This window comes from Semicossyphus pulcher, unplaced genomic scaffold (assembly GCF_022749685.1).
Source record: "Semicossyphus pulcher isolate SPU_LCO1_2020_fin unplaced genomic scaffold, fSemPul1.0.p SCAF_1, whole genome shotgun sequence".
Classification (NCBI taxonomy): Eukaryota; Metazoa; Chordata; class Actinopteri; order Labriformes; family Labridae; genus Semicossyphus; species Semicossyphus pulcher.
In genome coordinates, this window is record NW_027211603.1 from 5,830,295 (window position 1) to 5,902,383 (window position 72,089).

The 72,089-nt window shown below is 38.9% G+C and overlaps 2 protein-coding genes across 2 annotated transcripts in view; both read right to left on the reverse strand.

The window, feature by feature from the left end:
* Nucleotides 1–22,083: 22,083 nt before the first annotated feature.
* Nucleotides 22,084–46,616, reverse strand: hsd17b12b (hydroxysteroid (17-beta) dehydrogenase 12b). Its single transcript, XM_069657822.1, has 11 exons — nt 46,311–46,616; nt 39,102–39,148; nt 38,455–38,530; nt 37,210–37,317; nt 36,629–36,693; nt 35,783–35,827; nt 34,952–34,986; nt 31,520–31,601; nt 30,791–30,856; nt 29,732–29,881; nt 22,084–26,326 (listed from the first exon to the last, which is right to left on the reverse strand). Exons 1-11 carry the CDS (start codon nt 46,486–46,488, stop codon nt 26,219–26,221), a joined length of 960 nt encoding a protein of 319 aa, XP_069513923.1. The 5' UTR covers nt 46,489–46,616; the 3' UTR covers nt 22,084–26,218.
* Nucleotides 46,617–63,412: 16,796 nt separating this feature from the next.
* Nucleotides 63,413–72,089, reverse strand: part of ttc17 (tetratricopeptide repeat domain 17) — an 18,891-nt gene continuing 10,214 nt past the window's right edge. The window contains exons 16-25 of the mRNA XM_069657209.1: nt 70,697–70,916; nt 68,409–68,528; nt 67,395–67,690; nt 67,135–67,288; nt 66,917–67,037; nt 66,436–66,595; nt 65,391–65,474; nt 64,892–65,011; nt 64,630–64,773; nt 63,413–64,508 (exon numbers count right to left, since the gene is read on the reverse strand). Of these exons, the coding sequence (XP_069513310.1) occupies nt 64,377–64,508; nt 64,630–64,773; nt 64,892–65,011; nt 65,391–65,474; nt 66,436–66,595; nt 66,917–67,037; nt 67,135–67,288; nt 67,395–67,690; nt 68,409–68,528; nt 70,697–70,916 (1,551 nt within the window). The 3' untranslated portion in view covers nt 63,413–64,376. The remainder of the gene's footprint in view (nt 64,509–64,629; nt 64,774–64,891; nt 65,012–65,390; nt 65,475–66,435; nt 66,596–66,916; nt 67,038–67,134; nt 67,289–67,394; nt 67,691–68,408; nt 68,529–70,696; nt 70,917–72,089) is intronic.

The following is a 72,089-nucleotide window of genomic DNA, read 5'->3' on the forward strand; positions in this document are numbered from 1 at the left end:
ACTGTCTGGAACCTCAGTGACTTTGCTTCATATGGTTCAGCAGCGAGCACCAACATGTACTTCCTAATATTAGGCTTCAAAGGGCTCCATATTCATGTTCAATATTAATGTGGCTCTGCTCACACATGGAAGAATCTAAGATCTTTATGCCTCAGAAAGCAAGGTGAAGAAAATTAGTCTTTAACTTCCCAGATCCCCTTCAATACTTTGTTCCTCAGAGAAATCTCCTGCGGAGAACGAACGCTATCATTTAAACATTTAAACTCGTGTTCAATTAAATATCAGGATTCAGACGGCTCTTTTTGAATACCAAGTGACTGTTAATTCTCAGTTTCAGTCATTAGTTTCTGCCGTAGACTCGCCTACCTTATTTAATTAGATTAGCCTTACCAGTCATTTTAATGTTGCCCTTTCTACACAAAGGATTTTGTATTGTGCCTGTGGTAATGAGATGGAACAAGGTAAGCCTGCAGTTCTTTCTGAGATGAAGGCAATAGAAACTGCTCTGTGCTAAACTTTTGGATATAAAAATCGAAAATTTCAGGCTTTCAAAGCTTTTACTGCGGTGAACTCGAGATACTTCAGCATTTCATCTTCAACTGGGTTAGCAAACAATGCTTTCATACTAGAGCTGGATTAATTAGTGGGTTGGGTATTGTTATGTATCTATTATATGTTATGTTTTAAGGTACCCTTTAGCGTCTGTCTCAAGATAACATGTCTTTAAAGGCATCCCTAAGCCTTCCTAGAAAGGTGTGTTTTCTCTGTTTTGACACATTAAACTGCTTGGTTAAGTTCAGAAAACACATCTTAGTCAACTGCCCCCATTAGCCTCAGGTACTTGTCTTCTAAATTGGCTCACGATTAAATGCACTATATACGAATTATAGTGCATTACTTTTCGTAGATATAGGTACAGAGAATGAGACCAGCCTGTGTACAGTGGGTTTTATAACTTTTTGTTTGCTGAAAACAGCTGCAGCCCAAAACACTGCCATAAGAGCAGCGAGAGTGAGCCCAAAATCATGGGACAAAGTAAACAATGAAACAATGACATGATACTCACTATAAAGCTGCACAAAGATAAAGGGAGCTGAATATTCAGGGGATTATTCTCTGTAGGTTTGTCACTATGAGTGACCCTTTCCACAGTATTGTGAACAATTGACAATTGACACTTAAAATAAAAATAAGAACAAAGTTAACAAGTCAAGTGTTACTCAAAGCAATGGAAGGGTATAAATGAATCAAGGTGATATAATATCCCTCTTGCTGTGTTCTTCAGTATGTGTTATTGTGGTCCTGTAAAATGCCCACACATTATCTGGCATTATACACCCATGCCAGAAAGAAATGATTACATAATGAATAATAAATGTATAATAAATATTGTTAATACACACAGTAATCACCCAAGCCGGATGACTGCCCATATAAAAACTATTACTTATCCAACATTATGTTTAATAGCTGGCAAGAGACACTGAGGACTAATTGCATTCTTTGGCTTTTGCCCATTGTAAACCCTCTCTTGTTTGCCACATATGACACAGGGAAGAAGAAGAAGAAGAAGAAGAAGAAGAAGAAGAAGAATTTTCAATATGAAACAGTTTTTACTCTAGTAAAGTGTTGTTGGAGGATGAGAATCTCCAGTAAGCATGACTAAATGTTTTAAAAAAGTCAAGAGCTTCACAAACTTTAACGATGTGTGCAGTAACCTCGTTAAAGATCTAGGCCTAATGGAACACTTCTCCTGATTATGAAAAACCCAATTTTAATATCATAAGCAATAAACCATCTCTCCACTGGAAATTGGTAGAAATATTAAAATATAAAAAGTAAGTGATAAAAACACTGAAATCCAGTGAGAAAAGAATGACTCCTCGACACATTACAGATAAATACAGTTATAAACTAAATTATTAAGAAAGAAACCAACACCATTAAATCTTATAATAGAATCCAAATGACACTAGAATCCAGCACAGGTAAGTTTGAGTGCGATAACAAGAAATTGCATGAAATGTCATACATAAAGGTTAAAAGGTTGAAAAACCCCCTGATGCAGAAAATTAAATCATGTGGTATGTGATATTGTAGTTTGTTGGTGTGTCTTTGAACGAATGGGTATGCATGTTGTGTTTATCTGGAAGTCTTATTTGTTTCGACATCTGATTCAACACGCGATGCTTTTACAAACCCTTCAGGATTTCAGTTACACACAGCCACTGCAGGAAAACTCACCTCCTTTGTATTCACACTATAATGCGCCTACATGAACGGGTGAATGAAACAGCAACATATGAGTGAGAATGGACTTTTGTAAAAGACATTATCATGATTGTGGGCGTCAGTAGGGTGGCTATGAGCAATGCCAGGACACTGGAGCAGTTTGGTTTTTGAAGGCGGCAGTCCCGAAGGTGTTCAATCGAAGCACCAGAACAAACCAAGAAATATAAAATCATTTGTTTTTTGGTGGTGGTCTTTGGGACGTGAATGTGGGAGATCTTAAATGACTCAGGCTGCAAGTACTTACCAGTCCACTACAGAATAAGACTAGTTAAAAGCCTTGCAACTCTGTATTCCTTCATGTCCTTCCTTAATGTAAGCCTTCCAAGTACGTTTTAACTAGAAACAGTGAATCAGGCTGAAACTATGAAGTTTTCTAACACTGATAATTGTGTTTATTTGTAGCACAGTTGTCATAGATAATTGGAAAGATAATTTCCTGAATTATTCTGGTGTTAAACATCTAAAAGCAGGGCAGCAACTGACAAATACTCACAGTCAATTACTCTGCTGATGATTCATTTTGATTAATTGAGTTATCACATTTGCTTAAAATTGTGATTCGCCTGTCATCCTGAGCTTGCACAGTGTTTCCGCTAGGATTTTTTTCAGCAGTGGGGGGGTAAATTAATTGATCGCAATTACTCGCATTATCAACGATTTCTGTGAGAAGCATATCACATGTAGACTTCCACACTGTATTAAGTTTTATTTCACAATCTACTTTAATCTGTTCACTTTGCTTTGCCTCAGTCCCCCAACACACCTGCACCTCTGCTCTTTGCACAGCTGCTGGCCCCGCCCCCCTCTTTCTGTCTGTCTCTCTGTCTGCTTTGTTGACTGCCTTCATCAGCAGTCTGTTAAATGAAGTTAAATATTTTCTCTCACAATTCAAAACAGCATGTGAGCTGCGTGTGCACGAGGGACGTTATTAATGACGTAGTGATCAAAACGATCGATCGATCGTTACCAAATGACATCGGCGAACGCACATCTCCGTCGTTTAATTGCAACTTAAGAAACGTTATAGAAATCGAAAGCAGCGGCAGCAATGTATGTAGGGGAAACACTGTTGCATCATCAATAGTCAATACAAACTGCGTTTAAAAAAAACAAGCATTTAAAAGTTGTTTGCTTGTGTCTTGTGTCTTGTGGACAGACCTGACTAAAATTAGACTCCAGACTTTTTACAGATCTGCATGACGTATTTATTTCAATATCCCCTAAAACTATTGGGTTTTAATCACAATTAAATCTGTTTATTTGAACAAGCCTACAGATGATAAACTGGCTCTGGTCAGCCTTAAGTAGCAGGAAGCAGCAGTAAAGTTAATCCAGACACAGTTACTGGAGGCGAGTTGTGTTATGAACCAGACTCCATGGTGTTTGGTCTGAAATATCTGGAGGGGGAAGTATTCAAGGGCTTAATTTTACCCATGCAAAGAAAAACAAATGATCCTGCGGTCAAACTAGTGCAAGTAACATGATGCAAATAATATTTGCCTTTTTTTTTTTCAAAATTCAAAGATTTATATTCACATATTTATGTACTCACATTTTAATACCTGGGATCATTGAATGATTCTTATTTTCTTTTACTTTTGAACTTCTGTTTCCTGTATGTAGGCTTCCCAGGGGTTAACTGGCCCTATAAAAACACACAACCTATAGGGCCTAATATCTGTTTCATTTTGTGGTGCTCAAGCCCCTAACATCAGGATTACACGTCCCGAGCCAGTGTTCACAAAACACTGAGACAAAATTCAATCAATCCTTCCATACAACTCCTGGTAAAACAGTTGGACAGTGACAATGTTGATATATTCAACTTCTAACAGGTGTTAATCATACCCGCGCGGAAATCACTAGTTGGAAAATCCTGAGTAATAAGAGCAAAACATATTTTGAAAGTAAAAGCGACACTAAAAAAACTGAAGATAACAGCTGTACTGTTTGTAGTCAGAGCTCTGGCATTAAGAGGAAATATCAGCTCGGCTCAGAGAGAAAAACCATTCTAGGAGAAGAAATAAGCTCAGCTGCCTGCTTTTGACGAGTCTTTAGTTTCAGTAATTGTGCTGCTTTCAGTGCTACAGAGGGAAGAAGACACAGACCTGACAATGGATTTCACTGCAACAAAACAAAGTAAAAGGCATCTCCTTTGTAAACAAACAGTGCAACAAAATACACACTTTCATTTTATACATGGCTTAGCCTTAAGATGACTTTTAATTTAAGCGGGGGATGATTTCTTTTTTCTTTTTTGTTGGAAAGGTCAGACAAAATAAGCTAGGACAACAGATGTCGTCCTTAGTTTTAGTTTCATGACCTAAGGTATCGTCAATTTGGACATTGTATAAAGGAAAGTTATGCATGTTGTTTTATAAAAGCTAGATTAAATGGGAAATCTCTTGTATGAGCTTGGTTTAACGTATGGTTTATACATGAGGCGCCTGGCCACTTAACACCCCTGATATCTCTCTATCCCATACACACCTTTGGGATATACTCAGACAGAAAGGCTGTATGGTAATGGTTTAATACTGGACTCTACTTCTCCCTTATGAAGTCAGTGCCATACACTTACTTTTGCCAGCTGTTGGATGGTCCAACAAGGTCTTGAATATGGGTTGCTTTTCTTGGCTCTGTTATTTAACTGATTATTTGAACATAAATGTAAAGATGGCTTTAAAAAAAATACCATTTATTCTTCTTTTGTGCTTTACTTTAGATATCCTGTACATAGAAGTACCACTGTAATAGTTAATTATTGTAAATAATACATAGTTGTATCCATAATCAACTATTTAGTGTGTTAATTCCAGCAAATGTGATATAATCCCTCTGAGGAAAGTGCTGAATATCAGGGCCAGAGTTAACTGAGGAGGCCTCGCTGTATCCATCACGTCCTCTGTCATAATCCGTCCCCCACATGTTAGAGTGGATTTAAACTCAAATAACATTCACTGCCTCTCTCTCCATCCTTAGTCTGTGCATCACCATTAGGGTAATGGTGTTCAGCTTATATGCGTGCTAAAAAATGGATTTATGATCCATTAGCTTATTAGGCACAAAATGACATTATCTCCCCTCAATGTGAACTCCGTAGCCGCCATCCGGAGATAAATTATGCCGTAGCAACACCCCCTGATCTGTCAATCAATGCTCTTATCAGTTTGTCACCCCAAGGGATAGCAATCAGCCATTCATTGCGAGCTTCAAATGAATGTAAGTGCACTGGCTGATCCATGCAGCATGTTTGTAGAAGGATTAATCCAAATGAGAGATATTCTGAAGAACTGGAAGTGCATGAATAGAGATGAAAGTCAGCATGGACTGTAGACTATATTTTAGTCAAGTGCTAATAGAGTTCAGTTCAACCTTGCAATCACCAAACATTGAACTAATGAAAACAAAATGTCATGAATCTAGACTGGAAATATTAGGCCTTTAACTATCAATTACTTTTTAAATCAAATTGTGTTGATCTAAATTGCTTGTTTCCTCTAACGATCAGTCTCAAAGCCAATCAATTTCATCTAAAATAAGGCTGAGCGGTGTTGCCATGAAAATGTGAGTCAATTTCTCAAATTTTGTAGTCACTTGGTTTTTGGTTTATTTTCCAAGTTTAGTCTCTTTTTTTGTAAAAAAAATAGAAAATTGTTGTCTCCTTAGTATTTCAAAACGTCGGCAGTTGCTATGTTTGTTATGTACGTTTACCATGGTTACAGCCAGCCAACTTATCTATTGACTTATGTAGGAGGTAAGAAAAGGTACTATTACATGTGAACATACAATGTCACTCTGCTTGCGACTCTCATCAGTACCTAGCTGTCATTATAAACTCTGGCTGTTTGAAGGAAACTCTAATGTTTCTGCTCACCCAGAACTAACGCATCTACCTGTTCTTAGCTTTAGCTTAGAAGAGGCTAAAACATCAGGTAATGTTGTGCTCTGGTTTCTTTAGAGAAAGACAAACTTTTACATTATTTGCCAACTTAAATCCTTGAATTTACACATTGCTTAATGTAGCGACACAAAAATAGACTGTGCATAATCTTAACCCCACTGTACTTAATAAAAATCCGGATACTAGCATGCATGTTTACATTTTATGACTAAGCTGTGCTGTCTAAGGGCTTCTTATAATGATGACGATGATATAGCCTCTGGGGACAACGGTGAACATGCTGGGTGTGTAGCCAGCAGTTAGCGATAAACAACGTCCAGTCAAGACTTCCTTTTCTGCGTGCTGCATTGTTACAGAAAAAGGAACCATTTTTCTTGCGATTGATTTTAAATAACGGGTCTTACCTTTGCCGAAATTCATCATGAAGCAGATTTATAAAAAGTAAAAATGAAGCTTTGTCAGGTCTGTCCTCAAGAAGAGAAGAAAACTACTTTTAAAATGCTTGTTTGTTGAACGGAGGTCGGATCAATCTGATGCACTCGAGGAAGTCTGGAAATCTGAGCGCTTAACACCTTTCGTGACACAGCCAAGGGAATTTGTCTCAAGTTGAATTTTAGATCTAGATCGGATTGTTAGCTGTTATCATGCAGATGTCTGTTTAGAGATTAATGAGAAGCTAAATGTTACATGTTTACATTTCTATGTAGATTCTGTAAATGGAGATGATCAAACCTGTAACCTCAGATAACAATACTGACAGACACAGAACATTATTGAAGGCAAGACGCCTCTAATTTACAGTAGCACTACGGGTCAAGAGGCTAAATAAACTTCTGAACACAAAGTACGATACTAGAGCAGACCAGAGGACACTGTTTTAATAAGCATGAGTCGGGCTACAGAGATACAGAGGCGTGCAGGTTGTTTCACATTCTTATTGTTTTCCATCCGTTTTCAAAGACTACTTTGAATAAAATTTGGACTTTCTGCTTCCTTCCAAGAAATCATGCAGGTTAGGCAAATTAGCAATTCTAAATTGGCAATAGTTATGAGCATGAATGGTTGGTCTAATTCTATGTGTCAGCCCTGGATTGACTGACAACATGTCCAGGGTGTACCCCGCTCTCTCCTTATGTCAGGTTGGATTGGCTACAGCCCCCCATCAACTCTCTATGGATAAACGGTATAGCTAATAGATGGGATTTCATACTTCAGTTTCTGTCATGAGAAATGTCTGCAAAGGATTTTTCTTTATAGTTTTCTTTCTTACTGAAACAGAGGAAAGCAACACTTAATAGCTGAATCATCCTCACAGTTGGGAAGCTAAGCCCGGTGAACATTTGGGATTTCTTTCTTATTAAACTTTTTATGGCTGAAAAAATGGATCGTGATAAGATGTCTGTTGATCAATTTATCAGTTCAAATAATTGTTTCAGCACTAAACTGTATAGTGTAAAAATGTACTGTTACACGAGGTCCTTTCAGAAAATTGTACCTGATTTATATTGTAATAAATAATATCGTCTTTTATGGCTGCAGATTGTTTAAATCTTTACATTTTAAAGATTGTTAAAGGGAAACTTCCAGTGTGGCCTTGGGAGGGTGAATTAGGAAAGAAATAGTGTGTCTCTGAAGGGTTAGCTGTACGCTAAATTGGAATCTCTCTTCTGCCTGCTTCATTATCACAACTTTCTCTTTGTGGCTGCTTGGAGGCTAATTAAGGGGGGCAGAGAGAGCGAGAACACAAGACCCCACTGATGGAAATCAAACGAGGAGGACAGGGATGGGAGAATAGAGGAATAATCGGTCGTCTGATGAACGCTGACCGTGCCCTTGATGAATAGCGCCAATGCCTTCCTAAAATGGATGAGAGGCGAGCGAGACAAGTGCCAGGGACAAACTAGACTTTGTTCTTGTAAAAAGAGCCGTAAGCTGGGTGTAGGAAGAACCAAGAGTAAGTAGAATCAGCTTAATTTACTGGCCTCAGTCTTAATACGTATCCTCCTACCCTCTTTCAAACAGACCACAGAGTGCAAATTAGCTTGCCAGAATTCATTCTTTCTCCTTTCTTTCAATTCATGTCCCTGCTGCAGTAGTTAGGCCTTTACTGCTGTTTTTTTCCAGTGTACACAAGCAATTTACCTTCAATGAATCAAGTCATGTAGGCTATATAGAGATGCAACTATATTTTCGTAATTGATTTACCTGCTTATTATATCTTTATTAATCGATTAATTGTTTAATCTAAAACACAAAAAAAAAACTTAGAAAAAATAGTAATAATTTCCCAGATCCAAATTTGACGTCTTATTAAATCTTTTGGGCCCTATAGTCCACCTGACGCAAAGCGTGCAGCGCAAGTGTCATTGCTATCTTCCACCTGGCGCAGTCTTCATTTTCACGCCAAGCGCCCAGATTGTGTAAATAGCAAGCATGTTAGTTTTGAAATGAGTTGTGATCAGTCAAATGGGTGGCGCATTGCTATCTTGAGGACGCAGAAAGCGACTGTGCCATAGACCAAACACAAACCTGGTCTAAAGTCTATGGCACAACGTGTGTTTGCTATTTAAAGGGCGCATTATGGGCATACATCGGAGAGTTAACAACACGAGTCTCTGCTGGTCACTCACACGGGACGCACAGCAGCACTTTGACTCATAAGGAAAAAGCAGTGTGTTTGCAGATACAGTAAAAAACGTTGTTTGAGGGACAGGCTGCAAGCTTTATAGTTGTTGACGTGGACGTGGACAAGCTCACCGCTGCCTCCACACACACCTGCTTCACCTCAGGGAGATTCCTGCTCAGGCAACGCACAGGCCAAAAACTACAGAGACCGACACAAAGCTCATTCTGACGCACACTCTCTCTAATACAGAAACAGACACACACACACATGCAACTAAGAGGTAAATTTATTAAATACATAATAAGTAAATAAACATTTAAAGCCTACCTTTCTTTGATGGTCAGCACACAGAACTTTAATAAACAAAAGATCCCGTCCTTGCGCCTCAGTTTGTACCCAGATTGTGCGCCTTCTAACTAGCAAAAGTAAGTTAGACACGCCGTAAATCACTTAACGCCATGAGCTTCAGACTGTGTGTCTTCCGCTGTCTAAATAGGGCTCTTTGTGTTGAATTCTAAAACCTCCAAATATTCAGTTTACAATGTTGTAAGGTTTGAAAAGTGAGTTAACTTCACACTTGAGAAGTTTGAACGATCAAATTTTGGACATTTTCCTTGTTGAAATTGACAAATGATTGATCGATTTCCAAAGTAGCTTTTCATATTTCTATCCATCAACAAACTATATTAATTAGCTTACCACTTCAGCTTCATTTTTATTATTATTAAGTCTGATGGGTTTTTTTGGGGGGGGTTATTTTTTGCAATTTATCAATTGATTGGCTCTAAAAAATAAATTCTTTGAATATTTTACTGATTTAAGCTCCTGTGAGGAGTCAATAAATTATTTTGCTGGTTATGAAACAGACTGAAATTAATTCTGATTACTCTATATGACCTACAAAAGCAAACCAGACCATTAGAAACAGATTGATTATTTCTATATAGTTATTTTTAATATCAGAAACCGCTGGCGGGGGGGTAGGTCTCAGAAGAAGCGATTAACTGCACGTTGTCTTTGTTTACGTTTTCCAGGGCAAAAAATTAAAGTGAGTGATACATGTGAATGTTAAAGAAAGCAGGATGAGATTTTTTCTAAAAAGCACCAACTTTTTAACAAACAGCACAGCAAAAACAGCAAAGAGATAAAAGGTATGGCTTTGTCCACAAATCAACACAAACCGAAACTGAGTTAGGAGCCTAAGTTTTGAGGCTGGTACAAGGATTTTACATTTCTGATAAAATGAATTGCATATGTAATTGCTTGTTAAAATAGCAGAAAGTATGTTTCAGTTAATTAACATAACTAATAATTTATCAACTAATCGTTACAGTTCAGCATGTTTAGAAATGTACTTTAGGAGCAGAAGCAGAAAGCTGTGTGTGTGCCTCTCTCTCTCTCTCCCTACACTGAGGGTCAATCTATCACTTTGAGTTTCCTTTAAATCCCTTTTGACAAGTGACCTTGCAAAATGGCTTTTGTCAACATCACTGCATTGTAATTCAAGCTAAATGACACGGCTATGACTGTGCCAGTGCGGCATCATTCAAATTGGTCATCTAATCTAATACAAAAGTCCACTTTGTTAAATAAAACATGTCTCGTGCCATGTCTGAGTGGAATAAATCCTCTAAAGCAAAAAGAAAGTCGCAACATAAGTAGAAGGACTCTTTTTGTTTGAGGACACAGCTTTAAAGGCAAAACGTCTCCAGTCAGGCCTGCAGGGGGAGCTATACTGAGTATTTACCCTCACCTGCCATTTGATTAGCATGTTGATGAATGTGCCTGTTGTCTGTACTCTCCTAAACATTCCCAGGCTTTATAAAAACCCACTCATGAAAAAGGCCCATAAAGTTCAAAATCTAAATTCCCCCAACATTCAGTGTGATCATTAAGAGGAAGCTAATGAGATTACAACGGCTAAAGGGTGCTCGTACATCTGGGCTCACTGAGACTGACAAGACACAATGGCCGTGTACTGTGTTGATGTCATAGGAGGGCAAAATTTACATTTCCTAGTTGAAATGTTTAAAGTAGAATGGGTTATTTGTCACCAAAGCAGAAATATGAGAGAAAGAGCAAAAGGGGAAAGAAACAAAGCAGCGGCTTTTGTCCGTCATCACAAATGTTCCCTCTTCAGAGACAAGCCGGGCAAACCCGGGAGAGCGCTGTTTGAATGGCATTACAGTTTGTTTACTCTCGTACAATCACACTATCGATAGATGTCCTTTGTAGGTATTATTCTAATCCCTTTGAAACACAATTCTACAGAAACACACAATCTCTGAGGAATAGACTGTTGTCATGTAGATACACAGAGCGCTTATGCTCTTTAGGATAAAAAGAGGGTTTTATATGAAGGAAAGATATTTTACACTGCCTCACATAACGTACAAAGCGCCACGTTTGCTGACAGGAACTGTGTAAGATGAAGCTTAACACACAAACATCCTATTTAAAATGGTTACGTAATGATGCAGCTAATAAAAATAGCAGCTCAGGTTTGGGATGAGTCTTTATAGACAGATTTCAAACAAAGTTGACATCAACAAAAAAAAATGTAGTTCAGATTAAAAATAGAAACATAATTGGCTCATAGCGGATGTGTTTTTAATAAAAATGGAGAAAAGTGTTGGCACCCTAAAAACAGAAACATGCATTAAAAAAATACTAAATAAATGAAAGGTTGTTGAGATAGGCTATGACTTCAAGCTAAATGTGTATACTATGCACCTATACTGTTAATCTGATGTTTACCTTACTCTTCAACATTCAAAATTCACAGATTATTTCTGTGACCATACAAGAAAATAAAAATAAAAAAGCTGTTGGCAGTCACGGAGCTTGAGCATGTTTTGAGATTCATATCAATTTGGCAGGTAGACGACCATCAACTCTGCAGCATATCTTTATGTAATCACTACAATCATGAAGGCTGGGTTATAAATGTATATATCTCACTGCATCACAATGCATATAATAACAGTAGGCAGATAATAGCCCTCTAGGAGGAGACAAGAAAAGCGTTTGTTGTTTGTTCCCCATGCCTACAAAACATCCTTTACGTTTGCCTGATACCTAATGGTTCTGTACCTTAAAGAATAAAAGCAGACATAGCAAAAAACATTGTAATTAGCACATTACAAGCTCTTATGCAACATGCACCACTTGCTTGGCTGTTTGGGCATACCTCTCCTGTTCACTGAGCGTTTTGCCTGATGGAACTGGACGGATCTGCCAAAACAACATGGAGGGAAGCCTAGTTTTACCGTGTCTGGGGACCTGGCCTTTATGACCCAACAGCAGACACTTATTCAGCCAAAATGTGAAGTTTTGTTGTCCTTAGCTTGGTTCTCACTCTAAGTAACAGTGCAGCAACAAATGTTCATACAAATACAAAAGGGGTCATATGAATCATCAACAGTTTTGGAAGGAAGTGGCAAATACTGACTTCCTGCTGATTGGGGCATCAGATTAGAAAATGCACATATGGGTTGCTGTGCAAGGCAATGCCAAACGATGTATTTTCTCATTTTGTTTGCAGGTCAAAAAGAACAGAGACTGGGGCCCGAGTGTCCCAACTCCAAATGTTTAAAACTAATCAAAGGGCACTTTGTGAATTATCATTTGTCCAGCCAATGAGCTGAGACCACTTTGCCTCGGGTGGCCAAATCAGGCGCTTGTGCTAGCAGCAACAATGCTTTTAGAGACACTGAGACACACAAACCACTCCAAACAGAATGAGATTGCGATTTGTTGCAACGTCATTTTGATATTAACAAAAAGCTACTTTGATGATGCATACAGATCAAATAAAAGACTTTAAAGGGGAGTTTTAGTTGAAGTGTAATAGCATAACCAAGGGGTCTTTTAAAAATTACATCAAATTTCATCAAAAATTCAGAAAGCCGAAACGGACCCAGGTGGAGGCATTAAGGGGTAAAATACAGGTTGAACTCAAACTGCAAAAATGTAATAATCAAGACTTTTACTGCAGCATAGCACATAATGACCATCATTTATCTTGGAGGGTATAACAAGGTTGATCAGCATCAATGACTCAATGGTTACTTTGCCAGAAGCGGAGATTTTTGGGGCTTTTAAAGTACCATTTGCAATCTGTACTGCACGTACTTAAACGACTGATCTCTGAGGGGGGTAAAGGTTGTTAAAGGGCCAAAACTGATGGGAATAAGGTGTGGAGAAAAGGATATAGAGTCAGTTAAGGTACAGTATGTTACTTTTTAACCATTTCTTATTGCAATTTTCAGAAAAAATACTGTATGTTATATACCAAGCAGGCTACAACAATGTCAATTCAACCGATATGGGATATTTGACACTGAAACTTCAACTAAACTGATTACCTGTGGCCTATACAGTGATATTTATAGCTAGAATGAAAATAGACCTCTTCTACATGGATTGTCCATGATTTTGTACTGATATGACAACGCTAAGGTGAACATAGCGTTGCTTTAATAAAGAATATTCAACATGCAAGCAATTCTAGTGCTGACCATCATCAGCTCAGCTGTGGATCTCTTCTACATACAGTACGATATGTGCTGCAGACAGTGCTGATAGTTTTGTAATTTATGGAGGTTGAGCACCCTCTGCTGGACAAACTACATGATGGCACCATTTCATTATCAGCACAAGCACTGTTTTCTGCATTAACATTTCTGTAAAATAAGCAAAAAGATCAGAAAACAAATATGCTGATCCAATATGTATGTGATAGATATAGTAGCAACTAAAACAGGAGCATTAGTGTTCAAAAATCCAATGTCACCGACAATAATAAATAGGCTGTTTATGCTACTAGGGAAAACAAGGATTACATAAGGTGAACTGCAGGAAGTGTGATTGCATAAATAAATATTCTTATCACTGCTCAGTCATTAAAGCACAGCACTTTTTATGATAAAGCACTGTGTCATCACATTGAAGCTGTAAAGATTTTCTATTTACAAAGCCGGCTCTGTGCTGAGGTAATGGGAATGTTTGCAATCTATTTCTTGCTTCCATTTCTCACGGGAATCCAAAGGACGAGACTCAGCGCACTTAATATGCACCAGTCACTTTAATTCATTATCGGTAACTCTAGTAAACAAATGCAAGTTACCTGCTATTTGATTTAAGAACTCTTTTGTAGCTAAAATGTAGAAAAACAGACTGGAAACACAATGAAGACACCTCACTGTCTCTGATGCAATAAATCTATCATTAGAGAGAGCAAAGTGACTCCTCTGGTCTGTTAAGACTCCTGTAAAGTTCTTCTCCAGCCATTTGCTGTACAGTTTTTATTCAACAAACTTGTCTGGTGTGTTTGAAGGACATGTTTTTATGTATAAGATGTTGCACTTAATGTTTGCCTATTTCAAGCAGGTTTTCTGGATCATTTCAATGTAACCTGGGGTAGGTTAACAGCTTCAAAGGAAGGACTGCCCCCTAATAGTCTACAATTCAAATTCAGTTGAGAACATCCCAAATCTAATAGCATTTTGTTGGTCAAATCAACAGCATGACAGGCTGTAGACTTTTTAAAACTCAAAGCGACTCCTCAGTGTTTGTTCACAAGGTTTTTATCCGGACATGAATCTATCACAGATGTCTCCTCCTCTCAAAAACATCCTTGTGATTTAAACTCTTGAAAACATAAGTTAGCTGATGCTAGTTCAGCTTGTTTGTACGTGCTCAGCTTGTTTTGAAAGTAGGATCCTGTCTGTGTTTGTTTATTGTTCACAAGGCAAGGAGCATGACTGTCCATACAGGTCTCCTGCTTGCCAAAGAAAAAATGTTACTGAACTGCTTATTTAAACCAATAAAAACGAGTAAAGCAGTTTAACGTCAAAATCAGTGTCCCTCTGACATATGTTAAGAGTGTTGGGGGCTTTGGGGGCTGCAAGCAAAACTGTAGCTAACTTTAGCTCAGCTTGTTTATGTCTAAAAAAATCACCATGTCCAATCAATACAATTCCTGATTCAGTAAAATGATATAGTTTAAAAATGATGGTGATGTGATGTGAGACTCATTTGAGCTGAGTTTGAACTGCTGAGTTTGAACTGCTGTATGAGCGCTGAAAAAAAGGAACAGTGGCATAATATTATATCACAGCAAATAGTTGAGTCTTATTATAGAATCAGGAACTGCCCAGAGTAACAATTTATTTCCCCAACCATTGCTCTATAGAAACTCAGAGTGAAACTGGACAGTCCATGCTGAAACTACAGGCCATCATTACAGATAGTTAATGAGTTCGCATCATACAAACAGCAGGAGACTGCTGTGTTCTGAATTGCAGCCTTCACACAGTTAATCTCCATATCATTAACTCTGTGTCTGATCAAAGTCATTGATGCAAACACCACAGAGCCACAGATATAAGTCCAGCTTTGTCATATCTAACCTAAAACTAATTTAAAGTCAATGCAGTCTCTCTTATCAAACTAACTTCAGCCTGGTGTCTGACCGGCGGCACAGCACTGACTTTTCCCTCTCACATCTCCGCCTGACTGTGACCCACTGAGCCTTTTGTCTCACTAGAAAAATCTCTTTTCAATCAATGTCTCCCGCTGAGCTGAATCACACAGATCCTGACTCATCCAGTCTCATGACCAATTTAGTTTCTAGATTATCGTCTAAACAGTCCATTCACTCCTTAAATACATGGCCTTTGCTGTGTGAACTGCCATCTCTGTCTGTTTTCCCTGAAGCTTCATGCATTTTATAAAAATGTTGCTTTTACTTTTTACAACAGAACCTTGTCAGAAAACGCCCCATTAATTAAGTCATTAATGTGGTTTAGTGAGACGTAACACTTTATTTGAGTTTATAATGAAGTTTTGCAAATAAATATTATTTATCATCATATTATGTGTAACTACAATTGAAGGTAATTTGTTTGTTAAATCAACTTAAACAACTTTACTATTATAATTTATTCTTAGAGAGCATGACTATTATTTGCATGCTAAAACTAAAGAAATTCATAATTACAAGAAAACCTGAATAGGACTACTTGATAAAAGAACAGAAAAATAGTATTTACAAGTTATATCTGACCACAAGCATAAAGCAGTGTTTTCAGAAGCCTGAAACATTGTTCAAACTTCCTTTGAAAATACATTCCTTTTCAGTTTTTGTTTTTGTTCCACTTACAAGCCTTATAGTCCTATTTGATTGCTTGCCGCTCTCCTCTCATCCAACAAAAAAGAATGGCTGATTGCTTTGGGGCAGACAAAGTCCCACAGAGTAGCTCAATTATTGACTTTGCTAAGTCAACCTTTAACGTACAAATCCTGCTCAGACTCTTGTCCTTGTGGTGGCCGAGGGCCCACTGAAGGCACGCATTCAGCTCACAGTCCAGCAGACATTAATTCCTCTCAATCTTCACACTCAATTTAGTCTTGAATGTTCCTGCCAATATGGCTGAGCCATGGAATTAGAAGTGGTAAATTATACAAATAACCCCTTAATAGCATGCCGTGGCCCGAATGAAGTGAACCCGCCAACGTGGCAGCGATTTGCAGCGTGGCAAGTGAAATGGAAGGGCAAGTCCAATCATGTACGTACATGTGCTCAGTGAGCAGACTATGGCGGGATAATGAGGATCGGTGCCCATAATACCCAAGTATCTACACTGTCTGTTTGTTTCTCATTATTTTAGGCTCCTCATCCTCATAAAGAAACGCCAAATGTATCCGCAGCGACGAAAATTAATTCAGCACTTCTGTTTGACCCCATGACTATGTCAAGACACAAGCAAGGGAAGAAATATTAGTTTATTAAGACAGATTTTCAAAAGGGAAAGGAGCAGGGTGACCATAGTTACGGTGAATATAAGAACAATATGGGTGGGGGGAAAATACAGACACATGGACACATTGTACGTTACACTGATGCCATGTATCAAGATTTTTATCAAACTGATAAGAAATACACAATACTTTTTCATACTACAGTGATAACAATAACAGTCTGCTAGATGTTGCTGAGTTTTGGGGGTCAGCAGGATTGGTACACTTGGTTACAAGGAAGAAGAAGACATTTAATTTAATTTTAACAGTAATTTACTTTCATATTCTGCAGTTGCAAAAGGTGCTGCATAACTTTTTGTAGAAGTAGCATTGTTCAAAAGACCTGTTATATTACATTTTCATTTAGCTGATCCATTCAATGAAGAATATAATACGTTTTCCTGTGGGAACATTAATTGTTGTTCAGAAAAGGTCATATATCAAAATATATTGCTATATTTGTTATTGTAATACTCAGTATGTAAATAATGGTTTAAAATGTCGTAATTATTGTGAGTAAAGTATCATGATAATGGCCTGGCCTCTGGTGATTCCCAACCATAGAAAAAACAAGTGCATTAATCAGGATATTGCCAGACTGACCTGCATTAGGCTAATCAAAATTTTGAGAATTTGTTGCTTCAGTCGTTTAAATGATCCTTCAAAGTTGCTAAAAAAGGTCACATTGATCTTGAACTTTTTTTCAGGCAGCAATCTCTCACAGGACTGATTTATTATGTGAATAAAGAGCATGTTCAAAGTTGATAGTTGTTGTCAGACTTGTCATTCCCTGCAAGCAAACACCGACATCAGCTCAGCAGCAACTGGGGAGTGACGATAATAAACTCCCCCCAAGGGTACTCCGACTCTGAGCCTACAGGTGGATGCTGGGGTGAAGGTGGGGTTTATGAAATGCTACAAGAGAGCAGCAGTGGCAGCAGCAAGTTTTGGCAGCAGAGTAAACACAGATGCACAAACTTGCTGCAGAGGGTTTTGCTTTCTGACAGCAGAATATCGGAGCAAAATTAACTTTTAATCACAGCAAACAACAAATAGCGAAAATGTATTTCGGGAAATATGGCCTAATAAGCTAATGCATAGTTAACAATTAGAGCTGCAACTAAAAATAGATTAATAAATCGAATGAAAATTAATCGCAAAATATCTTGATAATCAATTAATCATTTTGGTAATATTTTAAGTTGTTTTCATTTTCATTAACTGTTTCTCTTTTTATGTAGCCTATAACAGTTATTGGGTTTATAACCATCCTGTTGATTTGTTTAACCAAGATGCAATACAAACACGTCACTTTGAGCTAAAAGATAACAAATGATAACACAAAAACGATAACAAACTATTCATTAGTCACAGCCATAACAGGGTGATACAAGATACTTGTTAAGCAAAATCCATCCAGAGTCCACAGAGCTGTGTCTCTCTGAACCAGATTATTGAGGTCATTTAATAGATGGTTAAATAAGAAATCAATAAAGTTTATTTTTGATGACTATTTTACTATACGGATCTGCTTACATTTAAAATCAAAGTTTCCTGCAGCTCTTTCTAGTACAGTATAAATACTTTGCCTCTCCTGAAATAAATATCACCTTCAGTAATATCGGAATAAATATTTTCATGAAATATATTTCGCTCGAGGCAAGGTGCTAGTCAACATTGCAAAGGAAATGTGGGAGTGAAGGGACTTTCTAAGACTATCATCTACTAATTTGATTATGAGTGAGATGTAGCCTCTGCTGGGTCCTGGACACCGGGAGGGGAAGATATTTTTTTAATTTAACTCAGATGGATATCCCACAATCCACCGGATATGCAGCAGAAGGCTTGGACACATCAGCTATGCAGCAGATAATTATGAGCTTATACATATTAAAATCACAAGACCTCAGGCGTGGCGCGGACAGACAATCTACTCATATTAATACAGCGATAAGCAGCAGATGACCATCGGTACATGGAAATAAGGATGACAATGAGAGTGGCAATGACTGAAGCAGCAATGTAAAACAGGAGCTTGACAGTTTAGATGTAATTATGATATGAATAATAGTATAGGAAGAGTTTAGGACATTGAATATGAGGTGTATGGAGAAAGTATGAATGTGACTACCTAGGCTAATTTGTGTTTTTGAGTTCCCATGAAGCAAATATTAATTATGATAATAGTCTGGCCAAGAAAACAGTTATGTTTACATCCCTGAAGTAAATACACATTATCCCTCTCCATACAGGACCCACTGAGGCTTTGCAGTCAGCAAACAGGAAACCCTTTAAACACAACAGCAACTATATTTCCCAGGTGAGAATATGCGCAAAATCACAGAGATAATCATTTATTTTTCACTAGCCTACTCTATAAATCATAAATATGACAGCAGTGAGTAATGCACATGCCCAACAACAACTCCATAAAAGCAAGCTAGCAGGGTAGCAGCAAATGTAGCAAAACAACAGAAACTACCAAGCTAGCAGCCAGCAGATGACGCAGGAAGTCATCTGCTTCACTAACTGATTTTAGTAAGTTACCAAGCACTCAAACACAAGCAGGGCATTCAACATTAGCACAATAAGCAAAACTTACCTTGCTGGAGTGATGTAGTAACAAAGAGCAACTAAAAACAGCTCATTATGACTATAAAAACTCCACCGCAGGCCATGAAAACTCCTCTTCAATTCTCCTCTTCTCCCCTTCAATTGTCAAGACGACAGGTGATATCACAAACATTACTGATACTATAAATAACGCAGAGAAACGTGACTCCTCCAAACAGCCATCCAGAGGCAAATTTACCGTACAGTTACCATGATAATTAAATGCAACACGAAAGTCAACGGTTGGTTTGCAAGTTAACGGTTCAACAGTAGCAATTAGAGACTGCATCGTGACGGTTTTAAACAACCGCCATATTGGAAAAGGTGCGTTTGATATGTTGTTGTGAACAGCAGCGCAGCTTACCTCATCATGTGCTCTGTTGTTGTTTAGTCTACTACTACTAATAACCAGAAACAGACAGTAGCGTAATGTTAAGCAGTGTTTTTATTCTTTTTTGGTTGTTGTTCAAGTTTTTACTGATTTTACGAAACATTAATACAAACAAACAAGTCCAAAAAAACAAATAGATAAACAAACACATAAGCAAAAACAGCACACGACCAAACAGAAGCAACAGTCTATTTATTCTTGAATTTAAATTAGAAATTTAACAAAAAGAAAAATCGTAAGTATGTTTCAAATTTACCTGGACTTAAGAATTATCGATTGATTGAAAAATGTAGGCTAAGTCAGCTTGGCACCTTTACATAATGTCACATATTACTGTTTTAAGAAAGACCAGTTTAAATTCAAGTCAAATTATTGTTAGCCTACTTGTCACATATACTAAAATATCTTTAATGTGTAGGCTTTATCACAGCCTATAATAATCTTATTGTGCAAAATTGCCCGTTTTCAATTCTTTCAATTCTATTCATATGTTTTTTTCTTTGATCGTGACATGAAGGATAATGTCAATCAAAGTGCATTGAATTTTCTCATTTGTAGCACAGTTGGTGCTATTGTAGGTTAACTTATACCTCATTAACAAGTGAATTACTGCATTACATGTTTGTCCACACAGAGGCATGGTCATGAATGTTAGTGATCAGTACCTTGCTTTTTATGCTTCCTTGCTATGCAACCCTTAATAACCAATCAATGTAGAATAATCATATCATCTTGTATGTTTACAGGACAGTCTGTTTTAAGCAGCACGGTCTTAATCCAGAAGGAGGATTTGGCAGTTTTCCCACAGTACCCTGATCTAGGACAGGAAGTTCAGGTAACAGGACATTTGAGGACACTGAGCAAAAATCTTTTTTGAGAAATGCTTTAATAAAATCCATATTTCATCCTTTACTTTGCAACAAGAGTGTCCTGAATGTAAAAGCAAACGCCTCTCAGTGCAGAGTTTGCATGTTCTCACAGTATTTGCGTGGGTTTCCTCCTCCCACAGGCCAAATAAATGTATACAGGTCAGCAACTCTAAATTGCCTATAGATGTCAGTGTAAGTGTGGCTGTCTGTCTGTGTTAGGCCCATAAGAGACTGGAGACCTGCCCTCAGATAAACTCTAGCAGATCTAGGAGCTTTAAAAGAAATATTTTATTGATTTACAATGACAATCTGAGGTTACTTGATGAGATTGGTACAAATAACTTTAACTTACTTAGCATGTAGAGTCACAATTGATGGTGAAAATATCCAGGCTTTGGCTTTTAGTAAAGTTAATATTAACCAAAACTCTGACTCATTAATGTTTAAAAGGGTTTTAATTTTTGTATACAAAATTTGATTTGTCAAGAAATGAGGTTAATTAATTAGTTAAAACACTTTTAATGAAGTGTTTATGAATGATTAAAAACAGAAATGATGGACCAAAATCTGTAGGACTACACACTGTTTTGACAGAAGGAAAACAACCTCTGACTTAAACACCTCTGCAGTAAATTAACTGAGGAAGAAAGCAGTTGTTCTCATGCATGCACATTTTGTTTTATGAGAGGCTTCCTCACAAAGAAGCTCGTATTTACAGAACAGCCAAAAATTAAACAGGCTGCAGCTGCTACAGCGTCTGCAATTCAATTTGTTTATGGAGCAGACATCTGCAGAGCCTATTTTTCAACAATATTTTACGCTATTTTCTGAAAATCAAGAAATGTTTGTGAGAAATTGCGATCCAATACATCCACGATTCAAACAACTGCTCATTCACCCTGTAATAGCTGCTTCATAATGGCTTGTTTTTGCCTTTCCAACAGAAATGTATCACATTCGTGAGTGTGCAAAGATGATACAAAGGTAGAGCTTGACTGTGCAAAATCCGCCACAATGATAGTAAACACGGAGGGAATGAATTGGTCACAGGAGGATTGATTTAGAGAGGCGAAAAATAGAAGGCTGAACAGAATGCACACAGGTAAACGGGGAGATTTTGTTTTTTAATTGCAAAGCCAAAGGAGGGCACTGCATGACAGCTATGGGATTAATGTGTTTCAGTCTTGTGTTGTGGCCTCATGATTCTTGACTACTCGAGTCTTTTTGTTTGTTTCTCGGAAACAATCAGAGGTACAATAAATCCATGGTTGAATTATATCAGACATAGCAGGGGTAATTCACAGATTGCAGATGTTAATGTGCAGTTAAACTGGATTGAGAGGAGGGATTGTTGTGTGGTTCTGTGTAGTTTGTGCTATTTAGCTCAAAAAAGTGTATCAATAGTGCCACCACATGGAAAGGCCTGAAAGACATCTAATGGCTTCGTGTGTACCAACATTTCCCCTTCAAACACAGCTTGTAAACTTATATTTCAAGCAACATAAATAGGAAATTTGATGTTTAAAGTGTATTTTAAGTAGTCAACATTTTTTTACCTTATTAATAGAAGACACAAACCACCAAATATATTATAGAGCTTCAGCTTTATATTGAAATTTTTGCAGCAGTCAAAGTGAACATAAAGAAACAGAAATGCAGTCATGTAAACAATGTAACAACTGGACAAGGTCAAAGCAATGCTTTGCAGAAAATCATTGCACAACAAAGCATATTTACTTCCAAAATTAAGAGAAAATATGCAAATTAGCAGTTTGTTGCAAGCACTTTGGCTCCATCACAGGTTTTTAGTGTCTTTTTTCAGTGCAATCTCATCCGCTTCCATATATGGTGCCCACCAGTTACCAAAATATCACCACCATCAGAGGCGTTAGAGTCAGTACAGTCTACATCCGTAATACTGTCGACATCTGTTGGTACCCAAACTGGTTGCAGGGAAGCCAAATAGGTCAAATACGCCACAGTCATCATGCTAGAAATTGCTCTGGAGTTTGCTCATCTGGTGCTCCTCCTCAGGCTCTCCACGGTCTGCAGGAAGGACCGCTGGGCCTGGTCCTCCTCCAGGGTGGAGCAGTCCTCCTCCTCCTCCTCGATGATGCCACACTGCACGCAGCGGAGGCGTGGCTCGCGTTGTCCGGCCCTGCAGACGCAAGCTGTGGCCAGAGACTGGGGGAACTCCTCCATCACCAAAGGCAGCAGATGGGCAGGGAGCGTGTCCATGCTGGTCGCCATGATGAGCGGTGGCCCAAATCTGAGGATGAGGAGCTGGAGACGGTGAAGCTCGAGGGGGACGTCGATGTAGGATTACTGATAAAAGATCAGCTGTCCCAAAAAATGACAAAAATGTGCTAAAAATACAATCAGTTGGAGCTGTTTAATATTCAGTCCTGAGGGTTTTGCTTGATGAATGATGATTTCAGAGATCCTGTTTTGCTCTTTTTCCAATGTGCTCGTCGCTCTGCTGTAAAATCAAAGTGTGCGTGAGAGTCTGAGCAAATCGTGGACTGTGATCACCACTGAGCTCCTCTTCATATATATACATCTCTGCATCCCACTCGTTTCTTCCTTTGGGCATCCCTCCACACACTCTCCCCTCCTACATCCTCAGCGATGACACACTTCCGCAGCTTCCATACCAGTGCACCGGAATAATCTCCCAGAAACTGTTGGCATGGGAACCGGACAGTAATGTTTGGGAGGGAAGAGGCAGGACGTGATAAAGCAACACATTTGTATGGGCTGTGAAAATGACGAATAATGGTTAAAAACACTCACGGGAGTTACTGTATTTGAGCTGATTGATGGGTTGTAAAAGCAGGTCACATATAATATGGGTATTAAGAGCATTTGTATTACAGAGGAGTTTGCAGACTTTTTACTGTGAATGGTTGGCTGTGATGGGATCACACAGACATATAAGGAGATTTACAGACGTTAATAAAGGGCATTAAAGAAATTACAACCAGAATTGTCCCTTGTCAGACCTCTCTGGGGATTCAGGCTAAAATGTGTCCCCTACACTCTCTAAATTTTACTTCAATGTGACTCAAAACACAAGTGACAAGAAAGGTGAAGCCAAGCACAAGAAGGCAGAACAGACAAATTAGAGGATGAAGTTATTGAAATTGATATTTATTGATGGCTGCAAGGACAAATGCAAAGCAGTTTTCTAAAGTCAGTACATACTAATGGTTCGGGTTTGCTCTGCTTTCACTCCAGACAAATGCCTAATGCCATTACCCTTGAGAGAAGCACTAGCCTTAAAACGGATGTTGGTCCCCTGCACCTTAACAGTTAGTATGTGTGAAATGTCAAGTACAAAGTAATACAGAATAACTTAAAGCTGGTAACAGAACCGAGAGAAATTAAGGTGAGACTACTTCTGACATACTCGATGAACACACAAAGTCTGCATACAAACAGAGAAAGTCGAAAATGCATCAGAGATTTAAAGAAGCTTCTTTGTTTGGTTTGAATTCTTAGTAAATCCAATTATACAGGTGAAAACACTGAGATTAATGTACACAAGACAGACTTGTTGCCACACACACACACACACACACAAACAAACGAACCCCTCATATTTTACCCTGATTGAATGTATTTTGAAAGAATATACAGGAATCTTAAGAACAATTTCAGTGAGCACATGGGACAGAAAACTGTACCAAAGTGTATTGTTAGTTGTAACAATGAATGTGAAAATGAATTTAGTGTGTAAACAACCTCTTCCTCTGCGCTGTTTTATCATGTCTTTTTTTCTTCAAGTAATAATCTCAAAGATTTTCATTTAAATAAATGTCTGTTAAGTCAATATCGCCGAACAAGGTAACACAATGGTGATTGAGCCTATGGCCCACTGATGAAAGCCTTTGCATTTGCAGTGTTACAGACTGGGTGTCTGTGGCGACTTTCGCATAAAAAAATCGCAAGCGGCGCCCAGTTAGTGACGTGTTTTCCATCAGCCAGCAGTGGTTGGTCTGCCAGAGAGGGTAGGTGTAGCTAAGCGGCTGCTTTTCTGGTCTCTGCAAGTGTTGTGAGTAAACAGTAATCTAATATGGCTGAACAAACAAAGAAAAGATGGATGACTACAGATAAAACTTCAAAAATAAGTGAAAATCCAAAGAAAAAGAAACAAATTTGACGCTCAGATGAAGGCAAACCATTAGCCAGGAAAATCAAAAGTTACGACTGGAGCCAACCGTGGACATCACACATGCAACACTGTCTGGATAAAAGTGTGCTCCCGCAATTACTGTTTATCGCTATAGGTGTCGCCAAAGAGAACGAAACTGAAATCTTTGAGACTACCACAAAGATGAAACCTAGTTTGGTTAAATTGTATATCCAGTCCCTTTAATGGCCACTGCATCAATACTGCAGAGAAAAAAATAAAGATAAAATAAGGTGGTTATCAAGAACAAAGGTTAAATTTAAATGCTTTGAATCTCCTGATATGAAATGAGAAAAAAAAGAAAGACAAATTTGTTAACAAAGCTATTATCACATAATCATTAGCCTTTAGGACATTGTTTAAGTGCTGTAGAAAATGTAAGTACCACCTCCAGTGTTCTCCTATATAGCTTCACGCCAGTACGCGTAGCAAAAAGCTGGTTCACATAATCACAGGGGGTTCAAACCATAGACTGTATAATAGATGGACGACATGACAGCTCCCTAAAAGTGAAGCCGAAACATTTCGAGCGCCCCCTGCTGACTGGCTGCAGTATAGGTCATAAAGCCTGCCTCCTCCATGTTAACAGATGGCACATGAGTCAAACTATAAAATCAAAATAAATGCCGAATACATTTTTGGTTTGTCATTATAGTTAGTTATTATCATGCTGATTTACGTCCAAGTGTTCATGTTCATTTTTCTGACAAGTTTACTTTTAATTAGTAATATGATGCTGTAAAAAGGATGATTCACAGCTCTGTTGACAAACACGGCTCCTGCAGCCGATCTGTATCGGATTCGGATTAGCAGTAGAGGATAATCGGCGAGAGGAAACATAACCAAAGCAATCACTACAGTCACTGAAGTTTCCATATCTGTGAACGTCTGCTTCAGACCAACACAAAGAAGCTGTTCTGCTGTTAAACACGCTGGCGTGTGGGATATTTGCTGTTTTTTTCCCGGTAAGTTAAGTGTGCGTTTTGGTTAGCGGAATTGGCTAAGGCTGCTCCACCCGCCGATCTCTACTGCACAGCTCTCGCTCCAAATGGTGCCACCAGCGCAAGATGGCAGCGCCTATCATGGGGGCTATGTCGGCTTCAATTTTGTACAATGAAAGCAGATGGAGACGCGCCGTCCATCGATATATACAGTCATAGGTTCAAATATACAAAAACATCCAAATTATCTTTAGCCATCACCATATAGGCTCAATTTTCTATCATGTTTTGCAGACAGATGGACAGTGTTGGGAATTGTTTTTAGTTTCCAAGTTAGTGTTCCATTCATTAAAGCTGATCACTCAGTGAGGACCACCACTTTGCTCAGTATTTTTCACACAAGTGTTTTGGATTGAAAACATGTGGCGGATACCGGGGCCAGTCTCGCCTCATCTATGACTGGAAGCATAAAAGGGAGGCTGCCCAGAAACTGTCACACTTCCTCTTCTTGGTCCGTGATGATGATGGTAGTCAGACGAGTCGTTCACACAGCTGGTCCCCCCCTCTGTCGTCTGCGGCACATCTATCTATCCCTGCTTCTGCTTCTTGAGGTAACGAGCGCGCTGGGACAGACCCATCCCCATCACGTAGCTGTTGAGGATCTTGGCAGGGAGCAGAGCCGTAGTCACCCAGCCCTACAGAGGGAAATTACATGGTCAGCTGGTGGCATTTACAAATAACAGATTAGCATTCATTATTAATTTCCAGCCCACAGGAGCAACAACTGTGGCAAGCAAAGCAAAGGAGAAAAGTCGGACAATTGTGTTTTCAATGATACACAGACAAGTTTCTAGAATAACTTGACATTTTGATTAAAAAAAAAGATTCATCTTTTTGTTTTGTAGACTTTTAATCTACAAGGACACTCCCTTAGTTTTTGAGCTGATTTACAGTATAGTCACTTGTACAATATGGTTAACTTATCCCACAGAACAATTCACCACATTTGCATCTAATTTTAAGATACTGTGCATAAGTAGGCAGTTCATATTACAGCAATAAAATCTGTTACGCTTCACCCATATCCATGACCATTAACTGGGCTTTAACTTAACAGCTTCCCAGACAAGAGTTCAAACAGCCGAAGAAGCCCCCCACTGTTTTTAATTCTCTTTTTAAGTAAGGAGCAGTTTTATGAAGCGTCGTAAATGGTTCTTCCATTGAATTACTATCCAATTATATTAATATCTTTAATATATTTCCTCTTAATTGTATTATTTTCATGCCCCGTTCTAATTCAGTTTAAAGCTCATTTCTGTTATGTCCCTAAATTGGTACATAATTAAATCCAAGGTGAAAATAATAATGGATTTAGATGATGGTTAAGTGTGTTGATTCACTTAAAGGAGCAGTTCTCCCTGGAAAAAGCCACCGTCAGTCAAAACTGGTGTTCTCTGTAATCGATAGAAGCAGTAATATTTGAAATTGGCGCCATTGCTGTGGAGAATGTTGCGCAAACAGCTTGTGGTTTCGCCCATTCTACATTCCTACCACACCCAGAGTGCATTGCGCCCCTCCCTCTGAAAGGGACGGCCCAGCGAGAGACACTGGAGTGAAATACTACCGTTTTCTAGTCAAGGACATTTATCGCTGCAGGCAATGGCTCAGAGCGGTACAGAATCTGAAATATGACGAGAATATACCGGTGGATCTTCTAAAAAATCTTCAGGTCTGCAGTCTACATTTCAAACCTGACGATTTTGAACGAGACATGACATCGGAGGCGGGCGTCCTAGATTGAGGAAGTACAGTTTAGCGAGCTCCCTGGCCTCCGCCAGACGACTTGTTTTACGTTAATCTGGCCTTTCCAGGGCCCACTGGAGAAGCGGATAGCGTATTCCAAAAGGCACAGAGCAAAATTGCATTTTTTTTCCTACCATAATGACATTAGCTCCCAATAATCGCATGATAGGACTGAGGTTGAAAATTGGCGAACTGGCCCTTTAAGAATTGCACATTCACTGCAGTTACAGACACTTATGAAACTCTGCTGTTAGGTCACACCTGTCATGTTGAAAATAATGAAAAATGGGTAGTGAGTTTGATAACCTCATAACATTTGTGCTACCTGGCTGGTCGATGACATTTTTAAAGCACACCAACAACAGGATGAATTTATAGGCCTTTCACAATGACGTCAACATTGTGCAGAAAAAGATGAGAACATCTGTTGTTGTTTGTGAACATGTACGAGGTTGCAGTTTTACAGCAGTCCCAATTATTACTGTGAGACGTGCAGAGCTGTACTGCAACACTGAAGGGAGATTATCAGATAATCAGAGCACACACACTAACTGTCTGCAGCTTGTGGTTTAGTGAAATACAGGCGCTGTTGAAAGGAAATATCTCCGCTTGGTTTATGTTATCTGTACAAAAACTGTCGACTGCACAGGATCAACAAAGGCTTGTCAGGGCTGAATATGATTTATTGACCACCTTTATGCTGTTATGCATGGTGTTGTTATTTGTATGTATATCAATAAACATGAACATTGATATTCAGGTCACATAGTTCAACAGTATCGAGCACAACATGGAGGAGCTGGAGGGAGAAAATGACTGCTGCTCTGTGTAACCTCTGCATAAATGAAGACGGTCTCATTTCTGAGTAATTACAGTGATAGGATGCAGACAATAGTGAAAGGTAGTGGAGCATCCCACTCCATTATTTCAGAGGAGGTTTATCATTTGACAGATGCTTTAGCAACTGTTGACACAATATTAATTTAGTGAATGGAGATGAGCAGGTAGGAGGCTCTTTTGAATAAAGTGAAATTGCAGCCTGATGAGTTTTGGTTCTGTTGCCATGACAGCGCTTAAAGCCACTGGAAACACAAAAACACAATAGTCTTTTAATTATGCAATATAGGGTGCTTTGTACATTTGAGCATTAGTTAATTGGAAATTGGTTTTATCCAAATTTGAAATATGATTATTAAGTTTCTGTATATTTTACTGATATTGGGATTTAACTTGCCATGGTTGTGCCAGGATAATTCAACTACACTGAAATGTGCAAAATGCAATCGGCCACACCCAAATATTCTTGTGAAATGTTCAGCAAAATGAGCTTTAATTTTGATCTTCCTTTTCTGATAGTTTAACTGATAATCTTGAATACTATTTGTCACCAAATGAGGTAAAACAATGGTGATAATTGCCGCTTATCACCATAGGTGCCGCCAAAGAGAACGAAACTGAGATCTTCGAGATTATCACTTTAAGTTTCTGTAAATTGTACTGATATTGTGATTTAACTGGGCTTGGTTGTGCCAGGATATTTATACGTAATTAATTCTGTGATCAAACTTCTTCCTTTTTTGATAGTTATGAAGGTTTATTCTACTCAGATTTTAGTAAATGCTTCAAGGTGTTCAACTTTGATATCACATTTGCATTTTTGCAATATCAAGACAGATTTCCAGAGGCTTTAAGTACCTGTATCAAGACTAAATTTAATCAAATATAAAGAGTGCTCTTTTAAGAAACCAGTTGTGTTTGAATGGTAACACTCTTATGGGCTCCCTTTCCATTTACTGGCATTCAGATGGCCTGACACAGAAGAAACATTTCAACTGTTCATGCTGATTATATAAAAGCACAATATGTGGAGGAAGATTTGGCCTGCAGTGTAATTTTAGGCTCCAACTGGCTGAAGGCCTTTTAGCAGTCCTTGAGTCACCATCAGTGAGTGTTCACGCATATGACAAACCAGTGAAAGTGCTCAGTTAGCATCATATAGCATTGTTATTGATATAACTTGAAAGCATTGCACTGTAAGCAATGGCTAGTTACTGTCAGGTATTCAATAAAAGCCGAAGCAGGTTGAGATTCAATAAGGTTTTCAGGAAAAGGGAGACCGTTTAATGATTGATGGCTCTTTTCAAACTCATTTCTGCTAAAGTCTGGTTGATGGCCGACTATTTGGCAATTACTTTAGAAGCATTCCATTTTTAGAGAAATTACCATAAGCTTTTGTGATACGCCACTCTCAACAAGAGTCTTGATCTCTCCTCCAAGCTTTACATACCCAGACTTACCATAACGGCATGGGGCAGGTAGCCATTGGTCCGGGCCTGAAGCCCCACAGTGTTGAGCTCGGCTGAAACGTAGCGCTCCGGACTGGGCTTGTCCAGTGTAGCCCGTCGGATTTTACTCAGCTTGCTTACAACAAAGAACGGGAGAACGCTCTGGGGATAAAAAAAAAAGATGGAAACAAACTTGGTACAGATGTGTCTACTTTAATTGTTTGGTAGAGTGTCGAAAAGCCAGAGATATACTTGCTTTTAACCTTGAGTTTGTGTACACAACCGGCTGCAGCGTGAGCGTAATTGTTCACATACTTGTCTATGCACTATGTGTGTTACTTGAGGATAACGCCAGGGGGGCACACCAGAGAGCTGAGGCCGTATGCAACTACTGAATCTGTGGGATGTAAACAGACATGGCGACACTCGAGGAGGTTACTATTGTGGTAATTCTGAGATCACTGTGTTTGGTGGACAGAACACACCGCCAGCACCGCCCCCACTCCGCTTCTCCAACACGTTCCTCTGTGCACGGACGTAACGGTCCCGGACTTCTTTCATTTAATTTGCAGGTTTCCACGTCGACTTCTAAAATGAAACATATGTCTCCAACTGTTTTGACAGGCGTGTTTGTTACTGTGCAGTGGCAACGACACATCATACTGATCTGGATAATTGCAGACTTTTCAGGTCTTCTTCAAAACTTTCTGCCCTTGTTGTCCCTGCTGTTGTGTTTACCCTGTCACATCCCGTCTGCCTCTACGCTGCCCCTACTGGTCATGTGCAAACTGCATCTTGCGTACACGTAGCGTTCATTTTTCAGGACATGCACAGCCGACGTGCCAAAGAGACACAGGAAACACACAGCAGCCACCATGCGTTCGCGAACGCGTAGTTAAAAACAAGTATATCTCCGGCTTAAGTGTTGAGACAACATTTTTGGCCATCACAGAAAAGCCTAAAGATCTACAAAGGAACTTTCCTTGAAACTGCATTTCTAACTACATTTCTGAACCAAAGTAAACTTTGTGGGCTTGTAGCAGAAAGAACTGAGGTTTGTTCATGGTTTACCTGGATGATGATGCCTTTGTTCTTGTATTCAGCTTGAAGTCCTTGTGAAAAGAAGTCCACAAAAGCCTGCATAAGATGAAGGCAGGTCAATAAGAGCAGAACAATTCAAGTAAGAAAAATTGAAGTATTTCCACGATGTTAATGACTGCGGTAATGAACTGAGATGATCGTTAAATTGATCATTAAACTAAAACTCCACCCTGCATGGATTTAGATGCACTTTTAAACCTTCATTGCAGAAACCTGGATTTAGTGGATAAACATGACCCAGTATTAAAGACACCGCAAATAAATCAGCTGAAACTGTGAACAGCAGGCTGTTTTTAAGCTAACAAACACACATGAGACGGTTATAAAACATTATGACGCCACATGCTCCTATAAACATTTTTAATTGGTGCACTACCTCGGGACCCGAGTTAGTCACTGACTTATTTATATTCGACAATTAAAACAGCAAATATGAAAAAAGAAGATCCCTCCCTTTATCCCAGCACCAAAATAAATGTTGAACTAAGATCTTTCGTCACCAGAAGATAAGTTTCGCCTCAGTGTATGCTGGTAGATTAGACAGAATAATTCATAACACGAGAACAAAGAAAAGGGATTTCTCCACATGGATCTCAGCATATGGTGAGATGTAAACTGTTTACGGTGCTGGGATGTGACCACAGGTTACACTTCAGTACACGCTTGAAGAAAAGGTCATAAATGGTGTTTTGCTGTTACCTTGGAGGCAGAGTAGACAGTGAGGAGAGGACAAGGGTACATCGCACTGGCAGACGAGATGTTGAGGATGGCCCCCTTCTTCCTGGAAACACACAAATATAATCAAACGATCTATTACACTGAAAAGAAACAAAGTGGGAAATATTGGGCCAATCCAATGCCAAATTATATTAAAATATTATTCCATAAACATACACTTCCCTTGGACTTTCAGATGTTGCAGATTTTGCAGTTTTGAAATTGAAATTGATTTTATTGGACTGTTTATAATTTGATTAACAAAATGCATAGCTCTCATGGCTTTAATGATGCTTTTTGTGAGGAAAAGAATAATTAAGATAGAAAAAGCAGGCAACCGCCGGAAGCACAAGTATTCATTTCCTTGAGTCAATACTTGTTTGAATAACCTTTCACTGCAATTACAGTATGGCTAATCTCTATTTACAGATTCTACATAGAAATGTAGAATCTGTTGGCAGAGACATGGATTTTAGGGGCGGCTCGTGTTCTGGTTTCCATTTGTACTACGCTTGTAGTCTGAGTAATATTGACCAATCACGTATCAGCAGGCTGCGGCGTATGCAGGAAAAACAGTCCGTGTGGAGAGCAAAAGCAGGCGGAACGTATTTCACCGTAATGACATCCTGGCTCCCATCAGCAGCTATCTGACAACGATTTAGCTTCTTATTAATTTCTATAAACAGACATCTGCATCTAAAATTTAACTTGAGATAAATTCCCTTAACGTTGTGTCGCGAAAATGGTTCCTTGACTTCCTTGAATGCCTCACAAAAGATCGATCCAACCTCCATTCAACAAACGAGCATTTTAAAAGTAGCTTTCTTCTCCTCTTGAGGACAGACCTGACAAAGCTTCATTTTGACTTTTTACAAATCTGCATCATGATTTTTCAGCAAAGGTAAGACCTGTTAATTTAAGTCAATCACAAGAAAAACGGTCCCTTTTTCTCTAACAATGCAGCACGCGGAAAAGGAAGTCTTGAATGGAAGTTGTTCATCGATAACTGCTGGCTACACGCCCGGCATGTTCAACGCTGTCCACAGAGGCTATAACGCTGTCAGACTATAGCTGATGGGATCTGAGATTGCAGTATGGATAATATTGATAAAAATGTGGGCAAAACGGATGATCACATTACAGGGGTTACTATTCAGTACAGTGTGGTATATTACATTACTGTAGGCCTTTTGTGCCATCTGACCGAAGGAATTAACATTTGCCTTTATCATAAAAAAAAAACCAAGTTTGCATGGAAATATCAATTAAAAATCGATAGTGTTTTTTGACAATTTTATACAGTATCACAAAACAGAATATCATTATATTTAAGTGAACCAATATTCCTACACTCACAAGCAGCTAGTCTTTTGGGCTTTCTTTCTGCAAGCTTTGCATATCTAGAGACTTCAATATTTGCCTATTCTTCTTGGAAAAATAGCCCAGATTGGAGTCTGTCAGTAAAAAGCATTTTTCAAGTCTCCCCAGAGATACTTAACAGGATTAAGGCTTCGGCTTTCACCAGGCCATTCCAAAACATTGACATTCTTTTCTTTAGACCTCTCCAGTGTAGTTCTGTCTGCATGATTAGCAATTTTCATGCTGCGAAGGTGAACATTCACCCCAGTTTCAAGTATCCTGCCATGTAGTTGGCTCCATCCATCTCGCCTCTAATCCTGACCAGGTTCACAAGACCTGCTGCTGTAAAGCATCCGCACAGCATGATACTGCTGCCACCATGTTCCACAGTGGGGATGGTGTGCTCAGAGCGATGTGCAGTGTCGGGTTTCTTCCACACACAAGCTTTTGCACTATGGGCAGAAAGTTCAAGTCTGGTCTCATGTGAGCAGAGTGCCTTCTTCCACATGTTTGCTTTGTCCCCACATGGCTTGTGGCAAACTCCAAACAGGATTAACTCTGGCTTTCTTTCAGAAGCAGCTTTCCTCTCTCCACTCATCCAAAAAGGCTAGATCTGTGAAGAGCATGGATAATAGTTTTCCTGTGGACAGACTTTCCAACCTGAGCTGTGGATCTTTCCAGCTCCAACAGAATTGGCCTTTTGGTTGCTTTTCTAAATACAGTCTAATTGCCTGTTCTGTCAACGTAGAAGGACGGCATTCTCAAGGTAGATGTGATGTAGTGGCATATTCTTTCCATTTTCTAATGATAGATTTAATGTTTCTCTGTGAGACATTCAAAGTTTGTGATACCTTTCATGAACAATTTCAATCAGGAAAAGTTTCAGAGGGGTGAATATTAATGGAAGGCACTGTAGATCTTAAGACCTTTAAAGTGTTGATCTCTTTTGCGGCACCTTTGGTGTCAAAATGGTAATTGCGGAAGCACACTTTCCAGATATCCAGACAGTGTTGCATGTGTGACGTCCACGGTTGGCTCTGGTTGTAACTCTTGATTTTCCTCGCTGACGGTCGCTTTCCTTTTTAGACTGTTTGCTTCATCTGAGCGTCCAATTTGTTTCTTTTTCTTTGGATTTTCACTTATTTTTGAAGTTGTATCTGTAGTCATCGATCTTTTCTTTGTTTGTTCAGCCATAGTAGATTACTGTTTACTCACAATACTTAGCTCTGCCTACTCTCTGTGGCAGACCAACCACTGCTGAGTGATGGAAAACACGTCACTAACTGGGTGCCACTTGTTATTTTTTCCATGAAAGTCGCCACAGACACCTAGCGCGTAATTCTACAAATGCAAAGGCTTTCATCGGTTACCTCACTCTGCGTTAGATAGTGACTTAACAGACATTTATTTAAATTAAAATCTTCGAGATTATCACTTTAAAGATAATCAAGTAACCTTGCAAACATCCATAATTAGGAAACAAACAGCCAGATACACCAGACGTATCCCATCTTCTGTAAGAAAACATGACAGATAAAAGAAACTCAACCAGCAGGAGGCCTTTAGGATACTGTGGGCCCTAACGACCCCATCTGCTGAAGCTTTTGATGTCCACACGCTCTCTAGACAACCACACCAGATCCATGTGGATGATCTTTATTAGTGGAATAAGACTATAAAAGGGCCTCCCTCATGACTCCCTCACGAAGGCAAGATGAGGAAAAGTGTGTGAGTTTGTATTAGGTCTACATGGCCATGTCACTACAAGAAAGGCATTTTATAGAGTTTTCTTGATGATTAAAGAGCAACTTGCAGGACTCAGTCTTGTCTGAAAATGGCAGTGGAAAAGTCCATCCTTGATTTCATTTTATCATTTACAAGACATAAGGGAAGACGTAAGACTGCCTAAAGGGAAGACATAAGACTGCCTAAAAATTTGAGTCCAGAAAACGCTCCTATTCTTACATCTTCTGAAGGTTTTAATTACTAATTACTAAAAATTGTATAAATAAATGTGTAAAAAATCCACTTACTGCTTAAGTCAGAAAAACTTACCTCTCCACCATTCCAGGTAAAACAAGACGAGTCATCTGGAAAAAACAATTAAATGGAAAGAGAGAGAGAGGAGGCGAGAAGTGTGAGAAACCGAGTAAAAGCACTGGAGCGACAAAAAGAGTCTATTAGTGTGTGTGGGTTGTCGACAAGTGTGTGGAGGTGTGCATTTGTAAACGTGTGTGTGTGGGTTTTGTGTGGAGGGGCGGTTGGGGAGTGAAGACAAAGAGAGAGAGGAAATGATAATGATAGCAGAGGGAGCAGTTTAAAGAAATATTGAATGACATAAATTAAGTGCTGAGAGAGTGGGTGGACTTTAGCTGTTGCTCTGGGAACTGCTGAACATGGAGGAGAGGGACGGAAGTGACTTACTGTGCTTTATGTCACTACGCTGTGCTGTGTGTGCATGTGTGTGTGTGTGTGTGTGTGTGTGTGTGTGTGTGTGTGCGTGCGTGCGTGTGTCTTTAGTGGTCTATGGGACTATCAGACGGTGAATCTCAGCCATTTGAATCCACTTGGACCAACTTAATTGCTCAAAAACAACCCTGACAGCACAGTGGCACAAACAAACATTTAGAAGTCGTGTTGTGCAGGCTAAACCAATTACTTAACAAAATGGTTTTCTCTGTTGTAAAGAAATGCGGGTAAAACACCGCCTTCAAGTGCGAAGCGGATGCAACTATCCACTAATACAACAGAATGTAATTCACGCCAAAGGTGGTTCTACATTTATACATTTATTAAGATTGATTTGTTTCTTTGACATTAAAAAAGGATATTTTTGAGAGTCAAAGAGACTCGATTACGTGAATGTTGTAAAATAAACACACTCACCTGGCACACTGACGTAATGTTAACATTGACCATCGTGTCGATGAACTGAAATCAGAAAAGCAGGAGCATTACCACAACTTGCAAAGTTGCTCATATGTTCATATTATACTGTACATTCTGTACCGTATATCCATACTACATCCAAATTCCCCTCTGGGGATCGATAAAGGATTATCTTATCTTACGTAACTTGAAATGCTAAACTCTCTTTATCTTAAAGCAACAATTTCTAACTTCTGTTGGTGGAAACAGCAAATAGCAAAAACTCCTATGCCATAAAACTCACATTTTCTCAATGTGATTTTGTTGTTACAACCTTACTTGCTCTGGTATGAGCAGACATTCTGTGATTTCTGTTACACAGCAGTCTCTTTGCTGAGTTTATGACTTTTACCTGTGCAACTGTTGCACACATTTGTGCTTTGTTCTGTATTTGCTACATGAGGCCACTTTTCGAAAAAATAATTCCATGTGCTCACTTTAGGTCAGCCACAGAGTATAACTATGTTATTAAGAACACATTCATTTCCTGGTAAAAAGTACATAAGGTCTTACTCTGCTAGCCAATGTTGTGCAGTTCGATTATGCCTGAGGCTCTAATTTCTATCTGCACATGAGAGCTCTTTTGTTCATTCAAATTGCAATGTTCCTCCACACAGTTAACTTTAAAGGATCCTGTTTGTAGTGGAGCTAGATTGACCGAAATTGCTCAAAAAAAAACATGCTTTTTTCATTATTCCTTACAATCTCGTAAAATGTTTTTTGCTACATTTTTATCCTTCATATGCCTGTATGACAGAATCCTTTGTACACTCATGACAAATAGAATAATACTCTTAAACTCACAGTGTCCAGATTTGGGACGTTGAGGAAGAATTCAGGGTAAGAATAGGATATTCCAACATTGTTCACTGTAAACAAAGAGAAATAACAGCACTAAGTCATTCAAAATATATGACAACATTATGATTTGATTCTCTATTGTGGAGTGTTATTCCTCCTTCTAATCTTAGGAGGGCAGCAAAGGGCTGAAGAAGCCAGGACAAATTACCCTTTATGACTACATGAAAAACTTACATTCTTCTTAGTGCATCACACAGCATTCCTGATGTCTGTAGGCCTCGAATCAGATTGAATTTTCAATCTCATGTTACTCAGTGAATTGTATGACAGTCAGTTGGCCTATGTACTTGCTGCGCGCTAACCCAGAACTCAACTTTCTAATCTGAGCAGGGCATCAAAGGGCTCAAGAAGCCACGATAAAATTAACCTCCATGATTATATGAAATACTTAAATTTATCATAGTGGATTGTACAGCATTCCTGATGTCTGCAAGCCCTGATTCAGGCTGGATTTGCCATCTAATATGACCCACTAATTAAATTCTATAAAAGTGAAGTGGCCTGAGCAGCTGCTGCACGCTTACCCAGAACTCCAATCTCCAGTCCTGCAAGTCCATCTTCAATCTTAGAGTAGATATCGACAGCACTGAAGTCTGCAGCGATGGTTTTGGTCTCTACTCCACATTTGCTCGCTGCAGGCACAAAGAGAAACATTTTTTACTTTGCATATACATATGAGAGACAGAAAGGTAGCAAAGGTCAGTACTAAGTTGTATACACTATTTACAAATGATACCTAGAAGACATGAGGAAAACCTGTAATGTGCAATAACTTTGCTGTTTGGCATGTTTTACACAGTACCTGTTTGAAGCAGGTAATTCTCCCTAAACAGAACAATTAAAAAACAGGAGACGTGCTTCTTTTTAGCCTTCATCAACTATGTTTTCCTCTGTCTTCTCTCCTTCCTTAGCCAACATGCTAATAAACCTCACATCCAGTGCCAAATTGAAAGTAATTAATCTGAGGGAAGCTGACGGCTAGCTTGGGCTTCACTTGATTATACAAATAGATTTAAATGGTCAAACGTTGTGCATGCTGATGTGGATGCGTAGCGTGTGTAAATAAAATGATTTCTTATCCATGTGATGCTTTCATTGCGTATGTTCGTATCACAATGGTGATGAAAACGTGATTTTTTTTTTCTGTGCAGCCTTGTTGCTAACTAATAGTCACTTGGAAAGAGAAGAACAGAGCAGGGAGGGTAAAATGAAATCCTTCTTCATCAACGAGGATATCCCTCCCTCAAGAGGAAGCTTTCATTTAATTGGACAGATTCACTTTCAGCTCCAGCAGGAGGCTTTACTGCCTCATAACCAAAAGCATCAGAGTCCTGCTGGTTCCCCCTCTCAATAAAAATATCACTTGTGGAAAACATGCAATTTAATGCAATATAATTTAGTCTTCACTCACACATTGCAATATGAATGCAACATTTCAGGATTGGATAAATGAGGCCAAATAACAGCATGTTTCATTCAGACTGAACTCCATCTCTCAACTGTCATACTTTACACCATATTAGCCGTGTGCACTTGGACCACAGTGTTGATTTCCCCTGACTGTAAAACGTGGGATAGGTTTGACTGAAGGATTAAACTGAAGTAATATTGAGCTACATGCTGCATTTCACTGTGATTTATAGGAAACTCATCCACAAAACCTTCACTTTATATTAATAATTGCTGTTTTGCAAATAATTTTGTCTGTATTTAGACCAAAGTTTGAAAAAAATAAATGTACACAAAAATTTAACATGCATGCGACTCACTGATCGCCTTAGATACATCATCCAGCTTCTCCTGAGAGCGGCTAATCAGCACGATGGAGAAGCCTCTGCGGGCAAGCTGCAAACACAGACACAATATTAAAAAGGTAACACATTGCATGTGCATATGTGCATTGCAACACATACTCTATTTTATGCAGGCAGTGCTGGGTCATGCTTTTGTCTGATGTGATGTTAACCAATCTTTTACATAAAGCATTCAGAGTATTTTGATCTAGGGGCTAGTAAGCTACCTTACTTTAGCTAGACTTTCTGTGACAGTGAAGTTTGAGGGCATGGATCTGCATGAATAAACTTGCAAAGCAACAGCTAAGAGACGCCCAAACATTCAGACTCTAGAAAATTAACCTGCAAGCCATAACCTCAATATGCAAATGTTTGAAAAAGAAACTGCAGGTGTATGTAGATAAAAAGTTTTCAGAACTAGGTCTTAAAAAATAAAACATTTCCAGACAGATCCATTGAAATTTCAAATGCAAACCAACATGTTGCAGCACATTTTTAAGAATTATTGTATGTGTCTGACAGAGAGGAGAGGAGGAAAGTGCACCCAACCTTCTCCCTCTCTTGTGCGACTGTGGCTCTGTGTTGTTTGGAGTCAGAAAATGTTCATATTCCGAGAGTCTTACCTCCTCTGCATACGCTTTCCCGATCCCATCTGTGGCTCCTGTCACAACTAAAGGGAAAAAGGACAGATAGAGACTTATTAAGGAAGTGTACATACTGTAAAATTCAGTATTCAGTGTAATTCAGCGTATAAGACATTTTTTTTTCATCTTAAAAGTGGGCTGCGTCCTATATACCAGTGCGACCATTATACCAGTATAAAATGCAGAGAAAGGAATTTTATTGTTGTTATGGTATTTTACCCAGACGATGGCAAAATAATCCAACTACGGCTTTGTCAAGGACACGTGCAAGTTCAACTACCTCACCGGTAGCTAGCAGGATTGCAAACAAACAAACAAACAGGATTTAAAATAAAAAGATGGTAGGCTGTAATTTGTGTGTGTTTTGAATGTTTTTCATATGAAAATACATTTAAATAGCGTTGAAATAACTTGTATACATGTTTTATTAATAAATAGCTATAGAAAACCTTTCAGGTTTTTACAGTACATCAAATATGGCACATACTTCAATGACAGATAAGGAGTCTTTCCCAAAGAATAAAAAGCTCTGAAACAAAATGATGGTATGTTGACAGTGGTGACTACAGGAAGAGTATCTACTTCTTTAGTATATGTCCATATTTAGCCTTAAACGTTGCAATGAACATATGGCTTTTGCTCACTGTAGTCTCATATGTGCTCCGTTAGCCTGAGCTACAAGCTCTATTTAAAGTATTTTCTCTACAGTGGAAAAAAATGTATCTCTGCCTCTCTTGTTGTGGATGCAAGTATATATATTTTTTGTTTTCTTCCCTGATTTGAAATCGAATGAATCCCCAAAACCAAGGGAAGCTACTTCAACAATGAAAAAACTAATCAGTGTTGGCCACCAAAGATTAACAGACAAAGAGCGCCACCTACAGGAATTTTATCCCCACATAAAGGGTTATAGATGTTAGAGCTGTGGACTCTATATCTTACAAGTCATCCCTGGAAAGTGCAATGCAAAAACACCAAGAATGCCAAAGAACAACGAGCTTTAGAAAGATAAAATAAATTGATGTTCATGGGTAAAGGCCTGCGTGTCAGCACAGAAAGATGTTCTGCAGGACAAGGTACATGGAGAGCAGCCGAGGTGAGTAAGGAGGACAGAGAGAAAGAGAGAGGGAGGGAGGGAGCAGGAAAGTTAGGTCCTCTCTGTCATCGGTGGCAGTCGAGCGAGCGGATGCCCTGGAACTGCCTGGCACAAACAGCAGCAGCAGCAGCAGGGGTCTATTTATAGCAATTCCCATCTTTCAGAGGAACTATTCATCACACCTCTGGCTAAATATAACAATAAGTGGAAGAGGAGTGGGATGGAGAGTCAGGACGTTACAATGTGTCCCTGTGTAGCCTGTAAAGCCGGGCATCAGGAGCTACTTTTAACTTACCCTTGTTAAATGTTTTGTTCTTCATCTTGTGTTTAGAGGTCAATTGTGTGGAAGTGTTCTTCTGTTATTTTGTTCCTTTTTTTGCACCGCTGTATTGACCCATTTATGAGAATGAAGAGGACTTAAGATGGGAACAATAGTCGTTATTTGGGTCAAACCACAAGTCTATCTGGTTGCACTGAGCAGCGCAGCCTCCAGGGTCCGCTAGAGAGGCTTTTAGGCACTAAGGCACATTAGAAAATACGTGCTAGGTGCACAAACATAAGTGCAATCTCATTCAAAACAAACGTTGTTTCCTGAATCAAGTGTAAATCAAATAACGATTAGAACACTATTAACTACAGAAAATACATTATCGTGAGTTATTTTGGTTATTCATTGTCTGCTGCCAGACCACTTATTCTTTAGATTGAAGCTTTATTAACTGTGTTTTTAAATGCAGGTATATGTAGTTAAAAAATACAATTTTCTGTCCCAACACTCTGTAGTAAACTATTACATTTAAATGATGCAACATTTAGATGATAATAATAAAATCCGGCATTTTAAAATGTAGATAGTTATTACTATGTTCTTTGACACCATGATTGTTAAATAAACAGCAGAATTACACTGATTGAATTGCAAAATAATATAATATGATTGTGTCTTTTGATGTATTGGATTGACCACTGCTGGAGTGTTACTGGATAACAGTGCATTGTGTTGCAAGAAAGAGGTCGGTTGGAAGACCCTTTTAGTAGACCTTTGTGTCTGTGGGTTTTTTTTTGGCAGTTGTGTATATATAGCCTTAAAAAAAACTGACAATTTGGCGTCGGTTTAGCTCAGTGGTGAGATTATGCAACTCATGTGCGGACCGCATTGAGGACTGCGGCGGCCCCAGGCTCGGCTCCCGCCCTCACCCCTTTACCGCGCGTCATGCCTACTCTCTCTTCACCTGTTTCCGACACTATCCGCTGTCCTCTCAAGAAATAAAAGGCATGAAAGGCCAAAAAGATAATCCTGAAAAAATAAACAAACTGCTGATTGCTTTGTGTTTTTAGTGTCATTTGTTATATTATTTTAAATAGGAATTCACCAATCCAACTTTTTCTCTGCTAACATCTAAACTCTGTATCGGTACCTGCAGTCCAGAGTGCCAGTCAATAACCTTCCCTCTGTTTTCTTTAAAGCTGTCTAGCTCACAGTTTGCATTTGGATCATTTTTATCTAAGGTCATACTTATGAAGGGATTGCTGTTGAAATCAGTGAAAAATTACACCTAAACCTCTTAACAAGGTTGCTATTATCAGTTACACTGAATCAGTCTATCGGCTTAGTGCATCTATAATTACCAACTTCTTTTGTTACATAGCTTGTTTTTGTATTTAAGTGTTATGACCTCTAAACAAACATAGTAGGCTATATATTGTAATTCATATTGTTAATATACATGGCATGTTTCTATATCACGGAGCACTACACACCTGATTCTGGCTGTTTTCATGTTTGTTCAGTTGCTGAAATGTCCAATACAAATATTTCTGCAGGGATAATAAAGTTTATTTTAAGCAAACGTATTTGTTATTTTGACAATACTATCCAATCCCTCTCTTATTCATCTATCTATGTGCCCTTTGCTGTGCCCATCTCCTCCTTTTGTGTGATCTTCCTGAGTACAGATGATGCTGAGGTGCCGCGCATCCTCCGGGGCTGCAGCCGAGCCAAACAGAAGGGAGAGGGGGAGGAAAGAGGAGAGAAAGTGACAAACACGAACATGGGGGATCCTGGGGGCAACTAAAAATAGCACAGAGAAGAGGAGGGGAGCGCGGCGGAGAGTCTGCAGGCACAGTGATGAGGGAAACATGGGCCGGGATATTTTTAGTTGTTTTAAGAATGAACTGTTTTGCAGTCAGAACAGAAAAAAAAGCTTTTACAGCTGAGTGCATGTTCCCTTCACTCAAATAAAACAAGAGCTATTTTAGGAACTGCTGTCTTCTGAAAAACTAGGTTAGACTGGCGAAGTGTTCTCATCATAGTTCTACTATGCATCAACGATTTGATGCAGGGTTTTAAAGCAAACATCACTTTATTGTTGAACATAATGTAAATACTGGGAATAAATCACAATGCCCCCAATAACATCTCCCAATATGTGTGAAAATAGAAGCTAAAATCCTTCCCTGCTTAAGGGCTTGCCTTTTTCAGCTCGGGCAATAACAGTACTTCTATTTCCAACAAACCATTGGCAGACATCTTTACTCCATTCTACCAATAATTAGAATGCATGTCTGGGCATGTGTGGAATGTTTTGGTCTGTTAGCAACACTGATCAGACCCATAAAGTTTAGTCAAACCCCCGTCTTCATCTTAGCAGCCACATGAATGAGAAGCCAAAGCTTTAAGGCCCTTACAGTGTAGATTTACAATGCAAAGTCATCTTTTTCCAATTCAGGACAGAAAATGTTATTTTGTAACGTAATTTCCTCCATGCTCTGCTTTAAAGCAAACTCCCAGGCATGTAGAGGCACCCCCAACTGTGATTGATCATGCAAATGTGATGTAGAGCCAACATATTTGTTATTGTTAATTGAAAAGCTGATAGACAGAAAATGATCAGTCTCTATTTTGATAGATCGTTTTTCCATTTTTTAAAGCTCCTGCGAGGAACTTTCTGCTTATTTTGGCGCCCCCTGTGGACAAAGGCGTACCTCTTATCTCTGCTGATTTTGTCCTGTACATTCTTAAGTGCTTTCTTTAACAGTCATATGTATCACTCACATTACATTTTTGCCCTGGAAAATGTAAACAAAGGCAGCATGCAGTTAATCGCTTCGTCTGACACCTACTCCAAGATCTTTAAAACTATAAAGGTAAAGTTTCACTATTATTTTTATACAACAAAACAATTAATGGCAGATTAACCAATTATGCGATTAATCATTAGTTGCAGCCCTGATGTAACATAGAATTGCACCAAGCACTTATAGAACAATCATAACGACTGTACCTGCAAGAATTATTATTATAATACATTGCAAATTCATATTTTGGAGCCTTGATATGTTCCAGCCTTGTTAAAATAGATACATTATGTTTGGGCAACAGACAGGCCTAAATTCATTATATGATTAGAACATTTAGTTTATTCTAAATGGAGGCCAAGTCCTTGTTTGTTTAAAACTCAAATAAAGCTTATATTTTTGTAGCCATGTTTACCATAGCCATGTTTTGTATATATGCACATAGCAGCAGAATGCATAGGAATCTGATGCCACTACAATGGTTCTCTCTGTACTAAAGCACAGACTCTCTTCTTCTTCTACTTTCTCTAACTCCCTTCCTCTGACACAAAGTGAGACTTGGGTACCAGTGAACCAGAATCCCGAGAATGTTACGTCACATTTATGAATGGCTCGAGTCCTAGTTACATAATCAGGCCGTCCTCTCAATCAAGTCCACTTCACTGAGACAAAGTTTGTGAATGAAAGCGGCAGCCGAGGCTAACGGGTTCCTTCGCCTCATTGGATATTCTGAATCACTTTGCATGTGTAATCCAAAAATAAAAACCCGCGTGATGCTGCGTTTCCATTTTTAGCTGCACACCAAAAGATCAAAGGCAACTGCGGCTCGTGTCCTCAAAACATTTGGGTTTCTCTGGCAGACTGATGTGGCTGTGACTGCACAAAACACCTTGAATCTGGACTCGGATAAAACTGATAAAATACAGAGGAGAGAAGTCGAACTGAAAGGATAAATACACACATAAAATAATTAAAGATTGGGGGATTATATGCATGACAAATTATGCATCTAAAAAGACTATTATTTCTTTCCAAAATACAGGATGAACTTGAGCTCTTCTGGAATGCTTTTCACAATTGTTTTCAGAAAACTTCTCATTTCTGGGGTCTAACAGAATTGTGTATTATGATGTGAACTCTGAACACCAGACTTGCCGACATTTAAGCAATCCCAGCAGGCTGTTCAAACTTCAAGGTTCAGTCAGTGAGCAGGCTGCACAGATGGACAGTATTCAGTCGGATTGATAATCCCCTCGAGCCATAATCCAATCAACAAGCTTTACTACGGTTTACATCCGATGACAAAGAGCTGATAATTTCCTGTTCATTCCTTTTTTTCTCATGAAAATTACCTCAAACTAACATGGTAGCCTGCTGCTGCAGAGATGTCGCAATGACCAATTTGGAAACATAAAAAAGTCAGGGTTAACTTATTGTGCAAGACAGCTGTGACAAAGTGCAACAGAACAGGACTGCAAAGGTGGTTCATGACATGAACACAAAATAAACTTGAGAGGGTGCAGAATGTTAGAAACATCTCCCCATATCATGCATTACAGCATAATACCAGTTCTTATGATGTATTGTGAAATACTGAATTTGCTCTCAAATTGAGGTTGTACCTAATAAAGAACCTTTCATTATTTTGTCAAGAATATTCTCCTTACATAATAAATAAAATTATAAGTAGGAAAAAACATAAATTGACAAAGACTCTTAAACTATAAAAACACTAAAAGTAAAATGTATTAATATACATGTTATGAAATGTACTTCCTCAGGCAGGGTCCAAGGCATGCATGCCCCTATTGCTCAATGGGCGTTTGTTATCTAGGCTATAACTGATAACAAGATTTCTTTGTTTATCTCAGACCAGAGAGTTTGAAGACCAAACTCAATGTATAAAAGCTATTTGATACAAAGCTCTGTATATTGTTGCTAAAACACACTAAATCAAGTTATTTTTGTCAATTTGAGACAGGTGTAAGGTTACAAATGTTAAGCTGCTACACATATTTACTATAAATGCACAATGCTGCTGAATGTGGGCAGAGATGCAAGAACTATAATTTTCAGCCAGAAGAGGTCAGTAATCAGTGCTTTTAAAGCCTGACGTTTAGTTGCTTCTTCACAGTGACACGAATGGCTTTTTCAAAATGTGAGAATGATTCACCAAAAAGCTAAAAGACATGTGAGATTCAATGCAAAGATTTAGCATTCATTGTGGGGATATAGGATGATGTTTATGCTGCTTTTGGATTATGTTGTTGCCACAGGATTGTTGTTGTAGTTTGATATCAATGCTCTGCTTGTCATACTTTATGTGGGGAGATGACAGATTAGTCATAAATTGTGCTTGTTGTTCTGGTGATTATGCTCATTAATTAATATCGTGCTGCTGAGGCTGTTTTACTCTTATTAATGTAACTTTAACTGTGTTTTTTATTTTGAAGTTCTAGTTAAAAAAACCTATTTCTCCTCAGGGACAAATATTGTTGAACCTCGGGATTGTGTTGAAGTCAGAGAAGTTCCTTGGAAATGGACACTGAACATAACCAGTAAAACATGTGTTGGGTAATTAAAGATTTTATTGTTAAAAATTATTTTTAGTTCTGGTGATTAAAGACTATTTATCTTCCTTTTTCTTACATTTGAGCAGTTTGGATTCCTGAAAGTAGGCTTATCAATAAAACCAAAAGTTGCAAAAGCACTAAAGAGCCTTTGTTGTTCCCGTCAATATCAGGTTTAGGGGATGCATATTTGCATATGAATCACCAGAAATGTAAACAATATTCTTGTACCATAAAGCATGGTTTTAGTAAAACTAAAACTTTAGATTTACAGGGTGGAAAAAATAAGCTAAGTACACTGACGTTAATAATAATTTCTCATTTTGGTAAGGTTTGTTTTCTTTAATTTAATCAACAGAAATGTCATTTTCGTTCGTCGTTGTTTCCAGACGTGCTCATGTGATTTAGACAAAATAAAACAAAAACTCAAAACAGTTTCCTCACCTGCCCATTTCCCCAGTTTAGTGGGTGACACGAGCCGTCCGTTGCCGAGCACCCACACCCTGATCCCGGACAGCAGCCGGTACACGGAGCACACAGACAGCCAGGCCGCGGTCAGAGCACCGAGCCAGAACAGCGGCGTCTCCACCGCCCGTAACACTGCTTCTCCGCCGGACAACATAACTGCACTAAACACACCTCTGTCTGTTGTATCTGATAATATTATTGCCCGGACTTAGAATCTCTGTATTAATGTAACATGAAGTGCTCAAAGTGCAGATGCATGCGTCAAAAAGATTCAGAAAATTGCTTCCGTGTTGGATGCTTCCGCATCAGCGCTTGGCTGCCTGTGATTGGTCAATTATCTTCTTCTGTTTCTATTTTCAATGGCAGCTTACAAGAAATCAGAGCGTTGCTACCACCTACTGTTGCAAACACTCCTCCCTGTTCTAAGTGCCGTATATCGTAACAAAAACTACATTTATATAATGTGGGAGTTTTCTACAATGTTATGTAGGTTTTTATCTACAAGTAGTTATTCCTACCACTTTTTCTTCAAGCTCCTTTTTAATAAGTAAATGTGTGATTTACTTTTGTGAAGAAAAACAACAACAACACATTATATGAAGTCTTACACTCATCCACTTGATCCCGTAAAGTTCTACTATGTATCTATTTTTGTATAGAATAAACATAGAATCAGAATAATCTTAACAATCAGATTTTTTTTTCTTTACTAACAGTTTTTTTTTTTTTTACATATTATGTGATGCTTCATCCACAACATCCACAACCTCTGAAGCGTTATTAATTCTTAATTCTATCTCTTTTGTTCTGTCTTTCTGCTTTGACTTCATCAGTTAAATTTACCCGCAATATTTTTTTCCACAAATGTTGAAAATTATTCTCCACGTTCACCAGTTCAATGGGTGTTATTTGTCAGGAATGGGATTTTACACTCTCATGTATGTTTTCACATTGGCAAATAATTTTACTTTGATTTTAAACAAATGATTCACCCAGAGATTATGGCATATTATGTATTGTATACATTGTGTTATGACTGTTTCTTTTAAATGTCAGTATTGTATACTTGCAGCCTCGGACAGTCATTGTCCACCATGACACAGTATCATTACTTCTAATACCTACTACCTGTAAGGTAAGTCTATCATGGTACATGCATCACATAAATACTAATGTTCATACAATAAATACTAATGTCAAACTTGCAAGCTGTGTATAACGTTAAGAAGAAAATGCTTAACCCTTTGCATTATATTATTTATAGGATGTGTATCTTGATTTTATTATGTTCGTGCAGCTTCTTACTAAATACAATATATAGTTTATATATAATAATTACACATGTTGGTTTGTAATATAAGTATTTCTAAATGTTGATGTTGTATTGATCACCACACAGCCTTAATAGTGACAGTTATCTAAGGTGTTTTCTGATGTTTCCAAAGTCATGAAAATTTAAGATGTGCTCTGTATTTCTTTAATTTGTTCTCAGTGTGTTAAAAAACCCTGTTTGCAAATGCAATAATAAAATCTTATGTGTAATCAGAATCAGGATCAGCTTTATCTGCCAGGTATGTACACATACAAGGAATTTGACTCTGGTCAAAACTTTGCTGTATATGTACAAACATTAAACATTAAATATTAAACTAAAAACTACAAGCCTAAATTGAACATTAGATACTAAACTGATATGTAGAAGCCTACATTCAACATTAAAATAATATGTACAAGCTACGAGAGACAATAGTGCAATGATGAAGAGTGCAAAGGATGCTGAAGTAATATGAACTATATATATAATTATGTTACAGATGACATGAGGTAGCTACATTTTCAGTATTTACAGATTATTGAATTCCAACCATTCATGATTAGGGATACCATATTATCAGACTCGGTAATATTAATGTATAGTGTGATTTCTCTAGGATGGGCTATACCTAAAAGTAAGTGTCCTTTCCCAATTACACCCATATTGTGTTTTAGTGGATTCTGTATTTGTTCAAATGAAAACTGGCACAACATAATACGTTATTAAACCTAATGTTTTATTGTTTTTATGGAAATAGGAAATACAAACAGAATAGTGAGATATTCATTAACAAAGTATACACCATATACACCCCAGAAATTTGTTAGAACTATTCAGAATGTGTTTTTAAAAAGGGGGAAACAGAAAGGGGGTTTAAACTGTTAAAAAGCCCCATGTATGTTTCTCTCGAAGTAGATTTCTAGTGTTTGTTATAAAATCTTTCATTGTTTTGTTTCTCCCCAACAACATGATAGATGCTTAACCTTAAACACATGTGTTTTATTTCTTCCCTCTTGATTACCTTTCACTTCATAGGAGTTACAAGACATAATTAAATCAAACTTAGTATACATACACATGAAGGGAGAACGCAGTTCAGCCAAGTGGAGCAGACAGCAGCGGTCCATAATGTGAGAGTGAGCGTTACATAAGAGCATTCCAGCTAAAAATAGAAATGCAGCAATGGTAAACAGGAGTCTAAACTGTTGGCTCGAAGCTTTCAAAGGAACCTGAATGAAATTTAGATTAAAGGGCCATCTCAACATAAATGGACCAGCTGCTGATCATGACTGAGAGAGCCTGCGGGCGAGTACAGTCTGCCTGACGTCCACGTGTGAGTGAGTGTGAGCGAGGAGGAGGCAGAGAGAAGGGGTTAAAACTGTTGCATTGATAAAATATCGGGGGATAAGTGACTCGTGACTTCAAATACACATACAAAAAACTTTTAGAAATATATATGCAATAAAAGAATGCAGCCACCCTATAATCACACACCATGGGGCACTACTGACAGTAATTCAGCACCACATGTTAAGGGACAGCTCCTTTTTATTTGTGAGAATGGACCTTGCTTTTAAAACGATAGATAATTATAAAGAAAAAAAGAGATGTCAAGTTGGGGAGATTTAAGGCTGTATACATGAAGAATAGTCTCTCTTTCAGTAGACGAAACACACACATAAGAAAAACAAAGAATTCATAGAGCAGTTCTTTAAAAATAATATACATATTTAACTCTGTTCTTAGTGAATTTAAAGATTAAACACACTTTATTCTGGGTGTTTTTTAAAATCTGTCAGTTTTACCTCACACACAAAATCATTTGTGTATTATTATGCCAAAACAAAATATGAAAACATCTCAAAGGTGCACACTGACACTGAAAATTCACATGCAAATCACTGAGGACACTTGATAGAGGATTTCACAGGGTTTTTATTAGACGGCTGCTGTTTAAATGGTTAAAAGCATCATCGTACCTTCAGACACAAAACACACACAGATAGCAGTGAACAATTTTAGTGCAAATACAGGAAGAATCCAAGAAAATGAGAAGAATTAATCACATTCAATGTTTATTGGGCTATGACCAAGAGATTTTCTATTACAAATGTATTTATTAAGGTGTTTTATGTAGTCTGTGGACATTAAGATACATTTAGAAAAGGGCAAAGACGGCATACACACTGAGACGGAATGAGAGCAAATGTAAAGTTATTTTAAATTTGCAGATACAATTTGTAAGATAAGAAGGCAAACGGGAAGTGAGGAAACACAAGTGTAGAATAAAAGGTAACACACACACACACACACACACACACATACACACACTACATCTATAGATCATAACAAGGTGAACTCCATTCACACAAACTGCTGTGTGTGTTTTGTCACTCTTTGCCATTTGTCATTAAACTGAGATGAAACATGAATGATTCAGGGGCAAATCGGTTGCAGAAAGTCCTTTTTGGAGTCTTTACAGTTAATTTGTATCTCATGTTTTGAAGTTACAGATTTCCATTACAACAAAAAATGTTGCAGATTTCCATTTAAACAGAGAGCGTTTGTACTGAAAACTACAAACTACAGGAACGTCTGGTTTCTATATAATGCTTGATTGTTTTATTTCTGGGGCTGATGGTGCTTGGTGACGGTTTCACATTGTGTCTCTGTAAGATTTCTACAAATAATCATATAGATAGAACAGCTGAATATACTTCAACCTTTTGTACGTATGCCTGCACATTTTATTCAATTACAGACTGTATGTTAGAAATTATTCTAAAGACTGTAAAGACACACGAACACACACACACAGGCAAAAAAACATATACGCAATAGTAACTTGCTCTGTGTGTGTTGCCTTTCAGATGAAGATTTAAATGTGCTTACTGTCATCACTAAACACTGATACTATTGTCACAGCAGATAAACTAAATAAAAAATAAGAGAAAGTAGAGGAAAATCCTTATTCATTTACACTCTTTTGTACGTGCACGGTCTCTTCAGTGTTTGTCCGGACCTAAAATCAAACAGCACATTATGAACTGTGGGGTTCTCTCAACACACAAAAGAAAATTAGATAACTGATTTAAAACCTGAAATCTCCTTTTCATTTATCGGACACGACTAAATATGTCTGAAATGAGACATGTTATGTGAATCTTTGAAAAGAAAAGTCCTACACACACACACACACACACACACACACACACACACACACACACTAAAAGGTTTCTTTGCATCTTACACCTCAAACCTGTAGATTTACACAATGTTATTATGACTTCTGTAAAATATGACGTACATTGAACAAATATCTATTGAATCTGGTTGTCCTTAAGAAGTGCATCATTTCCTGTTTTTGTCATTTTATTGTTGTTACAATCATCACATGTCACAAAACTACAGGAACTGACTGTCCTCTAACCAGTGTGTGTGTGTGTGTGTGTGTGTGTGTGTGTGTGTGTGTTCTTCCTTTGGTTTAATTGTTCTTATATCTCCTTAAGGCAGGTGAGCTGATTAAAACAAAATGACCTGGAGAGGACATTGCAGGAAGAGGGAGGCTCAAACACTTTATCTCTCCTTCAAACCAGGAGCGCCTTACTTGTCTTACTTTGTGAGCTGCAGGACCGCTCTACTGGGGCTGAGGGGGCGTGTGTGTGAAACCCCAGGACCTAACAGTGTGGGCCCCGGAGCGAGAGCTCCTGTTTGATGTGGTGCTCATTGAAATAATACAGATTCAGATATGAAGATGTCAGTCACATAAAGCACATTTACAAAAACAGAAGAAAAGTCTGTTCCACTAAAAAGAAAGAAAGATGTTACAAGACAGTATCATTTAGTAATCTGTGTGAACACAATGCAATCATCTTTAAACTTAAAGACAGTACAAGACTTTGAGCAAACAGCTGATTGCACATGGCCGGGAGTAAAGTTACAGAGACTGTTGCCATTTGTAGTGTTTGCACATTAACTTTTTATGAATGTCACGGACATTTAACATTCTGCATAATGTCATGTTGTGATGCTTTCTTCTGTTTTGGTGCTGAGCTTGAGAAGGAACAATCAAATTCCTTACATGGCCGGTAACTAGTGTGATTATTTGGTGTCATTCCAACCTTTTAATGATAAGTAACACACTTCATTGCAGATGTTAAGCCAAATTATTTTAAATATAGACAAAATGAATTCTTATTCTTGTAATATGGGGCGATGAATAATAAAAACGTCAAAAAGAAGAAGCAGAAAAAGAGAATTTGAAATACAGTTTAAGCCAAGAGTGACGCACAGAACAAATACAGTGTATCCACAACACACGAGCATGTGAACAGACATAAAATTATTGTTTACTTCCCTTTTACAGTTTTTCCAGCTCACTGTGTGGATTCCACCTGCTGACCTCGCTGTGGGTTGGTCACGACAGCATTCTCCATGCGTAAGGAGTGTGTGCGTGAGATGTAGAGAGCCTGTGAGTTAGAAGGCATGAAGAGAAAATGTAGAAGATAACATGAGAAAGCAGAAGTGAACATATAATTTTACAGAGAACTGTTTTTTCTTGCTTGCGTCCCCTGATTCTTAAAAACATTAAAACAGAAAATTGCAAACTCCCTCATGCTGCTTGCTACAAATACATATGTTAGGAATTAGAAAATAAACAGACAAAGGGTGTTTTGAAAAAGCAAACTTTTCCATTTGCAACAAAATTCAAAATGACGTAAGTGCACTTCAGGTTTTTCCAGCAGTTATATGATTTCTTGTAGAGAATTCAGAAGTGCACTTAACTTAATAAGGATTAAATCTGTAAAATTCTTTCAATAAACATCTTAATAACTTATTTACTAAAAGCAAATGCCCTCAGCTGATTCATCCTCTCCTCCCTGACAGCTGCCTGTCTAACATCCAGTCTACGTCCCACGTGTTAACTCAGCAGAAATGTACGAATCAAAACAACATCTCACTGAAATAAAAGAACACATCTGCATTTTCATCCGCTCGCTTAGTCGACAATAAAGCTGCATCTCTGAGATGCTTTAAATCTCTAAAATGCAGCAATTTAGTGTTATGTGATGCAGGATAATTAATTGCTGGTAGCAATTCATACATTTCTAGAGTGTTACGAAAAATCCTCCACTTCTCTTGCTCTTTCAAACATGTTTATTTATAGCACAGCAGAAACAAACATTGTGCATAATTAAGCACATCACAAGCGTAACAGCAAACAGTCATAGGACTGCTGGTGTAACACTGTTGTGTGAGGGAGAAGATGGTGTGTGTGTGTGTGTTCAGAGGTGCAAGACAACACGCCTTATTTTTATTATTTCAGTGTTGACCTGTGGCCTCACTCACTTCCTGATGTGCAACAGCTGGGGAGGCACGTGACTCACAAGACATTTAAATGTATAGCATGATGCAACTGAGCACACCGTCATGTGTGTTGTTGAAGCGCTGGTTACACTTCAGTCCAGACCTCGTTGATCATATCCTCCACAAAGTCTTTTTGGGGTAAGGGCTTCCCATATTCATTTCTGCACAGCAAGCCCAGACCGCAAAAAGATTCGTGACGGACAATTTCTCCAGCTCCAAACATCCAGGATCCACTCCAGTCCACGGACTCCTCGGGGGTCTTCATCCTCAGAGTGTTTTCCGATTAAACACCACGTGCACTCGCGATGTGCACTCGCCTGTTTTTTGGTTCACAATTCGCCGAAGATGTAGCTTGTTACCAAAACTGTTGCCCACTAGATTGGCATAGCTTTGCAGCAACACGCAGCCTTGTTATTAAAAAGAGCGGCGATGAGGAGGGGCGGGGTCTTATTGCTGTTATAGACTTAAACACGCAGCAGAGGGATGTGCGCGATTTCATTGGACAGTCAGATTTGTCATCTACCAATAAGGATGCAAAGGAAAAGAGCCACCTAAACAGGAGGCTAAAGCACCTGACAGTTTCATGACTCCCACCAAAATCCACTGTGGACACCAGAGTGGTAACCAGCCAAACCATAACCAACAACAGATGAGAATGCACGAGACAGCATCCTGATTTGGTGTGTGCTTTCCTGTTTGTGAATCATTTTACGCAGAAAACCACACGATTATTGCATCTACTTTCATTAATAGTAAAGTTTCCGTCATTTGCAAAGGGTTAATTTGGCTCCAGAGCTCCAGCTGCCGGAGCAGGGGCCCCACCCTCGCTCCGTTTTCATTGGGCCGTGCAGCCTTTCATTCGTGGACGCGTCTCCCAGCCGGTCACGATTCCCCCCATCTGTCTCGAGCGCACCGGAGCCAGACGCCACTGACGCAGCACGCGCCTTACTCACTTTTAGCAGTCACGACTCGAGACTCCTCGCACACAAAAGGGAGAAAAAGAAATCTGCAAACAAGGATCAAATTGTAAAACGGTAGAGCTGCATCTGAGGCGGGCGAGCTGCTCGGAGTGCTCAGCTTCTGCAAGAAAATCACCGAAATCTGAGGCGATGTTTGAGATTTAGTCTTTTATTCGGAAAGCCTGAATCCTTTTATGCTCAATCTGGTGCATGAAACTTCTCAGAAATGCCCACAGTGGTTTTGTAAGGACGCTCGGTGTAAAAGAGCAAACCCAGTGTTACAACACTTCAGCACCACAGCCGGTGGACAGCTCCCCTCTCTTTCAAATCAACTCCAAAATAGACCAAAACTCAAAGGCTTTTATTTTTTAACACAGAAAGGATATACATAACGATATCAACACGAGTAAACCTGCAGAAGACACATCCACCCTTTTTCTAATCATAACTGAGGGTGATTCCCGTGTAGCTGCTTTGATATCCCTCCAAGCATGATGCAAAAATAGCAGAAATCCACACAAAACACTCATGACATCGCGTTTTTTCCGCCTTAGAATCAAACAATCACATATCCTTGCACTTACGTTTTGGATTGGTGTGAATATAAAGCATACACATACAGCAAAGCCTCAGAAATAGAAACAGGTGCATGCAGCGAGAGAAAGGTTTGCACAACTCACCGTTGTAGCAGCGGAGCCTCCTTTAAAAAACACGAAAAGTGCCACAAAAAAAGGACCAAAAAAGCCAGATTCTCCATAAAATGTGCTCTGGCTTTTCTCCTCTCCAAACTGCTCACTGTACTCTTGAATGGTGTGCCTTTTATAGGAGAGATGCCCCCTATCTATTTCTGGATCACGATCCAACCCCGTTTCTATTTTTAGCTCGCGCGTGATGAAAAAAGAAAAAGCTCGCAGAGGTTCCTTGGAGGAATTTCGAGCGTGCAGCGTTTGAGAACCGGCGCGAGCTCCCGCTTCTCCCTCCCTCCCTCCATCCTTTCCTGCACGATAAATGCGCGTGCACGGCAGCATCTCCCTAATAATGATGCTGTTGAAAACTGCACGCCCGGATTTGAGCGGATACGTGGAATTGTGCAGAATTTGGATTTTATTAATTCATGATTTGCTGCCGAAAACACGGTGGCTATAACCTGCACGCGCGCGCACACACGTGAAAGCGCACGGGCACAGACGCCCACACCCTTTCAAATTAAAACATTGTGACTAAAATGCTCACACAACCTGTAATTTTTTGCTAATTGGGGAATAATATTGTTTTTATTATGCATATTTTATATTTAACCCCAAAAGAAATGGGAGAGTCAAACAGACTTCCTTCTCCTGGGGGCTGCGTCAGTCACCATTGACGTCAGGTGGAGAATCTCCCACTTTGAAGGTGGAAGCAGGAGCCTCCTTTGCCTATCCTGTGGCTAAAAAACCAGGCCAGGTCCAATGAAAATGTACCATAGCAGGGGATAGGCTGGGGAAGGCGCAGCCCCCTACACCTCCTCCTCCAAACTGGAAAGGCCATTGTTTGCTGCCTGTGGTCAAACCTCTCTTTCATGTCATTGGGAGCAAAGGAGGAGCTTAAAATACACACAAATAAAATGGTGAGTAAACTACTATGAGACAAATCAACACCAAACGACAGATGAAGGCGTTTATTTCACGTTTTCCCCAATAAATCAGCTCTTATTTCACCAAACAAGGCCTGTAAATGTGATTGAAATGACTCCAGGTTGGGTTTACCCCAAACATGGCCCTTCAGGTTGATGATGCAGGGACATAAAGGTGGAGGGCTCGTTACAAGCTGCTGCTGCTGCCGCGGTCTCAGTCCTGCAGACTCCCCCTGCACAGGGCAGAATGCTGAAACGCGTAGTAACGGAGCGGCGCTTGGCCGACCGATGATGCTATTTTTAACTCCCATACTCAACATGCCTGGCGCTGCGGGTTTCTCTGCTCAGGGTAGCCTTACTACTGTACGACAGGCCAAACATAAACACAGGACAGCGTCCAGGCCGAGGAGAGGAGGGGATCTGGTTCCACAGGATAAAAAAAATAAATAATCAATCCTCGTCAGATTAGGAGATGATGCTTCTTTATCAATGTATCTCTTTAAGAATTAGAAGCTGCCTCATTCTCGAAAGCTGCAACCTGTAGGATTTTCATAGCGTTACATTCACAGTACAATAGGTTCAACTCTTGTATGATGTGTATTTCGGTTTAATTTGATGTTTTATGAAGCTCTTGTTTTACCAAATGATGCATGAGGACGTTCATTTTGTATGTATGTACATTCAGATAAGTATAAATATGATTATCTTAAAAATTATGGAGAATGGTGTATACCTGGTGTGTTTGTTTAGTTTATTTTTGTGTTTTCTGGAGTTTTTTGTACTAAATGATGCACGAGGACGTACATTTGTGTCATTTACATTCATAGAGATTATATTTTAACATTTTCATTTTATTTTGTAAGTGATTTATCTCAAAACAATGGAGTATGGTGAATGGAGTATGAATAGTGTGTGTGCTGTTTCTGTCTGATTTGGTGTTTTATGAAGTTTGTACCAAATGATGTAAGAGGACATTTATTTTTGTATTGCTATTCATTCAGATGAACATTTTTACACTCATATGTATATTTTAAATGCTAATAAGATCTGTCTTAAAGAATATAGAGACTGGTGTAATGACTACACGTAGTTTGTGTAGTAGGTGTATACACATTTTTTACTTTAAGTCGATGTTTTATGATCTTTCTTGTACACCAATGATGCATGAAGACATATTATACATATGGAGTTTAGATGGTGTATGTGTATTTGAATATAACGGTGTGTGTATTGTTATTTTTCCATATCTGTAGTGTAATGTGGTTCTATGATACTGAAAGCTGAATATTCTAATTCCACTATAAAAGCCCAACTAGAGATGGAAATTGGCAAAAGCTACAAACTCAGTGTAAAGAATGACCTTCATGTTCTGTGATGGAAATATGTTAAATTGCATCGCCTGTATAAAATAACTTAAATTCCAGATTAATTATCAGGCCTCGTTATATTACAAAATACAAAAAAGTCACACACATCATGTACACCAGCGTAATGCTTGGCGCACCGTACATGAAACATCTTTAAAAGTTAAGTTGGAAGACATTTCCAGGAAGTCTATGATATATTCCTGTCCTGTTTTTCCTATCATGGATCAAGACTCAAGACTCACTGTGTAAACCAACGTCAGTGCACACAGGAAAAGTCAAATATTTTGAATGCAAAGCCAGATGTGGAGTCTGAAAACGTCTTCAGAGCTGCTCTCTGACATAGAGGAGACGAAAGTCAGACGGCTCACATGCTTGACTGGAGGTGTAGATTCAATTCACCCAGTTCAGTCATGACCTGAGGTGGACAACACCATGAATTTGATTGTTTTAGAGTCATCCTCACAAAGAACTTGAACCAAAAAGTCCTGACATCACTTACACACCTCCACAAGCAATGACATAATGATGTAATGATGTTAAAGTTCTCTCACTTTATGTGCAATTTACCGCTTCTGTATACCTATATGCTACTGTATGTTATACATGCATTATGATTTAAGGTTTCAAAAGTAGTAAGCATATATTTTTAAAAGAATTTACATCAATTGAAATCCTGACATCACTTCACTTTTAGTTTTAGATATCGTGTGCAGGTTTAGGTCATAAAATACAGACTGTTTATGACTAAATGACTGTAACCTGCTCATCCTCGACTTGGCAGCCAAGTCTAAAGTTTAAATATGTCAGTTTAAATAATAACTTTAGTGTAAGAATACACCACCACCCAGCTCAAATTTACAAAAAGGTCAACATTATAACTGATGCAACTACACCTACTGTGTGCACACTTAGGAAAACTGTAAGAACAGATGTCAAATGTTCTGATATGGTCATCTAAGTCAGCAGATCCTAACTCAATTGAACACCTACAGGACATTTTTGGAGGTTTGCACAGCGTCTCAAACACGATCATTATTAAACTAAGTTAGGTCATAAATGAGGGACCATCTTCAGGAGGAATGGTGTTTATGTCTTCAGTCGACCTCCAGAGACTTTAATATATCAGATGCTTTTCTAGAAGCTCTTGGTCGGCCAACACCTTTCTAAGACATTATATTTCGTATTTTTTTGGTACTTATCTGTCTAATCAGGCCCATAACTTCGGTGTCACAGCAGCATGCTGAGGAGTGTGTGGTGGCCTAACTTTGGAGCTGTCCATGGTACCAAAACGAAGAAGCCAGAAGTGAGTTCAGAGGAGACTTCAAATGGAGACTGAAGGCCACAGAAAATATCAGTAATGAATTAGCTACTATAAATAAAACACAGAGTAATAAACAGTAATCAACTACAGAACTGAATCAGAGAGAAGGAAAACTTGAGAGTAAATACAACAGGGACAACAGGGACTTCTTTTGTTAATGGCAGTGAAAACTAGTTTCCCCACAGGGCCAATACGTTTTTATTACAGAGCTTGAAAGAAACGGCCAGAAAATCCCTTGTGAATACAGCCTTGCAAACATAATGCATGCTCTGTGGATGTCTGGTGAAGTAATGCAGTATTCAGATGAACTCTGGCCAAAATATAAAGGGCAAATGGTGGAGAAAATTGATACTAGGCTAGTTTTCTACCTCATGGGATGGATTTTAGATATTTAGATGCATGTCTTTAACCTCAAACAGAAAAACCCTGATTAGAACTGGCATGACTGTCCATTTAACCAGTAAATTAACATGTAACATACGTTTACTTTGGTGTGTATACAGCCATAACATTATGACCACTGACAGGTCGAGTGAATAACATCATCTCGTTACAGCTGCACCTAGCAGTGGGTGGGATGTGTTAGGTAGCAAGTGAACATTTTGTCCTCAAAGTTGATGTGTTGGAAGCAGGAAAAATAGGCAAGCGCAAAGATTTGAACGACTTTGTCAAGGGCCGAATTGGGATGGCAAGATGACTGGGTCAGAGCATCTCCTAAACTGCAGCTCTAGTGGGGTGTTCCCATCTGCCATGACCCTGGTGCCTATGCTGACCAATAAGCATCAGAACTGGACCACGGAGGAATGGAAGAAGGTGGCCTGGTCCGATGAATCATGTTTTCTTTTACATCATGTGGATGGCCGGATGCATGTGCGTTGCTTACCTGGGGAAGACATGGCAGCAGGATGCACTCTGGGAAGAAGCCGGTGGAGGCAGTGTGATGCTTTGGGCAATGTTCTGCTGGGAAACCTTGGGTCCTGCCATTCATGTGGATGTTACTTTGACACGTACAACCTACCTTAACATTGTTGCAGACCAAGTACACCCCTTCATGGAAACGGTATTCCCTAATGGCAGTGGCCTCTTTCAGCAGGATAATGCGCCCTGCCATACTGCAGAAATGGTTTGAGGAACACGATAACAAGGCATTGACATGGCCTACAACTTCTCCAAATCTCAATCCAATCGAGCATCCGTGGGATGTGCTGGACAAACAAGGCAGATCCATGGAGGCCCCACCTCGCAACTTACAGGACTTAAAGGATCTGCTGCATCTTGGTGCCAGATACCTCAGCACACCTTCAGAGGTCTAGTGGAGTCCATGCCTCGACGGGTCAGGGCTGTTTTAGCGGCAAAAGGGTGAGCTATACAATATTAGGCAGGTGGTCATAATGTTATGGCTGATCGGTGTATATGCAAACTAATTCGTCTTATATATAAACAAACATGTTTACATATAAAATAAGAATTTACATTTCCGAATCAAATTACTTGTAATGTCATCTTTACATGCTGCTAAAGTCAAATGTTAGTACAGTATGTTCTATTAGCATCTTTATTTGTTATCCTACATTCAGCTTATAATGTGTGATCATTCTGGTTAACACAATTGTTAATGTTAAAGGAATAAACTTCTAATTCACTGATGCCTTCAAAATCCACCATATCTTACATATCCTTTCCTACATCCGGACCAGTATCATTCTGCAGCAGTCACCACACCACATCGTACATCTGATAAAAACACAACAATAAATGTTAATGTTTGTAAGTCTGCACCATAAATAAGAGTCTCATTCATACAAACCAACATTCCCTCCTCGTGTGTTATCTCGATGCACTCTGAGTCTCTGTGTCTTTAAAATAGTCATCTCCTTTCATGTCGACGTAGGATATTCACTATTATTATGTAATATCTTGCAGCAACATCCATTCAGTGTTTCTATATTCAGCCGTGGTGAGCCAAATATATCTGTCACACACTGTGAGGTGCAATAACAAATTTCAACATGGAAATGGGCATTAAAAGTTTTGCTTCAGAACAAATGAAAACACTGGCCACTACTTCCGATGTTTGTCGACCCAAAATGACTTTTCTGCATTTATTAAGAAGCACTGCCAGATAAATGGATAGATGCAAGAAAAATGCAAATTATCAATGTTGTTTATCTTACAAGCCCAGAGTGTTGCACAAAAATTGTGTGAGTAAAACACTCTATTTTACAGTTTAAACAATACAGTTTAAAATTTATATGTTTTGCACCACTATCATGTAATGCAACTCTAAGAGTCAAATACATAATAATATAATATCCAATGGATGTGGAAAGAGCTTGTTTGTTGATATAAAATGTTTGAGCATATTTCACTGCTAACTTACACATGCATAAACAAGTGCATTATTTAAATGTATAAAAGGTGCATGTAAGTTAGCGTCTAGCTAATGCAATAAAAACATTTACTTATGCATAAACAGGTGCATTAAATAAAGTGCATTATTTGAGTGTATAAAAGGTGCATGTAAGTTATTGTCTAGCTAATGCAATAAGAAGCATTCACTTATATATGCATAAACATGTGCATTTAATAAAGTGCATTATTTAAATGTATAAAAGGGGAATATAAGTTAGTGTCTAGCTAATGCAATAACAACATTAGCTGCGTCAGCTGCAGCAGACTTAACAAAGGACTCCCATTGAGTATACTATCACTCTGAAAACACTCAATGGGAACAGCATCACACACACACACCCATTCAATGCAGTGTCTCTGTGGTGTGCCAACTCACATGCCTATTACATAACAGGGCTCCTACTCCCAGGCCTAACGCCCCTGACAAATCCATGCACGCTTTGCTGCACATGAGCTATTTATACACTGCACCCAAGACAGGGCTGCTCAAAAATACCACTCCAGTCAATTATTCATTGAGAAACATTCCAAAACAGAGCGGGGAGCGGGTTCAGCAGCACAGGAATAGACCACGGGGCTAACAATAAATAAAGTCTATTTGCATTGCAGCAGCCTGTTTGTCCTCAGTGGTTCCGAATCTGCAGGAACAGAGAGGGAAATGTGCAGCAGCGAATTTGCCCCATCATGTGTTGTGCTTGTATTTATAGGAGTCTGTGCATACACTTCAGCTCCTCTGCAACCATCTTGTTCCTTTACACGATGCTAAAAATAGCAGCAAGCTTGGTGCCTGTGCCATTTTTAGTTCTTGCAATTTAAAGGGAAAAAAAGGAAGCAGGGGAAAAAAAAGTGCTGTTTCGCAGGATACTATGTGGAAGCACTTTTTTGGGATGTGAATGGACACACTGTTCCGTCTTTGTTCTGTGATGCTCCACGCTGCATCGGCAACATTATATTAAAAAAACAGCTTTAAACATCCAGTTTATATTGTATGTCTCCCGTAAATATAGTTTTAGACAGACGTCATATTAAAGCTAAATAATTGTTTTGACTTTGCAGGGGTAAGGTTGCCAAACAGCAAAGCTTTTAATTTTCTTGCGATTGCATCTACAGATAAACAGATGTCCTTACAAAATTAATTGTTAGCACAATGCAATATGTTGGGGGCATATGTGTGTGCACAAGATAATTGTTTGTTTTATTTTTTATATATTCAAAACAAAATCTAGTCTGATTTAAATATAATTAAAATTGTTGGTTGAAAAAAACAGATATGAACTGTCGACTGTCTTTCATCCTTTTAGGTGGATAATAAAAACACCTTGTGATTGCATTGCAGCAATTTTGAAATCTTGTCCCTGCACCACAAAGTGTAATGTAGTGAAATTATTCAAAATGTCTCTCCAACTGTTTGGCCATTATAAACAAAACAGTTGATTAAAAAAACATCAATATATATTTCAAATGGTCGATTCACATCTCTTAAGAGTACACCTGCCCCTCTGTTATGAGTTGAAGCGTGAATTGTATTTTACACCTTCAAGTCAAACTCTTCAGGTCTCCCGAATTTAGTAAAGACTTGACAAGAGAAATGATCTTCAGTGAAAGGCTTCAATCATTGCTTTAAATCGTCCTTTCTGGACTTTGGTGTAAAAAACACAAAGATATGATTGTTTATAAACCTGCTATCACAACTGGACTGCTTTAGCAATGTACACTCATTGACAGGAGGCTCCACAACACAGGTACAACCTGCATGTTTTAAAATCTGTTCTACATTTAATTTAACAAACTATCATTGGGTCTAATGAAACAATACTAAACATTTCATGTGAAGTGTAAGTGTAGGACACAAAGCTTTTGTTAACCGGCTGACGATTCATTACGACAGTGTTTAATAGTTGTGGACTTGAGCAAAGTCAAAATTGTTTTCACTCAAAAAATGTGTATTATTTTGATTTCAGTGTCTTTTTAAAGCTCTCCAGAAGTTCATCCATCGCAGGACTGAAGATGCTCATCAATCTGTAGATCGTTGATCTTTAAAGGACAGAGCTGGGTGTAACCAGTAAAGCACAAATGTTATTACTCTGATCAGATGAATTTAAAATGCGCTGAATTTAAGTTTACAAAACAAAATATGAGGACGTGTTCGTGTTATTTACATCCACATGAAGGTGTATTATGTGTGAAACATGAACAGGTGAGATTACACGATAAATATATTTGTTAAAATCAATTTCTTACTGTAAGTTCAATTTATACTTATACAATTTACAGTAGCACATAGACATTGAATGCTTGAGAGATTTAATGATATTTAGATGTTCCTGTGATTTCAGTCCCCAGTTATAAGAAGAAGCTGTAATGAAATGACTGTTATAATGAAGCTTCTATGTCAGATAAAGATTGGTTGTGAATGTCCCTAGTCTGTCAAATTATCCGATATGTAGATATGAGATTATTATACTTCTATAATAATGCCCAAAGATTGTAAGAGTTGGTAGATGTGTTATAAGGTCGGACACTGCCACCATGAGGCCAGTTGTCATATGTTTACCAGTAGAGAGGTTGCCGTCATGTTTATGGGATTGATTTTCAGTCAAGGAGTCATGCAGTATATTGAGGCTGTTAAGTGTGAATGGTGAAAGGTTACAACTTCTACAGTTGGATTTAAGCTTTAAGGTGTCTGAACACTTTATTCCCTGAAGAAACAAAGAATTGACGCACAGAAAAGAACAGATGAAATCCACACACTGCCTTTAATACTGTACATTTAATACAGATTCCACTTTAAGAGGTTTTTTTTATAGATGGTCAATGGCGAATCCTTTTTTCTGCCTTATGATTTCCATAAGTTAAGAAGCAAATGTAATAGCTTATTTAAGTTTCTCTGGTTTGTTTTTAAATTACCTTGGAGCAAAATCAAACAGTTTGTAGGTCCCATATAAACAGGAATGATAAAGAAAAAAAGTGCAAAAACTGAGAATTCCCATCCATTTTATAAAGCAGATAGCGAGGGTGTATGTCGTTTAATTCCAACTCCTTTAACCTCTGAGTTGAGAGGCACATCCCTGACCATCTAAACAACAGACTTAAACAATCACTGTATAAGATCTTTTCAATTTAAATGTCCAAATTAAGTTACATTAAAACATGGCGCCATCTTCAGGCCGAAGTATGCAAGTATTCTTAAAAACCTCCTTGATGCCATTTCCTTACACAGAAAAGCTTTCATCAATAGGCAATGTGAGCTGCTTTCCAATTTGCACAGATTAAATGAAAGTTCTGCAGAAGAATTACCTGGAACTTGAGAGCCTTATTCAACTTGACCCCCCCTCCATTTATTGCAAGTTAAGCAAACATAATAAAAAACAGTTGGGCTGCCATAACTTCTTGATCATGACGATAACAAGAGGTCCCGCATTTGACAGATGAGATTATGGGCAAAAGTATCTACAGTTGTACTTTGAAAAGCTAAATGTTTGGGGGGTTGGATCTCACAAATAAAAACCCAGATTCTCCTGCATATAAATCGTGATGCCTCATCTTTAACCACCTTTACACCGTAATTTTGGTGGTCTTCAGATAAGTGTTTGTGTGTAGGTGTGTATGTGTGTATGTGTGTTTGAGTGTTCTTTATCTTGCGTGTGCATGATTGCGGGGTACTCCTGGGATCAAACTGTTTAGGTTGTTTAGGGCTGACGGCGTTCCCTCTTGGTGAGCAAGTAACACTGAATGGTTCTTAGTCGGTCTTTGGCAGGGGCGAACTCTGGCTGCAGCTTCAAAGTGGACTCGTACCAGCGCATGGCTTTCTCAAACTCCTCCTGTTAAGAGAAAAGACAACCACATCACTATAAATTCTTCTTCGCGTCTTGGTTTTCTGTTGCATCACTGGTTGAACTTGGGGTGCCGAGCAGCAGGTCAAGAAATGATTGTAACCCTTACCATTGCTATGTAGACGTTGGCGAGGGTAAAGTGGTTCACGACAAAGTGCGGGGCGATTTCTACTGCCATACGAGCGACTGTGAGAGCGTCCTCCCATAGCCGAGCGTTCTGGAAGATGTTGGCCAGGCTGATAAGGGGCACATCCTGGGTCACAAATCAGACGGGAAAAAAGGTTGATTTTTTTTTTTAGGTTAAAAAAATCCTGTATTTACCAGAAGTACCAGTTTAGGTAATGGTTGGGAACAATTGAGTTCTAACTTGCCTTCATGTGATGCGGAGCGTAGTTTAGGGCCTGGCGCAAGCAGTCAATGGCTCTCTTGCCTTGACCTTTCACCCTCCAGTACAGTGCAGCCATGCTGGATAATACCCATGATGTCTGATTCTGCAGATTGAAAGTAGAATCACAATCGTATTGAGTGGTTTAGTTAGGTGTTACAATAGCTGGGTGTTAAGTTATGCACAGAGATGGCACCTCCTTTAAATAATTTCTCTCGTGCAATTTGTTGCATTACTACAATTTACAGCAAGAAAGCACATTAAACATATTTATCTTTCTGAATATCCACTGCAAATGTATTTTAGTCCCACTCTGCAAGACCAGGGTGGGACTAGGTAATGGTATATTTATTGGTATTTGCTGATTTCATCTGCAGCCTGTCTTTAATGGATCATTTGATATTCATCAACATTCACAAAAATAGTTAGACAAAGAGTTAGCAGAGCATGTTTTTCTGTAACTAGGACGCTGTAAGAGCCCTCACCTTTTCCAGGACTTTAGCAATGCGTGTTCCCACCTGCTCAAAGGACTGAGGAGAGAACTTATCTTTGCCAAGGTTTTGCAGGACCTGAGGGTTAGGACAAGAGGAGAAACGTGTTAGACTATTATTGTAAAGTTCTGTGTATAAGACACACTTTTTTTTCTTCTAAACAGTGAGCTGTGTTCTCTACACTGGTGCGACCAATATACCTGTATAAAATGCAGAGAGAGGTGTTTTATTGTGTTACAGTATTTTACCCAGACGATGGCGCAGTAAACTGTTTCCGGGTCCAAGCTGCTACGTCTCCTATTTACAATATGCCGCAGTGCTGGTTCGCTAACTAGATTGCTAACTTGATTGTTGTTCGTCACAGACGTGCACCGTCATGATCGTCATTGCAGCCACCACCCTCACAACAATCAACGTTACCGCGGGCTGCCGCTAGCTACAGCACAAACTCGACATGGTGAAAAAAGATGGTAGGCTGTAATTTGTGTGTTTTGAATGTGTTTTAAATGAAAATAAGTTGGAGTAGTGGTTAAATAACTTATACACTTTTTTATTAATAAATAGCTATAGAGAACCTTTTCCCCTCGGGGATACCCCCAAAAACAGACTGCGTCTTATATTCCGGGGCGACTTATATTCCAGATTTTACGGTAACTAAAAAGTTGGACTGTGATAGCTTGTCAATAGTGATTTATTGTCAATAAAAAGATTGCTTTCCACTTGAGAGTGTGATTTCATTAAGGACTGGCCTCGATTTTCCTTGTCTTCGATGAACTTTTGCTAATTAGGGTTCAGATTTTAACTGTTGTAACTTTGCTCTTTGATTTGTCTTCATAGCATCAGCACAAGCTCTTCTGAATTTTTCACACTAGCTACATAAAGCTTCAGAAAATATATGCTTTATGGCAGTGCACCTGTGGGACTTAAACTCCACCTTCAGTCTTGCTTGAGATTGAACTTGTCTGTCATACTGTGTAGTTCTGAGACCGAGCATCAATGTTCATTATTAATTAGTAATCTACATTATGACTCATCCTACCTCACGCAGTTGGCTCTCTCCAGTGTAGTGGATAGCGGCTCGATTGGCCACCCCAGACAGGTGGTCGAGGGTGTGCATACTAGCAGCGAGGTTGGCGTTGCATAAAGGTTCAGCCGCTGGCTCCTGGAGTGGAGTGGCAAAGTCTATGTGCTCTGTGATGCTGAAAAGACACAGTAAAGGGGAAACATTTTTTTAAAAAAAAGGTGTAATATTGTATGTACTCCTTTGGTAGTTGAAATGCTGCAAAGCTTGTAAATAAAAAAATAACTTCACACATTTCTAAGGTATCGTGAAAGTTTTAAATATCATTTTTCAAAGTGTACGTTTTTTCAGACAGTTAAAAAAAGTCAATCCCCGAAACCCATTTCTGTGCCAATTAAACTCACACTCATTAATTCTTTTTAGAGCTCTTTTGGATTGACTTGTTGGAATAAAACATGAAATGAAATTGTGACTATGATCCGGACAGTGAGAGCCTTACTCAATGTTCTTGGCAGAAACAGCCAGCCAGGTGCTAGCTACAGTGGTGAGGTCTACTCTTCGTGTGCGCTGGCATTCCTCCGGCCCAGGCCAGCCAAGACTTGTGTAATCCCTCCAGCGACCTGCACAAAAGCACAAAAAGCACAAAGACACCGCTCTCAGTGCTTTGTTCTGTGTTCATGCTGGTGGAAGTAAATAAAACGCAGGTGCATGTGGTACCTGAAGGGCCGGGGGATGGGATAGTTGGTCCGCTTATTTCCAAGACAGAGTGTCCTCCAGGCAGTGACTCCATGATCTGACCGTCATCAGCGCTGGCACCACTCTCTGTCCCATCCACCTTAGACTTCCTGACCCGCTTTACCTGGAAGGTGATCTGATGAAAGACAAAAGTCACTCTCACATTCAGATCGGCTGTAACAGTCGCTCCCAGCTCTAAAAGAGGTTGGTGATTATAACTTTGGACAGGCATGTACACTTACCCACTCAGCTCCCTCGTCATCCTCACAGTTTCCGAAGCAGGGCCCTCCGCCTGCACGTGCACCCATGACGCGGTCATTCTTTAGCACCCGGATGCCTCGCAGGTCTCCTCGTTTGCCTCCAACATCCAGTGCTCCCTCAAAAGCTCCCATCAGGTCTTCCTTCAGCTGCCACTCCTCCTCCCGTTCCACTCCTCCACCTCCAAAAGGGGAGGCCATTTTAGCTGATCCTGAGGCAGAGGGAGAAGCCTGCTGCTGTCCAGCTGCCTCACCTGATCCATTACTGTCCAAGATTACTTCTGAAATGGTAACACAGGAGGAGAGGAGAGGAGTAAATTTGAGTGATGTTAAGCTAAAGGAGAACCAAGCAAGTGATCAGCACAGAAAGACTTGGTCTGATAAACTTGTTTTTTCAGTGAAGTAAATTAATCCAACTGATTTGCTAGACTGATTTTCTTTATGACAAATGACATCATTAAGTTAACAAAAGACATTGAACTCCAAGACACAGAGATTCCCATGTATGAAATAGTGATCATGTCTGCATTTATCAGTCAAATTGTATGAGTAACATATGTGTTTTATTTAAATCTTTAAAGAGGGGGTATTATGCTGTTGGACATTTTAAGACATATATCTAATGTTACAATGTTGGATGTCCATACTAAATGTGTGTGAAGTTTCAAATCTGTAGGTAAAAGTATGTTTGAGTAATCCCCAGGCTTCTCAGCTCAGTCTACACGCTGCAGAGGCTGCATGAGGGGTTGCACAGAGCACCAGTGTGAGAAAAATGATGGGTTTTTTTAACTGTAAATGATGCTAAGCTACTCCACAGGTATCATAGAGTGAAATATGAAGCTTGAAATTAGCATGAACTTGGCTGGAGTAAAAATTGTGCCACACTTGTAACCGCACAGAACTGTTCTTATCTTTGGACAAAAAACACTTTGCTACAGCATACTCAGATTATCTTAATGTTGCACATATCGATACAATAAAACCAAAACAAACTCTTACTCTCGAAGAGCAAAGGGTCCTCCAGGGCAGAAATTGCTGGGGCATCCTGCTTCTCCTCGCTGCCCTCCCATTCTTCAAGTTGTATACCGAGGTCCTCATCAACCAAGCAGGCAGCACCCTCTAGATCAAGAAAGTTAAGTTTACATTAAAATGTATTATCCAAACCGTACCCTTACCACAGACCTGGAGCCGAGACTTATGAGGTGGCATTGTAGCAAATGTATTCACAATGGGACAAACACAAATCTATTTTCAAACATTGTTTCTGTTAGATGTAGATATTTTAGAGACACACATATTCTGCAGTAGACGTGAACAATTATCCCACTCTTGTGTGGGGGATTGTGTAATCATGTGTATTAAAGAGAGGTTACTAAGGCACTCATTTGGATTTTCATTTTGAATTAAAGCAATAACCTTCAACTCTCTACAAACACTCTTCCTTTCATTACTCTGATTGAGCTATATAGTAGTGGAAACCAAAGCCAGTGCATGGACGCTTTTGCACAAGCTCTTTCCTGGGAACAATTCTCTCCTTGACAGAAAGTGATGCACTTCGAATTTCGCAACACAGCTACTGTGTTTGTTTTCTGTGGAAGAAGAAATCAGTGCTTTAAGATTATATCTCTCTATACTCTTCGGAATCCATTCACCGTCTCAATTTACCCCAGCGAAATCTGATATTTCCACTCAGAAACTCTCACAATCACCAGAAGATATTTGATCTGTGTACTACATTACTGGATGTCAAAATCTTAAAGGAGTCATGGGAGACCCATGAAAACACCTGTATAGGTGTGAGAGAGACTGCTGTTTTTGTATTTTTAAACCTTGTCTGAAACCTTTAACCGAGGTGGATTTTGTTTTAGGCTGTGCACTTCTTTTGAGTCACCAAGATAATAAGAAGATGAGGCTGCTAAGGAAGTAATGGTAAACACCTGATCTGCTGTGGATTATCTCCCATGACACCACAGCATTGCAAGAACGCGGTTACTGCTGCAATCATGCATCAGTTTGTTGGGCTGGCATGTTTCTCTCTTGTTTTTTAGGCAGTCAATACGGACTCTCAATATTGTAATGTTGAGGTGTTGAGCTATGACTCAAGTGCACTTGCAAGCTATTTACCAATTTGTTTTTCCACGAGCATTAAAAACACAAAAGCCCAAATTCTAACTTTTTTTTTACTCTAGCAACACTTCAAACAGGATCAAACTTGTGGGAGGACCTGCAGCCGCCACAAAATTTAACACGGCAAAAGTTTGTGTATTTTTATGTATATTTGAAGCTCTGTGACCTGAAGTGGGCGTGTGTTTAAAAAGTGCCTTTGTGACCTCATGTACCGAGTGTGCTTTATGGGAGCAATATTTAGCTTTGGAGAGTAAAATATAGACCCTTCTAAATTTGGCTTCAGCTATTTTCTGCAGCCTAAATTATTGAGTGGCAAAATTTCTCCACTTCAAAGCACTTTTCTCTTCACTCCCACTGATATGAATAAAGAAGAAGGTGCAGTCTTTATTCATACCAGGAGCGCGACATACTACTTGTTTCTCACAGCTACTCCTCCATCTTAAAAAAGGGACAACATGGGGGGTTCCTTAGTCAAGATCAAAAAAACAAGTGCATAATCTGTCTGTGTTAAATCGAAGAGTGCATTTAAAGCCCATGACTAATACATTTCCAGGGCAACACAGCCAGTGGGTAGAACTGGAAAATAAATTAAATTGTGTCACAAAAGAATTTATATATTTCTCGAATCTTGAATCTTTCAGTCATATTTTAGACCAAATAAAAGTAAAATAAAAATGTAAACACAAAATAAAAGGCTATGCAGATCCTATACTATTTTGTTGTTCTTAATATGAAATAAACGTATGGATTGGTTGTAACTACTTCATCTTTGCATTTTGTATTATTTGTATTGTACTGTATTTTTTGGAGCTATCTGGCACTGTAATTTCCTGCGGGATTAATAAAGTTTTATCATATCTTTATCTTATGGAAAGATTAACAAAGAAAGAGGTTTGTTGAGAAACTTAAAAATGTTTTAGCTTCTTGCTCAAATGTAGTCTGATGCAATCCTTTACAATAAAAACCCTACAAAACATCATATAAGCCACACTTACTTTTGCAATAGCTCTTTAAGCTTTATGCCCGATTTTTTTTAAAACTTCAACGCATTTCATGGTCTAGTTTTCCGCTATAGCCAAATAAGGGAAAACACAGTTGTTAGTAGTAAAATTCTTTAAAGACGGAGCGACAGAAGTCAGCCGTGTGTACGATTCACTTACCTGAGCAAGGGGGTCTGTGTGAAAGATTATATAGGAAGGGGTAAAACTGCAGACAGCGGAGCAGAGGTAGGCTGGTGCGACACTGTTCACAACCAGCGAGGGATGAAAAGGAAAAGGAAGAGGAAAGGGCCGTCAGCAGGATGTTGCGGAACAAGGCCAGAGCACCTGTCACATTGCCCTGGGCCAACTGCACACTCACCAGGCTCAGCTGGGTGTGGGGCTGATGGAGGGAAGCAAAGCAAAATACAACAGAGGAATATTAGCTGAAGGGTAGCATATGTGAAAACTGAAAATCAGCTTGAGCTTATATGTGTTTATCCTACAGAGATATAAGGACAAAAGTACATGCTTTTCTTCTACAACTGCATGCACAACACTCCTGCTGTTTGTTGGTGTTGAATTAAGTGAAACTGAGATTAATATATTGCAATTCCCCACTACACACTTACACTGTGCTACTCACTTAAGGTAATTTTGTTAGGTACAGCCTTGTTTTACTCTTACAAGCCACTGTTGTTTTGGAAGCTTTGATTTAACAAGATGTTGGAAAAGTTCCTTATTGATTTTAGTCCATCCTGACTCAAACATCTTGCTTATCCTGCACATTTTTTGGCCACTTGAAATCTCTCAAAGGTCCTCTCTGGGGTCGAAATGCAGAGTCTACAGGCCGCTTGAGAGGACTAAAAGGGCTAGTTCGACAATTTTCAACCTCAGTCGTATCATATTATTATGGGGAGCAGTTGCCATTAAGATTCAAATTCCCTCTGTGCCTTTGTAGGACGCTAGCCGCTTCTCCAATGGGCCCTGGAAAACCTCCGTCAGACAACATAAAATGCGTCAACTGGCGGAGGCCAGGGAGCTTGCTAAACTACACTCCCTTAATCTAGGATGCCCCCCTCTGATGTCATGTCTCGTTCAAAATCGGCGGGTCTGAAATGTAGAGTGCAGACTCCAAGATTTTTTTAGAGGATCCACCAGAATATTCTCCTCGTAATTCGAATTCTGTAACGGTTTGCGCCATTGCCTTGACTGGAAAACAGTAGTATTTCACTCCACAGTCTCTCGCTGGGCTGTTCCTTTCGCAATGCACGCTGGGTGTTGTAGGAATGTAGAAAAACCACAAGCTGTTTGTACAACTTTCTCCACAGCTATGGCGCGATTTTTCCAGGGGCAGATTACTCCTTTAATTATATTCATATGTCTAGTACAACCTTGAGATCATGAGTGCTTTGTTACATGGTAGTCAGCAAACTTTAAGGCATAGCTTGGCATTCAAATGTTGCTTGGCAGATATCCTTTGTGCCAAATAGTAAGGCCATTAATTGTTTAGGACAAAGTATCTTTTGTTCCAGACACATCACAGAAAGTTTTAAATAACCTTAGATAACCTTGT

What these genes read in the sequence shown, in the direction of transcription:
- hsd17b12b (XM_069657822.1), bottom strand. Translation starts at nt 46,488, where the DNA reads ATGTTGTCCGGCGGAGAAGCAGTGTTACGGGCGGTGGAGACGCCGCTG. An exon ending in GGAAAGCGTATGCAGAGGAG is followed by an intron (nt 38,531 to 39,101) that starts GTAAGACTCTCG and finishes CTGTGTTTGCAG; the next exon opens with CTTGCCCGCAGAGGCTTCTC. An exon ending in ACGTCCCAAATCTGGACACT is followed by an intron (nt 35,828 to 36,628) that starts GTGAGTTTAAGA and finishes TTCTGATTTCAG; the next exon opens with TTCATCGACACGATGGTCAA.